Source organism: Phocoena phocoena, chromosome 2, assembly GCF_963924675.1.
Source record: "Phocoena phocoena chromosome 2, mPhoPho1.1, whole genome shotgun sequence".
Classification (NCBI taxonomy): domain Eukaryota; kingdom Metazoa; phylum Chordata; class Mammalia; order Artiodactyla; family Phocoenidae; genus Phocoena; species Phocoena phocoena.
The window spans coordinates 140,865,770-140,931,158 of NC_089220.1; the positions used below are offsets into that span (position 1 = coordinate 140,865,770).

The 65,389-nt window shown below is 48.5% G+C and overlaps 1 protein-coding gene and 1 non-coding gene across 5 annotated transcripts; one reads left to right on the forward strand and one right to left on the reverse strand.

Annotated features, from left to right (window-relative positions):
* Positions 1-8,466: 8,466 nt before the first annotated feature.
* Positions 8,467-39,525, reverse strand: AP3B2 (adaptor related protein complex 3 subunit beta 2). Of its 4 annotated transcripts, XM_065873040.1 has the most exons (27): positions 39,226-39,338; positions 30,707-30,782; positions 30,496-30,570; positions 30,095-30,190; positions 25,482-25,642; positions 25,134-25,200; positions 24,851-25,033; positions 24,460-24,743; positions 24,152-24,206; positions 23,721-23,792; positions 22,219-22,281; positions 21,732-21,864; positions 21,341-21,450; positions 20,524-20,700; positions 16,885-17,071; positions 15,317-15,435; positions 15,159-15,215; positions 14,728-14,836; positions 14,222-14,345; positions 13,682-13,865; positions 13,491-13,551; positions 13,052-13,158; positions 12,622-12,850; positions 12,120-12,204; positions 11,773-11,870; positions 9,004-9,142; positions 8,752-8,902 (listed from the first exon to the last, which is right to left on the reverse strand). In XM_065873040.1, the coding sequence occupies exons 1-27, from the start codon at positions 39,336-39,338 to the stop codon at positions 8,752-8,754; spliced, it is 3,315 nt and encodes a 1,104-aa protein (XP_065729112.1). The 4 variants fall into 4 exon arrangements, with proteins under 4 accessions (XP_065729113.1, XP_065729112.1, XP_065729114.1 ...); XM_065873041.1 differs by lacking the exon at positions 15,159-15,215 and having other exon boundaries at positions 8,467-8,902; positions 39,226-39,525; XM_065873042.1 differs by lacking the exons at positions 15,159-15,215; positions 30,095-30,190.
* A 13,270-nt stretch (positions 39,526-52,795) lies between these two features.
* Positions 52,796-52,902, forward strand: LOC136119755 (U6 spliceosomal RNA). The gene has a single exon (XR_010655714.1). It is a non-coding gene; the product is annotated as a U6 spliceosomal RNA (small nuclear RNA).
* The last annotated feature ends 12,487 nt before the right edge of the window (positions 52,903-65,389 follow it).

The window sequence follows — 65,389 nt, forward strand, 5'->3', positions numbered from 1 at the left end:
TTTGCAGACAAGGAAACTAAAGCTCAGAGAAGTTAAGTAACTAGCTCAAGAATTCCCAGCTAGAAGTGGAAGAGTGAGGACTCAAACCCAGGCAGTCTTCTGGCTTCAGTGCCTGAAGGCTTAACCAGTTAAGTACAAAATGTCCAGCACCCTGATGTGTGCACTTCTTTCTGACTGACCCCAGCCCTCACCAGACAGTGAAGGAAGGGGTGGCTGAGTGCACATATAGTCATGTGTTTGGTCAGTCCTGTCTCCCTGCCCTGACTTGGCCAGACTTGCAGGTTTTACAGGAAGAACAGTACCCCTGACTAGAAGATGTCCATGATCCACAGGGAGGGGTGTGGAAAGGGGCAGAGGTGGAGGCATTAAATGACTTGGTCAGGTCCCCACAGCTGGTCACTGGCAGAAGTAGCAGGAACAAACAGGCAGCATTATCCATTCTCCCAGTCAACAAATACCCTTTGAGCCCAGCTATGCCTGGCACCATCTCTGCAGTCAAGCCCCAGATTTACAATACAGGTTTTAAGTGTAACTGTAATTGGCTGGACTAAGTTTTAAATGCATGTACTAGGGGGGACCCTGTATTCTTTTATATTCTCAGGTGTTCAGTGCCTCTACAGCAGGCAGAGAGCTAAAAGAAGAAAAGAGACTGCAGGGAGAAAATAGTTTTCCTGGTTGGAAAAGATCAGAAGGGAGATTCATTTAGGAACTCAAGACCACAAGGTAAAGTGAGCACACAGTGTCTACTCGGCTTTTGCCAAGCTCTGTGCAGAAGAAACCGTGTTGTTCTTTTTCCTGCTCATTTAAGTGGGATAAAAGAAAGTAGATCAGCGCCACCTTTCATCATACACAAATGTAAATTTTAAGTGGGTTAAAAATACAAATGTATACAGCATTACTTGGAAATTTTTTTAGAAAACAGTATTAGGAGAATATTTTTATTACCTCATAGTGCAGGCAAATTCTATAAATATGGAACAACAAGCACAGAGTATAAAGGAAAATTGATCAATTTGATCACATTGGAATTTAAACCTTTGGTTTATCAAAAGATGTTTAAAACTTGAAAAGACAAGTCATACACTGGTAGAAGGTATATTTGCAATACATGATCTACAAAGGACTCACTTCCAAAATATATAAGAACTTTACAATGAGGCGAATAGAAAAATGGGCAAAAGATGGGAATGGCTCACCAATAACCAGGGAAACATAGTAGGATACCATTTCACACCTCCTAGATAGGCAAAATGAAAAGTCTCACTATCCTAGTAGCAGGCTCACTGCCAGTGAGGGTGTAAACTGGTTCAGCCACTTTGGTTGTGGCTTTTGTTTTCTACATTTTTTAAATTGAGGGGTAACAACCCACATACAGAGAGTACACAGAGTGCACAATCTTAGGTATACAGCTTGATGTATTTTACCTACATACATACCCAGGTAACCACCACCCACGTCAAGGCATGGAATCCTTCCAGAAGCCCAAAGGGTTCCATCATACCTCTTCCCACTTCATCCACCTCTCCTTGAGACAACTAATATTCTAACTGCTTTCCTCACAGATTCATTCTGCCTGTTTTAGGACTTCATATAAACTTTTGGGTTCTTTCATTCAACATAGCATCTGTGAGATTCATCCATGTTGCTGCAGGTAGCAGTAGTTAAGTCCTTTTTATTGCTAAGTAGTATTCCATTGTATGGATATACCATCTTTGTTTCCCCATTCTCCTAGTGATTGGCAATGTGAATTGGACTATTATGAATGAAGGTGCTGTGAACATTCTTGACTTGAAGTACAGCTACTCTGGTGAGCAATTTGGCAATGTTGTTAAGTTGCAGGTATGTATACTCTATGCCCCAGGGATGCCACTCCCAGGGAAATGTGTTAGAGAAACTTTCGCACGTGTTAAAAGAGGCAGGAGTTTAAAATGCCAATAGATGTGTTATTCAGAATTGCAAAAATAAAAAAATAATTTTTTTAATTGCAAAAATAAAATATCGTGTTGGCCAAAAGGTTCTTTCGGGTTTTTCCATAATATCTTACGGAAAAACCTGAACGAACTTTTTGGCCAAGCCAATAAAATACCTTAAATGCCTACCGACAGGAGAGTGGATTGATAAATTGTGGTCTAGTCATACAATGGAATATACTGTATGTAAGTAAAAGTCAATGAAATAAAGCTAATCATATCAACATGGATGACTCATAAACAACATTGAGTGAAAGAAGTAGGATGTTAGAGAACACATACTCTACAATGCCATTTATATAAAATTTTAAAACATGCAGTACATTACTACCACAAAGGACAATAAATATATTGTTTAGGAACACATCTGTATGTAGTAAAAGTACCAAAAAAGGCATGGCCTTGATAAACATAAAATTCAGAATAGTGATTTACTTCACGTGGGGAGGGAAGAGCTTGTGAAACTAGGGATACAGGGGGTGTCTGCTGAATTGATGAGTGCTTTAGTTCTTAAAATGGGTGATCAGTACACAAGAGGTTATTTTATTCTTTAAACTTGAAATATATCATAATTGTTTAAAGAGATACAGGGATGGAGACAAGGGCAGTGGTGTGCTGATAAACGTTTGACAATTGGCTGCAAGAGAGGAGTCATTTACAGTAGTCACCTATTTCTGTGGCATAAATACTTCTGCCGTGGCTGATTTCACACCATCAGTATGATACCAGTCGACGCTCACGAGCCAGCATGAGCCAGCTCCAGCACGCCACTGACACTGAATGTGGGAGCAAACTGCTCTGAAGGCCAGAGCTGGGGGCCCAGGCTCCCTCTGAGGACTTTTTCAATACCCTAGGACATGGGTCGAGGGCTGGGTTGTATTAATTTATGCTGTTAAGTTACCCCAAAACTAAGCAGGCTAAAACAACAAATATTTATTCTCTCACACAATTTCTGAGAGTCAGGACTCCAAGACAGACTTAGCTGGGCAGTTCTGGCTCAGGCTTTCTCCTGAGGTTGCAGTCAAGCTCTCAGCCAGAACCGCAGTCATCTGAAGCTTTGCCTGGACCTGGATCTGCCTCCTAGCTCCACCTGGAGCTCACTCAGTTCCTTGTCACACCGACCTCTCCAGAGGGCTGCTGGCTTTCTCCAGAGCAAATGACCAGAGAGACAGAGACTGAGATGGAGGTGCATTGACTTTCATAAGCTAATCTCAGAAATGACATACTCTCGTGTCTACAGTATCCTATTGTTTACACACACCAGCCCTGATAAGATGTAGGAGGGGATGACACCAGGGTGCGAATGCCAGGAAGCAGTGATCATTGGAGGTCGGCTACCTCACTGATCGCAGTTGAAGGTGAGTGCCGGTTGTCCTGAAATGCTTGTAAAGGGGTTACAGGATGCCTAGGGTCTCAGCACAAGGAGGGACGTGGGAGCCTGAGTGTCCCTCCCCCTTTGTTTTGCAGCTGAGGAAGCTGAAGTTTAGGGATTTACTGGAGAGCATGCAGCCACTCTTGTCAGGAGCCCAGGGTCTCAGTCTTGCCTTGGTCCGAGTGAGAAGGACCGTGCCTCACCCTCACCCAGCCTCACCCTCACCCAGCCTCACCCTCTCCCAGCCTCACCCTCTCCCAGCCTCACCCTCTCCCAGCCTCCTGCCTTTCCTCTGCAGGTGCAGATGCTGGGGTCTGGCACATCAAGACTTCGATCAAGGTCACCTTGCCCAAGCCCTCAAGAGTTCTTTCTTCCCCAGAGCTGTTTCCTCACATTTTTCCTTCAGTCAAAACAAGAAAACAACCCCACTTATTTCCACACACCCTGCCCCTGCCACAGGGGTTGTTGGTAACACATCCCCAGTAGCCCCAGAGAGCAGCATATGCCACCGTGTTGGCATTGCCAGACACAAGTCTGTGTTGGCCTTCTGGGATCCCATTGCCATTTGCAGACTGCTGTGGAACCATTTCAGAGCTCTGTGATCAATCTTTGAGTGAAATACAACACGGCCCCAGACGGGAAGGGGGTACGAGGGAGGGAGGTGTGCTATTGCTCTCTGTTTCTTGACCTGGATGCTGTTGTTGTTCAGGCTATGAAAACTCATCAGATTGCACGCTTGTGATTTGCACAATTTACTGAATGAATAGTACACTTGAAAGTTTTTTTTAAAAAAAAAACAGTCCCAAAGACAGGGACATATATGTGTCTGGGAAGATCCCAGAGAGAAGAATTTTTCTGAGCTGTTGGCAACCTTTATTCTCCAGGCACCACTGGGAAGCTCCACTCAGGTGGACTCATGGGTGGAAGATCTGAAAAGGGGCTCAAGTTAGAGGGTCCTTGGCAGCAAGATAAGAAGTAACGTTCGGGGTGAAAGTGGCATTCAGATAAGAAGTAATCCCCAGCATTGCTTACCTTTCTCAGCACTATCCCAAGCCTCAGTGACCCCAAAGCATCCTCAGCTGTAATGGGGCAATCAGGATGCGGGTGGGCTTCCTCATGGTCAGGATCAAACAGTGCAGCCCTAAGTGCTTTTTCTTAGTGGACAGGTCAGTGGGATGGGGGAGAGACAGTGGAGTAGGAGACGATGGGATCAGGCAGCACCATCAAGTAGAAGACCCAAGAAGGTGCTCACTGCTTTTCCTTTGGATGTGCCCCACTTTACCCCCTGTTCTCCAAACCCCATCCTAGGCTTCACCCTTTTAGGCACTGGTTCACCATCTTTCTCTTGACCCTGGGAGACAACAGTGATCAGGCCATCAGAGAAGGAAGACCCAGCTCACCTCCTTGAGGACCCAGGTCCATGCACACCCTCCCTCAGCCGCTCTCCTGCCCCACCCCTGAGCTGGGGCTTTCCCAATCCAGCAGGCTCTGCAGCCAGTTGCAGGCTGGTGGAATAAGATGGGACCTACTGGGCTGAGCAGTCCCTCCACGGTTCACACCCCAGTCCTGGTTGGTCATCAGCCCATAGCTTCCTTGCCACCACAGTGCCCAGCACTTGTTGGCTGTTCAAATGCTTGATGAGGAAGGAGGGGCCTAAGGCAGGCCTTTCCCCACCCCTACCCCCAGCATGTGGAGCCATGGTAGGAATTAGAGTGACCGAGAGGGATGTGAATGTGCTGAGGAGGCGGGGAAGAAATTGGTGGTGAGGATCCTGGCTGTCCAGGAGCCAGGCCTCGGTGGAGGGGGGCAGGGGGAGGGTCCAGCACTTTCCTATTTTTCCTTCTTTGCCCAGTAAGGCTGGGGAAAATCCTGTCACAGCAAGTTACATACCCAACACCCACCCCTTTGATCTGCAGGCTATGCTGAGAGGTGACCTTCAAGATGCCCAGCAGAAGGTACTGAACTAGCCCAGGGGCTTGCCCTGGGGCTGACAGGCTGGGGGGTTCAGGCACGGGCACAGCTAATGCCCCCCGCTCGGGGTCCTTGTAGTGGCTTCCTTAGTATCCCTAGATGGATCTGTTCCCCAGTCATTGCAGCCAGCTAGCTACAGCAACCTGGCCAAAAACTGAAGCCATTCCTTTTAGCCACTTGCCGGAGCACCACCTGGAAGCCATCCTGGACTGGGCTCCTGTTCTCAGCCCCTCGCTGTGTTCATTGTCCTCTGACCTGTCAAGGCCTGTGGTCAAGCTCAGACCACACTTGGACCTCCTGGGTCCTCACTAATGCTCTACCTGACCCTCGCCGGGGGCACATTCTGCCTCAGTGCCAGTCCCCGTGCTTCTGTCCATTTCTCGCCCCCTCCCCCGAACCCCCCCTCTGTGTACCAGCAGAGCCCTAAGAGCCCTTCCTAGTCTGCTCTGAGGTCCTGGGCCCCACATGAATCCCACAGCTCCATGGTTGCCCCTCAGTGCTTCTCATGGGACACATTAAGATCCAGGAGGCCTGTGACCACAGTGGCAGAGACTTGGATCAGTGAGAAAATAGAGGCTATGATATGGGTTGGAAAGAAGAATGTTCTGAAGAGAAGTGGGGTCCCCCTCAGGTCCTGTATGTCTGATCTGTTTCCACCAGTGTGTCCCGGGCAGGCCCTGTCTTATCCCTGCAGAGACTCACTCGGGGATGCCGATGTGGCAGGGCTGTGGAAGGTTCGGCCATGGACCTGGAGTCCAGGAAGATATGGGCTGGGCTGGGCTGAGGTGGGGGCAGCTACTCTCCCTTCCCCACTGACTGAGGTTTTCTCCCTATAGACCATTCCCTAGAAGACAATGGGGTCCCTTCCCCGTCCTGGGTTGAAGATCGCTACTTCTGCCTGTTTCCACAGTCCCAGCCTTCCCAGCTGGGCTCCTCCCAACCAGCTCCTGACTCGGACTCTCCCTGCTTACACCTCGCTCTCCTGCCTCCTGCCTCTCCCCTGAGACAATCTCATGCACAAGAATCATTTTCTTAAGAAGGGTTGTTATAGCTAACCCCACAGCCTGGGACACGCTCCAGAGAAACCGACACAGGGCTGTGACTAAGGTTCCCGTGCTCTGGACTCTCACCCAGGGTTGGAGATCCTGGTGCCCTTTCCAAGAGGTTCTGGGAATCTGGGCTGTAAGCTCCTTGAGGGATGCTAGAGTTCATGCCGTAAATACTTCTGGTTCCTACAGAATCCACTCTGGGGCCTTTGCTGCAAAGTCCAGGTTGGTAAGGAATTCTCTGATGATGGATTTCCCTCGTGGCGCAGTGGTTAAGAATCTGCCTGCCAAACCAGGGGACACGGGTTTGAGCCCTGGCCCAGGAAGTTCCCACATGCCGCGGAGCAACTAGGCCCGTGCGCCACAACTACTGAGCCTGCGCTCTAGAGCCCGTGAGCCACAACTGATTAGCCCACACTCCACAACTACCGACGCTCGTGCGCCTAGAGCCCGCGCTCCGCAACAAGGGAAGCCACTGCAATGAGAAGCCTGTGCACCACAACCAAGAGTAGCCCCCGCTCGCCGCCACTAGAGAAAGCCCACGCGCAGCAACTAAGACCCAACGCAGCCAAAAATAAATAAATTAATTAATTAAAAAAAAAAAGAATTCTCTGATGGTCCTTGTTCTAATTTCTTAGAAAATCGCTCCCACCTTCTTTCTTCTGTTGCGGGCAGTGCTGGTTCAGAGACACAAGTGAGAACAAGTCCACCATTCGAGTGACCCATGACTGGTGGATCAGTCCCATCTCAGAACCTGCAGCAACAAAAACAGTGATCCCAGGGAGACTTTGGGGCCCCAAGGCTCTCAGTGAAGCAGCGGCCCCAGCTGCTGTCTGGTGCCACGGAGCCCAGCAAGTCCCCGGATGTCGGAGGCAGGGCTGTCCCCTGGCACTGCCTTTGTTCTCCTTCCCTGAGAAGAGGGCCACACCTGCTTCACCCTGTCTTTCTCTAAACAGACTTGCTCAGTGACAGGGCTGTGGGGAGGTGTGGTCAAGGAACTAGGGTCTTGGTTACAGAGGATCAGGGCTGAGGCACCACGTCTCAAAGTATCACTGGAGTGTGCATCCTGTAACACAGTCAATCAAGGTGTCCTGGGACAAAGGCATCCCGAGGTCAAAACCAAGTAAGGGTAACACTGTGAGCTGTAGCCCTTCTTAGAAGGAGTGGTGGGGTGGGGGTGGGGCTCACAATGCACATTAGCATAATAAAGACTCTGAGAAGGCCTGTGGGAAATAAACTTCCTGTATGCCAATCCACGGTTCCTGAATGCCAATCCACGGTTCCTGAATTTACATGATTACGAACTTTTCTTTTTTCTTTTGGCACAACACATGCTAATGGAACACCTTTTACACCTTTAGGAACCACTGCTGCTCAGCCTCTTTCCTCACCAGGAAAGGTATCAGGGAGGGGCCCTGACCCTCACTGCCACCCCTAGAAGGCTTGTCCCAGGTGTGGAGGCTCTACATCCTCACCACTCAAGTGTGTCCATGGAGCAACAGCATCAGTCGCTGACATCTTGTTAGAAATGCAGAATCTCAGGCCCCACCTCAGACCTACCCATCTGAATCTGCATGATAACACACCCCCAGGTGATCTGATGAACGGCAGTTTGAGAAGCACAGGTCCACGTCTCCTGTTCTTCCTTCTTCAAGATGGCCAGGTGGGTCATCTCCCCAGCTAGGTGGGGCTCTAGGCCCCATATCTAGATGTAGTTGACATATTTTGAACCTTGCACCTACGTTTGAGAATTCCCCACATTATGAGTTCTCCTTCCCAAGGGCCCATGAGGGGAACCAAAAGGGACTGCCAGATGTCGAAGAGGCATCTTTGCAGAGGCTCATAAAAAAGGACCAGGGAGTTCTTCCAGCTTGACCTCCCCATCCCCGATCAGATGTCTCTTACACAGAGATGCCTGGAGACTCGAAGATGGTCATCTTGGGGGTCCAACCAGAGTCACCTCTTAGAGTCAGTCACAGCCTCCCCTAGAAGGTCAGTGGTGATCATTCACAAGGGTCAAACACAGTCACTCTTAGGAGCTCTCCCCCCCGCCCCCTGCCAACCCCCTTAGGCAGAACCCACAAGCAAGGAAAGGTGAGCCAGCATCTAGGGAGAAGACATTTTATTGAGATTTTGCCACATAAATAGCTACACAAAGCTGGGAGGACTGAATGGAGCCCTGCCATCTCCCTCTGCACAGGTCACTAAGGAACCCACGGGGAGGAGAATTGGGAGGGAGCCTGGTCATGACCAGAGAGAGAGAGGACCCCCGGATGCTATCTGGAATGAGGAGTCTGATATGAGAGAGAGAGAGAAAGAGAGAGAGAGGCTAACAGCGTAGATGTCACGAGGGAGGGACAAGTGACGGTCAAAGAGGTCACAGCACTTAGGATCACTGGGTCAGAGCCTGTACCACGTCCTTCACCAGCATGGTGCCGATCACCATCTTCTCACTGTTGACTGTCAGCTGGGCAGCTCCAGTGGGCTGGGCATCCAGGGTCAACAGGACCAGGCTCCCACTGGTCAGCGTCCTCCCTGCAAACCTGAGGTGGGGGTAGAGGAATGAGCTCAACCCTGAGGCATGGGGCCCCTCCTTCAAATCAGGACCGAGAGCCCATCTCGTCCCCCTGCTGGTGGTCAGTACCTATACTCATCAGATGTCCCACAAGGGACACGACCCAGGTTGGCAGTGGCAGTCACTTTCTGCACCACAACGTGGTCACTCCGACAGGTGTCTGGCAGCGTGAGCTTCTCTGTGATCTCATTCATGCCCGACAGCTTTCCTGGGGACAGAGGTTATGATGAGGGCAACGGCCACGGGGGGTACCGCTGGGTCTGCCCACTGAGCACGCTCACCAGGTTCTACTCAGGCGGGGCAGGTCTGAATCTCCCTCACCAGTCTTGAGGAGGGGCTACTTCCCTCTTGGACCTGGCCCTCCCTCAGAGAGTCTTGGTCAACCTCCCACCCCACCCCAGGGCTCTATCCATACTGCTGAGCAGAAACTGACTGGGTGCTTCCCCACTGTCAGACACCTGGGCCACCAGCCCCTTGGGAGTGGCCAGTGGACTTGGTGGCCAGTCAGTACTTAGAGGTTTCCTCCACCTTTTCATCTTTCCTGGTTGGCCCTCCAACCCAAGTGCAACTCTCTCCCAGCTCCTGGAGACCGAGTGCTCACAAAGAGATCACTGGGGGTCCTCACCCGACAGGCCAGAGTCCGGATGTCACATGTAGCCCTCACAGGTGGACCCCTAATTTCACATGTGGCAACAGCTCCAAACCTGTCCAGGACTCGTCACGTCCCCAGGCACTCACAGCATCCCAGGAAACCCTCACTCTACGGGTCTGACCTCTCCTCTCCACTCACATGCTCTACCCAGCCATGCGAGCTCCTCCGTCTGCCCTCCTGCCCGCCTTCTCCTCAGCCTCTCTCTCCTCCTTCTGCTACTTCCGCCATTCTTCTCCTCCTTTTGAGAACAGACATCCCTCTCCTCTCGCTGTCATGCCCTCCGCTCCTAACTAGTGACATTTTCTTGTCCCTGTACCTTTAGTCTCTCCATATCAAGTCTCCTCGATCCTAAGAAGTCCTCTCTAGAAAGAGGATACGTCGTCATGCTAGTGCTGTGTCTCCCTCCCCAATGACCGCCAAGGTCCTCCAAAGAGGACTCCATTTCCCCAAGCCCTGGTCTCCTTCAACCCACTGCAATTGGCCTCTGCCCCCCTTTTGCAATGACCCGCTCTCTCTGATGTTGGCAGCAGCTTCCTATCTGCTGGATCTGAAGGTCTTTGGTCATCTTGGCCTGCAGACCATCCAAGGCACTCTTCAACCTCCTCATCTCTCGTGGATCTCCTCCCACCTCTCACTGTTCCTTCTCTTTTCCCTCCCCTCCTTTTTCTCCCGAAGAAGGCAGGTTTTCCTCAAGGAAGGTCTTTGACCTTCTTATCTTCCCACCCATCTCTCTCCCAGGGTGATCTCACTCATATTCACAGCTTCAGTTATCACCGCTATGCTCCTGACTCCAGCCTAGAAGTGTTTCCTGGGCACAGGCCCACATTTTCAGTTGCATATTAAACACCTCTTCCTGAATTTCCCAAATGTATTTCAAAAGCAGCCTCTCCAAAACTGTCCAAGATCGTCCCCCCCTTTCCCTTGCCCAATCCATTCTTCTTTCTTCCAGGTCAGGGGTTTGGCAAATTATAGCCTGAAGGCCAAATACAACCTACCACCTGCATGGCCCACAATGGTTTGTTTGTTTGTTTTTTATATTTTTTAAGTGCCGGGGGGAAAATCAAAGATAGGTATTTCATGACACATGAAGATTATATGAAATTCAAATTTGTGTCCATAAATAGAATTTTATTGGAATGCAGCCACACTCATTCATTTATGTATTATCCGTGGCTGTTCTTGGGTTACAACGGCAAATTGCAGCAGAGATCACATGACCCAGAAAGCCTGAAACATTTGTTTTATGACCCATTAGAGAAAAAGTTGGCTAACCCCTGGTCTAGGTGAACGGCACTGCCATTCTCCCTAGTATCTAAGCCAGACATTCTAGAGCCAGCTTATATGTCTCCCTCTCCACTTTCTTAGGGCAAACGCCCATGGCTTCCCTCTCCCCCACCTCAGCCTTTCATTCTTTTTGCTGTGGTTCTAATCCTGGTCACCATCTCTCATCAGATCTATTGTAATAGCCTTATAACTAGGCACAGAATTTAGTCCAAGGTCACATGCCAAGCAAGTGGCACGTTCAGGACTCATGAAGCCCCATGTTGCCTCCCACTTACGCTGTTCTGCCTCTTTTTCCTGCTGCAGATTCTCTCAATTCCAGTCCTAGCTGTAAGTGTTGCCAGATTTCTCCTTCTGAAGCAGGAGTCTGAACCTGGCCCCGTCTTTGCTCAGAAACTTCAATGACTCCTCTACTGCCAGGAAAACGAAGTCTACAGTCCTTACCTCTCTAACGACGGAGTTGGACCCAATAATCTCTGTGACCCCTTCCAGCTCTGAAATTTTAGGACCGAAATCCTTTAGCATCGCGTTCAAGGCTTCCAGAAACTAGACCAAACATATTTTCAGCTTTGTTTTCACTACTCACCATTGCTAAGGGCTCCTATGCCCTAAAGCAAACGGCTCCCCTCCTTTCTTCCTGTAAATGTTCACTAACACCTACTCGTAATGTTTCCCCCAGCTGGAATTCTGGCCTAGAATTTTCTGCCTGGCTGAGTTGAGACTGTCTCCAAAGCCTCACTGAAGTGTCCCAGGCTCTGTGAAGCCTTTGCTGGAGCCACAAGCTGTGAGGCCTCCCTCCATCTGCAGAAGCTGAGGCTCCCTCAGCATGACTGTATGGTGGAGCTGAATGAGCCCCAGTGGATGGTCCTGAGCGCCCTCCCTGCCCACCTCCAGGGAACACTCACCCTGTTCCTTCTTGAACTCGTTTTCACTCATGAACACAGGGGCCACAAGCTCCCCAACAGGTGGCTGAATGGAGACGTAGAACTGTCGGGTTTGGGTGCTGGGAAGGGTAGGAGGAGACAGAGGGAGAGGGAGTGAGGCCAGCATCTCTCCCCTCACCTTGCACTGTGTCTGAAGGGAGGGCTTGGAGGCAGCAGGAGAGGGAGGTAAGAGACCTGAGGTCTTGGGATGCCTTCCAGACACACCAGATCATGATGTGGCCCCACCTAACACCACCTCCAGCTCCAGTTTATTTTGACCCCACCTCTCCCTAGCCATCGTCCTACCACTCCATGAGTTGGAAACATACCACAGCTGGAAGTTGGCCGCCTGGGTCGAGTCACAGAAATTAATGCCCATGACAGCAGTGGCAGATTCTCCGGGTGCCAGGGACTCTGCAGCAGTGTGAGGCGGGGAAAGGGGGAGAGAAAGACAGCATCACCTGATAGGTCTGGAACCCTGACCCCTTCTCCCCTCCACTTGCAGAGCTGACCACTCCTCTATGGAATCCTGGCCCTCTGAGACCCTGGAGAGACTGTTCCTGAGTTTCTCCTGAAATGTCAACACCCCTTCCCCACTCACCCTCACCCCCTTTAAGTCAGTGCTGAAACAACCAAGGCTCAAGCACCTCTTGCCCTGAGACGGACTTGCTCATTTCCTAGTCTGTCTTGTCTGTGGATTGTGCTAGATGCTATCTCCACACCCCCATAGCCTAGACCCTGGCCTGGCACAGAGGGGGGCTTCAGAAGCCACAGAAAGACCAGCTCCACCCAGCAGCCTCCTTCTCCACCACGTCCAAGGCCCTTCCGCACCGATTTCAGGAAATTCCTGGATGCTGATACCAGCGGGCAGTTTGGGGGTGCCCACGTGTAGGCCCTTGATGGGGGTATCAGAGCTGTTGGAAAAGTGGATGTGCACAGACACCATGTGGGGGTCCCCAGAGAAAGGTTGGCGGCTGAAGGTGTAGTCCACAACCAGCCCCTCGCCAGCTACGCGGTGCAGCAGCTCCTGTCTCCCGACACCCAACACTGGACTCAGCAGCTGGAGGGGAGGAGGACGAGGGGAAGTACGGAAATGAACAACAAGGCGAGAGCCCGTCCCAGCCTTGTCCCTACTTGTGGTCACAGCAACGGAGGCTCAAAGCCATCCCTCCATCACACCCCCTTCACACAAATCCATACCGTAGGATGCGGCACAGAGATGTGTCCCTGCCCCAGCCCTGTCCCTCCCCATCCCACTCACCGAGGGCACCAGGGGGGAGTCTGTGAGCGTCAGGCCCTCCAGGTCAGCAGCCAGGCTGGTGGACACAACCATGGGGGGAGACACAGGCTGGACACTGGGAGGGGTGACTGTGGGAGTATATGAGAAACATTATGACGAGGGAGAGGCAAAGTGGAATTGGCTTGGATGGAGCAGGAGCCCAAGGCCTAGGGAGTAGACGGCTCAGCACCACGGACAGTGAGGCACGTGGCAGCCTGGTGGCTCCATGGAGATATCCATCCTTGACCCCAACCCCACACCTGGAGAGGTTGTCCTGCTGCCCTCTCAGGCCCAAAGATGGATTCTGTCTGCTCCTCCCACCCCAAACCCCCGAGGAACCTAGCCCAGAACGCCCATGGCCCTTCCTAAGTCATACTCCCCGGGCCTCCTTCCCCCTGTGACTTCTACCACCCAAACTCACAGTCCTCTAGATCAAGCAGGGAGATCTCCTTGGCTGCAGGGGCACTTCTGCTGCTGGGAGGCTGGAAGAGAAAAGCGGGATGTGAGTGTGATGGCCCGGGCTGGGTTACGGGGAGATGCCTGGGCCTGGCCCAGAGGCTGGGGAGGGCCCTGGTCCATACGCCCATCCCCATCCTGCCCCAAGGCGCTCACTGTTTTCTTCCTCCAGGAGGCAGGTTCCGCCTGCTCCTCCTCTGTCTCTGATGTCATCTCAGACTCTGAGGAGCTGCTGCTGGAGTCACTGCCCTCCTCTGAGGACGAGCCACCTTCTTGTCCCTCTGGCTCCTTCTTCCTCTTCTTCATCTTCCTCTTCTTACCTTCCTCCTCACTATGTTCACTGGAGGAAAGGGGGCAAACAGGGCTTGGGCCCAGCCTGGATGACCCCTTCTTGCGTCACAGAAGAGCAGGGAAAGCCTTGAACATTGGGGGTGAGGGTGGGGAGCCTGGGCCAGTGGACTCCACACCTGAGCTCCTAGGCCTGGGTCGCAGTGAGAGCTTTAGACCAGCCTGTGCCAGCTCGGGGCCCTTCCCTGACTGCTTCTTCATGCTGCGCCCCACGCAGAGACCTCCTGCGGCCATCACGTGAGCAGAACAGCTCCTGAGGAGGCTCAGGGACTCTTAGGAGACTGGCTAAGGCTGGGGGTTAGCCCTTCGTTTCCAGGGGAGATCCCTGGAGCCGCCCGGTCATCTCACCTCTCACTGCTCCTCCCTTTCTCCTCGTCCTCATCCTGGTCTTTGTTGTCGGACTCACTGCTGGACTCCCCAGAGCCGCTCTCACTGCTGCTCTTACTGTCCGATTCACTCTCGGACTCAGGGTCTGTGGAAGGACTGTCTCAGGCTTCCCTCCCTCGTGTGCAGGCCTCCTGGGGAGCCCTGGACACCCAGCTTCAGACTCTGCACTGAAGAAGCAAACTCACCTCTTCTCCCTCCAACCCCCCGACCTGCTCCCGGCCCCAGACGCCAACCAGACCGACCGGAACACAGATGGACCCGTGTGGATAGACCTACACAAGCACACACACATCTGGGACGTGCAATCCTCAAGTGCATAAGCACACGTATAGGTGCACACAAGGAGGCGCACACCCTCTTGGACACGTGACCACCTAATACAGGAGCACACAGGTACGCTAGATAGTCAGCCACAAGACACACACGCAGGCAGGAGCACAGGGCCCCAGCTCTGCCCATCTCCTCACCGCTGTCTGCAGACTCTGTGGGCCCTGACTCTCCCTCAGAGTCTGAGTAGAAGGGTTTCTCCTTCTCCTTCCTCTTCTCCCTGTTTGAGCACTTGGTCCATTCAGGTACCTGGAGATTGTGGGGTGGAGGGTGGGGAGCCATTAAATCATGGATGGGGAGGGGGAAGGAAAGCACAAGCCCCTCTTTTCTTTCACTCTAGCTCTTCTCAGGGCCCCACCTGGTCCTGTCCCCAAGAGGGAATAATGGGGGGAGGGAAGGGACCCTGTCCACGCAGGGGAGGCACTCACAGAGTGGCACTGCCAGCAGGAAGGAACAGAGTGTAGGGAAGGCACAGGGGTACAGCATACAAGGGGGAGGGAGGGGGCAGCACAGGCTGGGAGAGAGCACGGCACACAGAGCAGAGGGCACACAGCACACAGGGCGGGGGGACCTTAGTGTATTCGCCCAACAGGCCCACATGGGTCTCAATAAGGGAGAGATCTTCTTCCTGCGTGTGGGGAGGGTGTCAGGAGGGCCAAGCTGGCACTCCCAGGGCTCCCTGCTGTCTGTCCTTCCCCACACACAGCTCCACCCTCCACCCCTGCTGACCTCCACATTGCGCACAGATGGGTCCGGGGCTTCCTCTGGCCAATCTGGGAGCTCCTGGTAGCCCGTGGCCTTGGCATTGAGCAGGTGGGACAGTGAGCCCAGCTGGAAGTGGTCCCGGTCTGGGGACAGGGTGAGAGGTCAAGTCAGTAGTGGCAGTGAGGAAATGCCCTGGGAGTTGTTTCCTAGGTGGGGCCGGGTGGTGATTCTGGTGGGAACTCCCTAGATAGAAGAGAGGGGTGGACACGTTCCCTAATGGCTCTTCTGCCCTGACTGAATCTCCAGGCCCACATGCTGGAAAAAAGACTGTATGGCTGATTAGATCAGGGGCTGAGGGGTTGGGGGAGCTGGGACCACAGAGGAGGGCAGGAGGGGCTTCTGGGCCCAGAGCTACTGCTGCCTGTCTGCCCTGGTGCCTGTTGGGGAAGCAGAGATGCGGGTGTGGCTTCTCTCCCAGGGCAACGGGGGTGGTGCTGCTGCACAGCCGGGCTCAGGAAAGAGGCCTGCTTGGGGCGAGGGTAGCAACTATGAGTAAGAGGCTGGCCAGGCTGAGTCCAAATGGGAGCAGGAGGGAGTCAGAGCCAGAGGAGGGCAACCCAGAGACTTGTAAGTGGGGATGGTGTTAGGGAGGAGAAAGGGACCGTTCCCCTTCTTCCTGGGAGGTTTGCACATCTGCCCCATCCCTCAGAATCTCCTTGCTCCTGTGGTCCAGGGAAAGATAAAGAAGAACAAAAAGATACGCAGAAGAACCGAGCTTTGTGAAGGAAGTTCCCCTCCTGAGTAGGTTCCTGGGTCCAGAGAGTCAGCTGGGGGACCCTCCCCTTCCCACATCTCTCAGAGCCCTTGTCACGGGAGACCAGACCGAAAGAAGAGGCAAGGCAGAGGGCCTGGAGCTGGGGATTTGGGCCGACCTCCAGTGACAGCCCAGTGAGTGCTGGCAGCCGCCTTCTCAGGACACTTACAAACATACACCTCTCCTTTGTTTTTGCTTTTTTAAGATTTTTTTGACGTGGACCATTTTTAAAGTCTTTATTGAATTTGTTACGACATTGCTTCTGTTTTATGTTTTGGTTTTTTGGCCACGAGGCCATGTGGGACCTTAGCTCTCCAACCAGGGATCGAACCTGCACCCCCTGCATTGGAAGGCAAAGTCTTAACCACTGGACCACCAGGGAAGTCCCTACAGCTCTCCTTTGTATGGATTTCTACTTCCTGCCTCCCTGGGCCCTTGGTAGGTAAAATCTTGATACATATAGTGCCTGCTCAGGGAGTAGGATGGAAAGGAGAGCCCGAGAGGAGAGAAACCAGACGCCCATCCTGCCTGGGAGGGCAGAGACTCAGGTGAGTTGACGGTGGTGGTGGTTGTGAGTGGGTGAAAGAGCAAGCCCTGGATGCTGCAGGATGGGCACAGGGTTAGGCCAGGGTCACAGGACTGGCATTTCTCCAGAAGTCCTGCCCACCGAAGGCTGGTACCTGGCTGAGACTGAGACCTCAGGGGGAAGGGCTGGGACCGGGTTGCTGGCCAATTCTCCCCCTCCCCCAGGAAGGTTACTCTGGATGTCAGCTCCCACCTTTGAAGGATGACTCCAAGACTGGAGCTGGTTTGGGTGCCAGGAAGAGCTTCTTGGCATGACGGCTGAGGGCCCCACCCTGCTCCGAAGGGACGATGAGCTGCCGGGTGAAGCGTGCTCGGTCTCGGATATCGTAATTCTGGTCATACTTGGCCAGACTCAGCACATACTGGGTCAGCAGCTTGGTCTGGGGGACAAGAAGTGGGTCAGTAGCCATCACAGAGGGTGGGGACACAGGAGGTCTCTGAACCAGATTCTTTTTTTTTTTTTTTTTTTTTTTTTGTGCCATGCCTGTGGCTTGTGGGATCTTGGTTCCCCGACCAGGGATCGAACCTGTGTCCCCTGCAGTGGAAGTGTGGAGTCTTAACGACTGGACCGCCAGGGAAGTCCATGAACCAGATTCTTTTGGCCAACAGCTCCAAGCACTGCTGCCTCCACCTGACTTTCCCTCCCAACCTGCCATTGTGCCAGACCCTGCATTTTCTCCCACCTCCCCAGCCCTGACTCCCAACGCCAACTCTGACAACTGACTTGGCCAGCAACAGAGCCTGCCCTTTTGGAAACCTCCCTCTTGGCCCTGGGTGCCATTCTTCCTCAGGTTTGTGGTCCCCACTGCCCTAAGCCCGCTCCTACACCACCTAGTCCAGGCTGGGCCAATCTTTCCACCCTGAGGTGCCAGAGTGAGTGAAGGTCTGGAACATTCTGCTAGACCTCACATTTTCTAGGCTCCATCACCTGGGGGGAACTAGGTGACAAAAAGAGAAAGGGGGAACACATAGGAATCCCCCTGGCAGGGGCTGCCCTCACACCCCATTGACCCACATAGTATATTCTGAGTAGATTCTGAGCAGCCCAGGGGTCTCAGAGGCCATGATCCTCCCTGGAAGGTCCTAACGAGATCAGAGCAAACTGCAGCGGCCTATGGGTTTGCTGACGTCATATGGGGTTCACAGCCTGCAGTCAAGGTAGCCATATCCCAGGACCACAAATCTCAGTTTCTGCCCTGATCCTGACCTAGTCTAACCTGTCACAAAATGACAGTGGTAGCCACCATTTATGGAGTGTCTTCTAGTGTCAAATACTGTGCTAGGTGCTTCACTACCTCATGTCATCTCCATAACCCTTCTGAGAGGTGGGCGCTACTGCGCCCATTTACAGGGGAGAATCAGAGTCATTAAGTGACTTTTCCCCAGGTTAAGGAGCCAGTCAGTGCTGCATCCAGGCCTGGACCCTCATCTCCTTGGCCTCAGCCTGGGCCGGAATCTGGCATGCAATGGATGGCTCAGCAGGTGGGAGGGATGGCTGGGATTGTTGTGGCCTTGTGGCAGGTCCAGAATGTCACCCTTGGTACTGGGATGGGGGAAGTATCATTGCTGTTTTGCCAGGACGGACATGGACACATCCAGACCACCTCTCTCCTAGTGTGCCAAGAATTCCCCTTCCTCCACCACTCCCAGAACAGGCTGAGAAGAAAGAAGAGAGAAAGATAGGGAGGGTAGGAAGGAGGAAAGCTCTCGTTATCGAGTCAAAGAACCATTCTAAGGGGCCTATGCCTGGAAGGACTGGCCTTAGGGTAAAGGGTGCCTGGAGGTTCCATTTGCCTGAACAGCCTACTCTGGGTGGCCTGATGGGGGCTGGGACCCCTGTGTCCTGCCTAGGAGAGGCGTTCAGCTATATATACACCCACAGCTCTCTGTGCCAGCCCTGACTCCAGCCCGTATTGCTCTGCATTTTGTGCTGTTTCCTCTACTTGGCTATGAGCACTTGCAGGCCAGTAAACATGTCTTGCTCATTGTCATCACCCCAGGACATAGCTCAGTGCCAGGCATAGTGGGTACTCAGGAAATGCGTGTTAAATAAATTCATGAATAAATGTGCATGTAGCTAACAGTGACAACTTGGGGAAATGCCACGTGAGCACACCCAGGCTAATGAAAACATGCCAACAGCACCACTCTGGCTCAGTCCTGAGCCTTTCAGACGCCCCCTCTACCGGGGCGCTACCCACCCAGGCTGCTTCATCTATTCTAATGTTCCTCCAACCTGCTCCTTCCTCCCACTTGAATAAAGGAGGCACACAAATATTTGTTTGAAGGCTTCCAGTGGTGTTCCCTCTAACTTCTCTGTCTCCAATCTGCTTCTCCCACAATACTGACACCCACAGATCCAGCCCCTCATTGCTTCTACACAACTGCTGTCCTTTCCAGCTCCTGACAAGAGTCCCAGCATGTGACGGCCCTGCCTCCCCAGCTTGCGTCCCTGGGGCCCTCTCTAGCCACCGTGGATCAAAGGAGCCACAGAATGGGCTTCCCTGGTGGTGCAGTGGTTGAGAGTCCACCTGCTGATGCAGGGGACGCGGGTTTGTGCCCTGGTCCGGGAGGATCCCACATGCCGCGGAGCAGCTGGGCCCATGAGCCATGGCCGCTGAGGCTGCGCGTCCGGAGCCTGTGCTCCGCAAAGGGAGAGGCCACAACAGTGAGAGGCCCGTGTACCGCAAAAAAAAAAAAAAAGGAGCCACAGAAGACGTACAAGTGCCATCATCCAAAGATTCCATGGGATGGGAAAGAGGCCACCTTCAGGCCAGCAGGGATGTCACAATCTACAGGGTATGGCCCAGATGCTTTGCTCCAAGGGTTGGCAAGCTCTATCTATAAAGGGTGCGAGTAACTATTTCAGGCTTTGCAGGCCATATGGACTCTATCGCAGCGACAACATCCACGGACAATAAACAAATGAATGAACGTGGCTGCGTCCCAATAAAATTTTATCTACAACAACAGGCAGCAGGCCAGACTTGGTCCATGGGCGTTAGTTTGCCAACCCCTGCCTCACTTAACTGAGTGTGGGAACTGTCAGGGTGCTTGGTGTCGTCAGTACCTTGAGAAGCTCTGAACATTACACTTTGTTTTTAGCAGAATCTCCTGGGACCATCTCAGAGGCTGCTAGACACTCAAGAGGTTTTTAATATCCTGATATTCCAGCTCAGTTGAGCCATGTCCTTTGCTATGGTGCCCCTCATAACCTTTCACCTTAGTAATGACAATGGCTGCCAATACCACCCAAGCCTGAGCAGAGACTTGCCCTCTCATCCCCGGCATAGACTGGCAAAGCATCACCAAGCTTTGGGAGGAAGCAGAGACCACATCTCCTGGGACGCATATTCTCCCATCAGTGCCTATCACTGCTGGGCCCTCCCCCTGGCCCCAGTGTTCCAAAGGCAGCAGGTAGGGACACACCCACTGCCAGACTGGAAGTCACAGTCCCATAGAACAGCCTCTTCAACAGTGGTCACCATCCCTACTAGGCCCTTGGGGCCCTGGAGTAGCTGTGGACACTGGGGGAACACTGGTCACCTGGGCAGACCAGACACCTGTCCTGAACTCCCTCTTCAGAAAGAGGTGCTGATATATATATAACTGAATCACTTTGCTGTACAGAAGAACCTAACACAGCATTGTAAATCAACTATACTGCAATAAAAATTAATAGAAATAAAATAAAATACGAAAAAAAAAAAAAAAGTGACCAAAAAAAGAAAGAGGTGCTAAAGTTCATGCCTACCTGGTGAGGGCCCACAGAATACTGCCTGGGCTGTTTCTGGGGCCCAGAGTGTTTTAGGAGGCATCTCTCAATCTGTACCTGCTTAGAGTTGGTCAGGTAGAGCTTGGCTGCCAGGTTGATGACCTGCAGCTTGACGATGTCCTCCTCGGCTGTGAAGGACTTAGCCATTTTTCTCAGGACGTCGGGTGCGATCCTGGGGACGTGCTCACAGTACTCGCCAATGAGCCACAGGATGCTGGCTCGGGCCATGGGCACCTGTGGGTGTGGGAGAGGAGTCAGGTCTGGGGCAAACGTGGGAATGTGGGTGGGCACCTGGTCTGCCAAGGAATTGGCACTCCTCCCATCTGTGCTGGCCTGTTGTATCGTGGGCTTCTCTGGAAATAGGAGTGGGAGGTGATGGGAGAGAGATTAAAGGTTGGGTAGTTTCTGGGCAGCATCTCCCCTCTTCCCTAGGGTTTCATTAGCATGGGCAGAGACTTCAAGCCCCAAATTCAGTCACAGTTTAGTATAAAAGACTGATTCTCTGGATCCATTGTACCCTCAATGCTTTACTGCCTTGTTATTCTCCCTGAATCTTCAGGAATGCCTTTGCTTGAATGTTTCAACTTGGCAGTGTGACACAAAAACACAGGACTAGTCAACTGGCCACCCTCGGCCAGAACTTTAGAGAAAAGCTGAGTGGTGGTACAGGCTGAAGCTCAGCAAGGGATCCCCAAAGGGAAGGCGAACCAGGGTCACATGGTCTCATCTTTCCCCTCCTCCCACCTTAAGACCTTTCGAGCCAGTAGGGAAGGTTTGGAAGTTGATTTTTTATTAAGGCTAGTGTTTAATTATAGGGTCTTAAAATCACGAGGAGGACACTGGGTTGAGAAAGGAAACGGGGTCACTCCCTGACCTGGATGTTGTCCGTGAGCTTTGCCAAGTGTTTGATGATCTCTCCGTGCTGTGCTGGCTGCATCTGCAGCAGCTTCTTGATGACGACCACTGACTCTGCGACCACAAGCTCTGCAGGACAGGAGATGAGCCAGGACAGTCAGATGACCACACACAATGAACAGGCACACCTGCAATGCCCCCAGCCCCCTGGCTGTGTTCTTCAACTCCCCGTACTTCTCCAGTGACCCTCAGAGACGTGGGAGCACTTGGATACTAACTGAGGCAGACAGACAGATGAACACACATTGTTCCTGGACAGACAGGTGGATACCCACTGGCCATCAGAGTCAGACATGCAGGCAGCACCCACTAGTCATCAAAGTTGGACATGCAGACAGGCAAACACTGACCATCACGGTTGGACAGCAGCTGCACCAGGCCGTTGAGACAGGTGTCACGGACTCGGCCTATGTTAGTTGCACAGCGCCCAATGGCCTGGATCGTGGCTGCCACAAAGTCCTTGTCCATGCTGCGAATGTAGGTCTGCGGACACCACAACAGGGTGACCCCCGGAAGGCAATGATCCCTCAGACTTGACTCGGCAGTGACTCTGCAGGCTTGAGGGTGGCCTTCCAGAAAGCTGTTACCCCTCATTCAATGACTCATCATGTCAGAGACTAAACTCTGGGAAAAGGAATGACAGCCTCACCCGTCACCCAGTGATTCCCTAACCCAAAGCCAGTAGAAGGCATTGGGAGGGGACGTAAAACAACAGTTTCTCCACTTTGGGCTTTTAAGAGAAGGTTTGCCCCACCAGGCCGATTCTCACTAAGCACAAGGAGCTGCAGGACAACTCTCATGGGCCTCTCTGACTGTAAGCTGGCCCCTGGCCCGTACCTGGAATTCCCGTAGGACAGTAGGGATGTTGGTCTCATTGGCGAGGTTTGTCAACACTTCCAGCTGCAGGGAGTCAGAAAATGGACAGGGTGGCCAGTGGGCTTTCTGTGCTTTCATAAACCTTCACTCCAAACACACACTTCACCAACCAGAAAACATGCCTCAGGCAGGACAGCCCTGCATCATCCTTAGATTGAGGAGAGAACTGACAGATCATGAAACTTATCCAAAATGCAGGAGGACCAGTTTGCTTCTTAAATGGACTCCCTGACAGAGTATGCTTGTAGTACGATCACGTCACCTCTCTACCTTCAAGGAAAAGTTAAAGCCTCCAGTTGCTTTTAGGATAAAGACCAACATCCTTTCCATGGTCTATAAGTCCTTGATCTCCCACCATTCTCCCCCTTACCCTCTATGCCCCAGTCACACAGGCCTTTAATCACAACCCTCCTGTTGGCCTTTACATATGCTGTTTCCTCTGTGTGGAGCACCTCTTCCCATTCTTGTCCCTGCATTTACCTAGAGAATTCATGTTCATGTCTCAGTCCTCAGCTCAAGCCTCCCCTCCTGAAGGAAAACTTCCCTGACGCCAGACTAGATCAGGTCCACCTATTTATGCTCATACAGCTCTCTGCACTTTCCTTTTACATCCTATTTCGCAAATGGATTTTTACCTGTGCTGTGTGATTAGCTGCCCAATGTCTCCTCCTCACCCCAGCGAGATTTTGTAAGCTCTACAAGGGCAGGGTGCCTGATTGGTTTGTTCTCTGTTGTACCCCTAGATACCCCTAGATCTAGCCGTGAGATGCACAATAGGTGCTCAGAAGGGTTAGGAGGATTAACTGCTGCTGAAGGAAGTTACTCAGTAATGAAGCAGAGCAGGGATGGAACGTGGGTATGGGCTCCTGCCACCTTTTCTGTGGTGGTATGTCTGCACGACAGCCTGAGGGCGTAGGTGTGTGAGGGTAATTACACTGTGGGTAGAAGACAGAGACTGCAGCAGGGAAAGTATGAATTCTTTTTTTTTTTTTTTTTTTGCCTGCACCACACAGCATGTGGGATCTTAGTCCCCCGACCAGAGATTGAACCCTAGCCCCCTGCATTGGAAGCGCGGAGTCTTAACCACTGGACCACCAAGGAAGTCCCAACGGAAAGTATGAATTGGGAGTAGCAGACCTGACCTTCGGTAGTTACCTCATCTCCCTAAGTCTACATTTTTATAAAATAGAGATAATGTACACTTCCTGAGGTGATCATGAAAATCGAATTACTTCATATGTGAAAAGTGGCAGGTGTATAACAGGTACTGGGCAAAGGGCAGCTCCGTTCACCCTGTCTCCCCACTGTCATTAGCCTGGCTTCCTGAGCAAACACTTCTGGCTGGAGCAACGGTGGGCCCAGCCCCTGAAACAGGCAGGCACCAAGGTGGCCACTGTGGATATTCAAGTGGGTCATGGGGGTGGGGGACAGAAAGTCCACAGGCACGTCTGTCCATCACTCACCTTCAGGATCTTGATCTGGGTGGGGTCGGTGGACCTGATGTAGAAGCTCTTCAGGTACGGCTCAAACATACCCTGGCACGAGAGAGGCAGCCCCAGGGAGCTCCACCTCAGCCTGAGACCTGCTTCTCCTCCAGAGCGCCCCCTCCTCCTCCTCTCCTGACCCAGGACCCAGCAACTTTCCTGTCCCTCACTGTCCTCTAGCCCTGGATTCTTCCCTCCTTCTCAGATCTAACCCGGTCTTTCTTCATCAGGCTTTCCTCCCTCAGCGGCCCTCGGGATCCAGGCCCTGCTTCTCCACCTGCATTTGGGGTCTCTCCTTCCCACACTCTGCACAGCCAGGGCATTCCCCCCATCCTGCCTTTCCCCAGTACCCCTAGCCCCGCAGGAGACACTCCTCGGACCGCGAGGGCAGGCCTTGGTCACTTGCTCACCCGGCGCTTGATGGACATGGTGGCCACGTTCTGGAGCACCACGTACTGCACCTCGCTGTGGAGAGGAGGGGTCAGAGGTACCTGGGCCCCTCGGCTGGGGCAGCAGGTCGGGAGAAGGGAGGTGGGCAGAATAGGAGGGAGGAGAGGAGCGGTGTGGGGAGGGCACCAGCGCGGGGAGGGCAGGACTGGGGTCTGGGCGGGGAATAGGTGGGCTGGGGCAGAGGGTGTCAGGCGCTCTGGGTCGGGGGGCGGGGGGGGGGGGAAGCAGGGCGAGCCGGCCCCCGGGCGTGGGCGGGGCGGGCGCGCACCTGTGGCTGCGCAGCAGGCGCACGAGAGCCTTGGCGATGACGCCCACCTCCGCCTTGGGCGCCAGGTGGAAGTAGAGCTGCGCCACCGCCATGACCACGGCGGCGCTGCGGCTCTGCAGGAGAGGCTTTGTGTTGCGCAGCAGCAGCCGGTGGTCGGGGTCCATGACGTAGGGCTTTCGGGCCGGCACCGCCGTGGAGGCCGCCGCCTCCGACCCCGGGCCCTTGGCCTCGTCCTCCTCGGAGCCGTAGAAGGCTTTCTCGGGGTTCTCCTCCAGCAGAGACTCCTGGAGGGGGAGACAGGCGGGACAGTGGTCACCTCCTCCCGGAGACCCGCCTACCCACTCTGCTAGGGCGAGGGTTGGGGTCCCGCCTGGGGGTCTGGGCCACTCACGTTCTGGGTGGGGCTCAGGAACTGCGTGCGGGCGTAGCGGGTGAGCATGCTGATGATGACCACCTGGCCCCACTCCTCCACGTCGATGAGCAGGTTACAGAGTTTCCGGTAGTTCTTGTGGATCAGGTCGATGCGCTCTGGGCACACCTCCTCGAAGGCCATCACCACGCTGCCCGCCACCAGCTGGGGAACCGACAGAGGCAAGAGCACATGAACAGGAAGGACAGAGGGGCCTCTTCCTGGCTCCTTTTCACCACCTGTCCCTGTGTGTCCACATACGCACCGTGGTCTTGTCCGCCAGAAGCTTCTCAATGACCTCTATCAGCTGGTCCTTCTGGTCAGAATCCAAACTGAGAGAGAAAATGTTGAGCGGGATTGCCCCTCCCCCGTCTCCAGCCTTCCCAATATCCGCCCAAGCTGTGCTCACCTCCCTCACCCCAACCCTATTCATAAAGAGGTATGAGCCACTGCCTTCAATGTCCTCCATCTCTGTCAGTTCCCCAAACTGCCTTAAACCATCTGAAGAGAAAAACAAAACAAAATAAAAAAAACAGAAGCAAAACCAAAAGCAGCCTGCAAGACTTGGGAGAGGCCAGGGGTGGGGGTGGGGGGGCGGGGGCATGGGGTATACCTGTAGAGCTTGGGGATGGCGTGGGCAGCTGTCTTCCGCACATAGGGCGACATATCCGAGGCAGCTTCCTTGATGGCTAGCATCATGATGGGCACGATGATGGGCACACGGATGCTAGACAGGACGCGGAGGGCGCTGGCACGAATCAGCTGGTTGGGGTCCTAAGAGCAGAGGTGGAGGCAGAGCCATGAGAGGGCAGCAGGTGGCCTGAGGGCAGAGGCCACGCCTGTGGAACTCACTGTCCCTAGTCACCACCAGCTCTTGCTTCCCTGCCTCCTCTCTGGGGCCTGGATGATGTGCTAGTGCTGGGTACCTGGGGGGGGAGCTGCCTGAAGGCACCGACTCTCGGCCCTGCTGCAGAAATCTGACACCTGAACGTATGTGGCATTGGCTGCTTCACTCTCAGGAAGAGTGGCAAACTTTCAGAACACCTAAAGTTCTTGTTCCTTAGGGGAGTGTGTGGAGGGGGAGGGTGTCTTTGTATTTATGCTGGAGGGGACCGCCAGCAAATGCAACCTGGTCTCCCTTTCCGAGAGTTCATCCTTACATTCCTCTCTCCCAGCAACCTCTCAAACCTGCCCTTCTTCCTCTTCCTCCACAGTGTTTAAAAGAGAATAGGTGTGGGGTTTCCCTGGTGGCGCTGTGGTTAAGAATCCGCCTGCCAATGCAGGGGACACGGGTTCGAGCCCTGGTCCGGGAAGATCCCACATGCCGCGGAGCAACTGAGCCCGTGCACCACAACTACCGAGCCTACGCTCTAGAGCCCATGAGCCACAACTACTGAAGCCCGCGCACCTAGAGCCCGTGCTCCGCAACAAGAGAAGCCACGGCAATAAGCCCACGCACCACAACAAAAGAGTAGCCCCTGCTTGTCGCAACCAGAGAGAGCCCGCACACAGCAACGAAGACCCAAGGCAGCCAAAAATAAATAACAAAAATGGTGTTACACCATTGTTGATTGCTTTAAAAAAAGAGAGAGAATAGGTGTGTAAGCCCCTTCTCTTTGCTCTTATTGCATCCTATAGACACCTGAGAAGAGCCTTAGACACAGTGTATTGTAATCAGGAGATGACAAGAGCAGCAGCAGCTGTAAATTACCGTTAATCTTGGAGGACGGTGGACAGTGGGAGAGGTGCTGGGACACTAAAGGGTAGATGCTACCCTGATTTTCTAAAATGGAGAAAGAGAAGAGCCACAAAATTACAGGTGAAAATTATGGTAATCCCTGTTAAAATTCTGGAATTAATTTTTAAACAGATGGTTTCAAAGCACCTATTTTAAAAGCAGGAGTCTGTGAGTCAAATCATATCACATCCACCGCTAAAACCTATTTTCCTTTTTTATTTAACACTTTATTTGGATTCACAGGAAGTTATCCCCCAAAATCCCTTTTTCGTTTTGCTAGGGTAACTAGGCTGGTAGCTATTAACAGTATGTATCTTGATTTCAGCAAAGCATTTGTGGGAGTCTCTCATGGCATTTCCTGGATTGCCATTTTTGATGTAGGCCTTTTGTTTCATTTAATACGTAAGCATTTTAAGAGCAGAATTCATGTCTATTTTATCTCTGGATAACCACAGCCCTTTGCACATGAAAGGTGTTAAGAAATTTTCTTGCTGCTAAAATCCTTCCTAACAAGATGGGAAAATACCAGCTGATTGCAGTTAGGTGGATCCACAGTTTGGTAAAATGCGGTACTTGGGGAAGATTTACTAACAGATGAGTGTCATCCTGGAAGCATGATATATGGGATTCATAGTCTGTTGCCCTGGTCTGAATAGCTTATCAGCATCTTGGAGGAAGACACAAAATCGGGAGGACAAAATTAAGATTCAGAATCACCCTGGCTTGGATCCTGTGCTACACTTATAAAATGGAATATAGTTGGGTTTCATAGGAGATTCAAGGAACCAGTTGCATAAAGACAGGATATAGGGAGACCTAGATTATCTGCTTGCCAACTGGAGGTTTGTCTGAAGTGAGCCAACATTAGTGGGCTGCCAAGCAAACAAAGCCTCAGCCTGGGCTGACAGAAAAGGCTGGTTCTAATGTGCAGGAAAGCCCCCGCTAACAGTAGTAATAACAAAAAGAGAGTTTTAGAGGAACACATATAAGATACTGCTTACAAAACAATATTATACATTATTTAGGAATGCATAATAAGTAATAAAAGAATAAATACATGTATATGAATAATAAGCAGGAGAAGATACACAGGGGACTTTGGCTGTTTGATAAATCTTTCATTTCTTATGCTGGGTATATATTCATTATATTATTCTTTATGCCTTCTGTGAGCCTGAAATAAATTTTTAAAAATTATGGTGATGGAGGTTTCAAAACAATATAATGGTTTTAAAAAAGTTGTAATCCACACCTAAAACTAATATAACATTGTAAATCAACTATACTTCAATAAAAACAAAAAACAGTTGTAGTTGTCTTAAGACGCAGCAAGTTGCCTTATGAAGGAGTGAGGTCTGTATCACGGGAGATGACCTGTCAGAGATGTTCTAGAGCAAAGGTTGGCACACTACAGTCCCCAGGCCAAATCTGTCTTCTGCCCTTTTTATAAATTAAAATGTATGCAAACCCAGCCATGCCCACTCATTTATGGCCGTTTTCATAAAAGGGCAAAATCGAGCAGTTGCATGGTTGAGACTGGATGGCTTGCACAGCCTAAACTACTATCACCTGGCAGTATACAGAAACGTTTGCTGACCACTGTTCTAGAGAAATCACTGCACTGAGATGGACTAAATGAGCTCTGGTTTTCCAAAAAGGGAAAAGGGGCAGACTGTAGAAACTCAGGTTAAAGTAAAAATCCCTGCAAAATTTCCAGAATGTTTCTTATAAAATGATTTAACCCCGAGTCAAGCCACTCTGATAGATTGTATGGTTTTGACTTCTCTTTGGCCATGCCACGCATGTGGGATTTTCCCCAACCAGGGATCGAACCTGTGCCCCCTACACTGGGAGCGCGGCGAAGTCTTAACCACTGGACCGCCAGGGAAGTCCTGGTTTTGACCTTTAAAAATAACCTAGCACAGTGTTGGGCATAGAAATACCCAAGTGTTTGCTGAATGAAAGAATGGTATAAGCAAGTGCCCATGCTTTCTGCCCCACCTCAGAGAAGCAGACTCTGTCATCCCCTCCTGCTGGCCAGAGCAGATTGAACCAGGGGCGCGCGCGCCCCGGGTTTTGGCAGTCAACTCTCAGTCTGCTCAACGGCCTACAGCATCAGCTGAGCACGACAAGATGAGCTGGACCTTTCAGAGTCCCTCTCACAGGAATTTGAACTAAACGTGTGGAAAAACTAGAGGAGTTAACGGCTGTAATCAGAGCTGAAGAGTCTGATTGGGGAGAGAATAGAACAGCAGTGATGTTGCCTTCTTTACCCAGAAGAAATCTTATCCTAACCAGAAAACCACCCAGTGGAGACTATCGTGCCTGCATTTAATATACAAAACGAAAGGCGAGAATATTCAGTTTAAATAGTGTGGGGGGATTCAGCCTCCACTGCGTTATTTTTTTAATTAATTAATTAATGGCTGCGTTGGGTCTTCACTGCTGCACGCCGGCTTTCTCTAGTTGCGGTGAGTGGGGGCTACTCTTCCTTGTGATGCGCGGGCTTCTCATTGCGGTGGCTTCTCTTGTTGCGGAGCATGGGCTCTAGGCACGCCGGCTTCAGTAGTTGTGGCACGTGGGCTCAGTAGTTGTGGTGCACAGGCTTAGTTGCTCCGCGGCACGTGGGATCCTCCTGGACTAGGGATCGAACCCGTGTCCCCTGCACTGTCAGGTGGATTCTTAACCACTGCGCCACCAGGCAAGTCTCTCCACTGAATTCTAAGGGACTTGAATCTTCCCACTGTCCCTTCCCTTGGGTGATTTCAATTTCTGCCTGCCTCAAAGAGCATTTCACCACAACAAATGTGATCTAGGTCTTTAAAGGTGGATATTTCACATACACTGGGGCATCTGAGACAAGTCAACTACTTCTTCTGGTGCTAAACAGAATAATCAATTTGTCCCAACTCTCAAGGAATCATTGGCTGTATTGAACTTATTGAAAATGGAATGGTCTTATCTTTATGTTCTCTGTGCTGACCGTGGAACCCAGTCTCCACATCTGAGGCTGCTCTCCTGCTCGGTGAACTTTGTGGTTTTCCTCTCCATGGAGCTCATTTGTTTTCAATAAACCCTTTTGTCCTCCTTACCCAGTTCCAGGTGAAAAGGTTCCAAAGCCATTGTTCTCCACAGATAGATACCCAGACCAGGTGAACCTGCCAGTGCCAAGGCTCCGACACCCAGAGGTGAGGAATCCAGGTCAGCAGCTCCCCGCACACAGCCCTGTCCTAAGAAGGCAGATTTCTGCCTGGCTGCGGGCCTCAATCCCTTTACATCAATGGGGGTGAGGGCTGATGTCAGGGGCTCAAGTGGTTCACGTTTGAGGCAGCCATCATCACAGCCTCCTCTGACTCTCCCAACTTTAGGCAGGTAGGAAAAGGCCTCCAGAGCCTGTCCCCCCATGCTCAGACGTCTCCCTGGGTTCACTCCTCCAATACAGCACCCACAAGGCCCAGACCCCAGGGAGGCAAACGGAGACCTCTGACCTTTAGGCCGCGTTGGAAGGTGGAGATAGACAGCAGGGCTAGGTCTTGCTGCTCCTCGGCGTAGCGCACCAGGTACACGTAGACAAGCTTCTTCACCTGGGGGGGAGTGGGCTTCTCAGCAGGGCCTGGCGCCCCCACCCCGTGAGAGGTCATCACCCCAGCTGGCTGTGGTCCATGGGGAAAGCACCCTGGGTGTACCCTGGCTCCTTTGCTCTGATCCACATCTAGTTCAGGGATATCTAGATGGTGTGTCTTTTCCTGGACCAGGAACATTCTGAGCAGATTGCCCCCCCCACCCCAAGGACTGGATTGTTCCCTTCCTCACCCCCAACCAGCTCCAGTTTATTTATGCCCACCTGGTGGAGGTGGGCATGAGAGACCCCTCACCGGGTAGCGCTCACCTCTATGTTCTTACAGGCCACGTTCTTCACCACGGCAGGAAACAGGTCTGAGGCATTCTTTCCCCGGGCGATCATCTGGGTGGTGGGGTCAAGGAAGGGGGAGAAGAAGGATGCCGGCTCTCATTAGGAGAAGGTCCACAAGAAGCCGAGGAGAGCTGCTCTTTGATCCCCAGGCCCCTCGCCCAAGGGAGGCCCCTCCTTCCCCCCTCACCGCCACAATCCTCTTCATGGCCTCCAGCTTGAGGGAATCCTTGTTGGTGTCCAGCATCTCCTTCAGGTCATCATGCCTGGTGGGAGAAACAAGAGGTCAGCTGAGGGCACAGCAGTGGGGGTGGGGCTATCAATCAGTAGGATCCAGGTAGAAAGAAGGGACCTGGGCAGGGAAAGCAGGACTCGACCAGAAGGGAAGGTGGTAAAATACACATCAGGGGACTTAGGGGTGGGAGGAGCATGTGGGCCAGCCAGTGCTATGGGCTGAGTTGTGCCCCCCTCATAAAAGATATGTTGAAGTCCTAACCCCAAGTACCCAGAATGTGACCTTATTTGGAAATAGAATTGTTTGAGCTGTAATTAGGATGGGGTAATACTGGAGTAGGGTTGGTCCCTAATTCAATATGTCTGGTGTTCTTTAAGAAGATGGCCTTGTGAAGAGAGAGATGCAGGGAGAACGCCTTGTGAAGACAGAGTATTGGAATGATCCATCTACAAGTCAGTGAACATCAACTATTGCCAAACTATCAGAAGCTAGAAAGGGGCAAGGAAGGATTCCCCTACAGGTTTCAGATGGAGCAAGGCCCTGCTGACACCTTGATTTTGGACTTCTAGCTTCCAGAACTGTGAGATAATAAATTTCTATTAAGTCACCCAGTTTGTGGTTACAGCAGCCCTGGGAAACTAATACAGCCAGGAGGTGACAGGATGGATTTGGGGTGGGAAAGGTAGGGACCCTTCCCAGGAAATGGCCAATTGGATAGATGAGAACGACCTGGAGCCAGTGGAAAGGAGGTGGGTGTCAAAACAAGAGCAAGATGCCCTTGTCCTCCCCGAGTGTGGTCCCAGGCCCTGACCCCACAGAGTGAGCTGATTCCAAGGACTGGACGGGCCCCAGATTCTCCAGAGTCTGTTGAGGTGGTCTTACCACAAAGGCCAGACCTGTCACATTCAACAGTCATTCAAGAAAGTTATAAAACCCTAATGGGAGAGGTAAATGATAATTTAAATAAATAACCCCTCGCACAAGACGGAGGGAAATAAAGGTAGTCTCCAAGCCAATATACAAATTTCATACCATGGCCATTGAAATTTCAATGGAGGCCTTTTGTCAAACGTCCTGAAGTGACTGCAGAATTCATCCAGAAACAAAAATCAATTGGTAAGAACGCCAGAGAATTTTGGGGGGAGAACAAGAGAACAATGGAACAATGACAGACAACTCCCCCTACCAGAATTCAAAACACAAAACAACATGACAACGATAAAAGCCCTATGGTACCAGGTTAAAAGTAGAAAGTCAAGAGTCATAGGGGGGAAATTTCACAAATGAATCTAAGTTGATACATTAGGAACAAATAACTCACTAATGGGAGAAAGAAATTTTCCTCCCCTGAAATAAATGCTGTCGGGACAACTGCTATGTAGCAAAGAATTTAACTTGTACATATATTTCACACCAAAATTAATTCCACATTTCTTTAATAGTTAAAATATTTCAATATATGGAAGAGGGGGAAATTTTAATTTTCAAGGTCATAAAATTATCAGTAATAATAATTTTTATTATTATTACTAGGTTTATTTTTTTTAACTTTTGTATGTAAACTAAATTTAAGAAAGAAAAAAAAACCAAGGCAACTGTGTTTCTTTGCTAGGGCTGCCGTAACAGTAACACAGACTGGGTGGCTTAACAACCTAAACTTATTTGCTCACAATTCTGGAGGCTAGAAGTCTGAGATAAAGGTGTCAGCGGCTTGGTTTCTTCTGAGGCCTCTTTTCTTGGCTTGTAGATGGCTGTCTTCCTATATCTTTACATGGTCTTCCCTCTGTGGGTCTCTGTGTCCACATTTCCTCTTCTTACAACAGGTGAATTATATTTGATTAGGGCCCACCCTAATGACCTCATTCTAACTTAATTATCTCTTTAAAGGCCCTATCTACAAACACAGTCACATTCTGAGGTATTGGGAGTTAGGACTTCAACATATGAATTTGAGGGGGACACAATTCAGCCCTTAATAGCAACAGAAAGGAAAATATTTGGGATATGGTGAATAAAAGTTTAATATTCAAAATAGATAAAGTACTGATATAAATTTAGGGTCTATATTCAGTATTCACTGTCAGGGCTGCTGCAAGCCCTTCTGCCACCCGCTTGCCCCACCAGGTAGACACAGCCCTGTGCTGCTGCTCCCCATTCAGTGAGTGGAGCACTGTTTGGTATTCCTTGGCCATGTGCCCTTGAGCAGTGAACAACCTGCCCAACCATACTCAGAGATCCAGGGGCTGGTGGTCAAAGAAGTGAACAGAGAAGTGTGAATAACCCCATGGAAAAATGTGTCTGCACACAGCTGATAGAGCAGTGGGACCACTGATGCACTCATATGTTGTCCAGGCAATTCCAAAATGTGATGAGCAGTTGTGTATGGAGAACTGTACATTCTCTAATCTCCCAGATGATACTCAGATAATCCATAGCTTTGACCCAGGCATGAGAACCCAGCTGGGAGAGGTATCACCAATGGTAGGAGTTAAAAAGCAGTGTGCACAAAGTTAGTCACAGAAGTGAAACATTTAGAAGCAATAAAAAATCAGAAATTGGAGGTAGCAATATTAGGAGAGGGAAGAGCATGATAATAGTCATAAAGAGGCAAGTGTGACTGGTGCTGATGCTGAGAAATGAGTAAGTGCTAAATGCTAAGAGGAAGAAAAGAACCTGACATAACATGCACCTAGTCACAGGGCTGCATTTTGCAGAAATGTGTGAGTGCTTCACAGAACACAGAGGACTTGCTAGCTGTCAGATGAGGGCAGGAGAAGATGTCCTGCCCCACTCAAGTTGATCTAAAACTCCTCCATTCAGGAATACTACCCAGCCATAAAAAAGAATGAAATAATGCCATTTGCAGCAACATGGATGAACCTACAGATTATCATACTAAGTGAAGTAAGTCAGACAGAGAAAGACAAATACCATATGATATCACTTATATGTGGAATCTAAAATATGGCAAATGAACTTATTTACAAATCAGAAACAGACTCACAGACATAGAAAACAAATTTATGGTTACCAAAGGGGAAAGGGTGTGGAGGAGGGATAAATTAGGCGTATGGGATTAGCAGATATAAACTACTATATATAAAATAGACAACAAGGTCCTACAGTATAGCACAGGGAACTAGATTCAATATCCTGTCATAAACCATAATGGAAAAGAATATGAAAATTATATATGTATATATATATATATATCTGAATCACTTTGCTGTACGTCAGAAACTAACACAACATTGTAAATCAACTAGACTTCAATTTAAAAAAAAAAAAAAGATCAAAACTCCTCCATGCAGGAAGATGTCCCCCCAAACCAGAGGACATTTTCTACTCCCTATGGCCAAGCCAGGGTCAGAAGACAACCACCTTGTCACCCTCCTAAACACAAACCAGGTGGTCAGTTCCTAGGGGTGTTGAACTCAGGACACATGGCTGTAGACAGAGATACAGACCATTCACCTGGGCCTGGGCAGCACTGAGGGTGTGGGAAGAATGACAGAGCTGGGTACCACCTTCCCAAATAGACGCACACCACTGCACCCCCAGGAACCTCCATACATACCCCCGCACAGCCAATTCACCCTCACAGACACCTACACACTCAAATATCCCCACCAAACACTGGTACCAGCGATACCCTCCCACATCTTCCCGCAGACATACCTGTACCCCATACACATACCCAGACCCCCAAAGACACACCTACAACTCCCAGACACATACAATCGATACATAAACACACACACACCCACAAAAACCCTGCAGACACACGCCCACAATCCCCACAGAAATACACACAGTCACAGACACATATACCACACATACAGACACTTCCCACAAAAACACACTCTCAACACATAAACCCACACACCTATGGACGCACACACCTCACCTACAAATCCCTATAGACGCCCAGACACATATCCACCACGACTTCCCCCACCCCCTGATCCAGACATACACATACCCCACACACGTCCCTCCACAGACACACACACACCACACACACCACATACACATACACCTTTTAGACAAGACTGAGTTACTCCAGTCTCATTGGCCAAAACGGCCTGTGGGCTCCCATTTGAGATTCTTGATGATAAATACAGGCTTTTAAGATCAAATACTCCAACCTCATGATCCTCTGACCTCCTTCTGAGGGATCACGTGGGCGTCCTCACTGGCCAGCCTGGGGTGACTTCACTGGGACCTGTCAGAGTTTGCCCAGCCCCTTTAACTCTGGGAGTTCTCTAAAGCAGGCTTCCTCACACCCGGGTGTCCTCACCACCCCGACAGATGCCACCGGCCCATGGCACCCACAGTTCTCCCAACCACCCAACCTAGCACACACCTTTCAGGCTCCTGAAGGCTCTAGGGCCCTAGGTAAGGGGAATCGAGGGAGCGGAGGGACTGGAGGGACATAGCGGACATAGCACAGGTAGGATTGTCAGCTGACCCCTGAAAGACAGCAGCTCCCTCCTAGGGTGTAACCACCCTGGGTCCCTCATCTTCACTCCCACCAGCTTATGTTTCCAAGAGGGAGAAGAAGGGAGAGATACACAGCAACACTCTAAGGCCATGAAACATTAATCTCCCGTAGTCCGATCCCCTTATACTGCTCTCACCGTGACCTGACCCCTGGCCTGGCCTGAGGGACTCTCTGGGGCGAGGGGCACTGGAGCCAGCTGGTGGGTAAAACATGGCATTTGAGGCCAGACATACCCATCTCGCCTGATATCCACTTTCCTCCCTCCCCTCACAACCCAAGTTCCAATCCACTAGACAGGAGAGGGTGGCCAAACGCTTTATCCTGTCTCCAAACCTCACCCAGAACCCAGTCTAGCTAGGACCTGGAGGGAGGAAAAGGTCAAATATTTTACTCCACCCTCAAATATTTTACTATCCTCTTCCCCTCAGAGCTTCCAGGGAGTTAGGCTTATCTCCCCCAACTCAAACTCTCAGTCCCCCATACAGTACCCCTGATGCCCCCCCGCCCCGCCACTTCCCACCTAGACCCTAAATGCCGGCCCAGTCCTCCTGCTGAGGAGGTGGGACTTAAATGGGTCCTGGCTGAGAGTGGCAGCTTCCCACTCCTTGCCTTCCTGGCTGTCTGGGTGAGGGTCTCTGGGGGCCCCTCTGTACCGTAGTGGCTGCCTCTGGCTGTGGCCTTGGCCAGGCTCTAGGCAAGGTCCTTCCAGGGACGTTTCTGGGGTCGTGTCTTCCTCTGGCGCCTGCAGCCACCGGAGCTCCTCCGGCTGCAGGGCCTGGTACCAGGGTGGGGGCCCGCCTTCAGGGGCCAGCACAGGGCTGGCAGCCTCCTGATCAGCTCCATCAGCCCCTCTGCCCCCTGGCCTCACCACGGCCCCTGGGAGCTGCAGGAATCGCTGCATTGGGCACCAGGTCCTGCTCCAAAATGGGACTGAGCTGACCAGGGAGCTGGGGATGCCTGTCACTGTCACCAGACGGCCCGCCCCGAAACTCAGAAACTGGACACTGGCGGGGAGGGAGGCTCTGGTTTCCTCTTCACTGCTCAGAGACAAGGACTCACGAGGGGGAGGAGGGCAGGGACTGGGGACAGGGCCAACCCCCAATCTCCAGGCAGGGGACTAGGGGGCAGGACAGCTGATCCAGACAGAGGTGGGGCATCCCTCTCCTCCACTCTCATGCCACAACTGGACCTCTGCCTCCTCAGAACAGCTCTTCCTCAGAAATCTTGTACACCCTTCTCACTCTGACCCTAACCATCTTGATCCTCACCTGTCTTTCCAAGGCCATTTCCTTGATTTTTTTCCTTCCTATCAGCACTCTCTTATCTCTCCTTCCTCCATACTTGGCCTAGGCCCCCCAGGTCCACCCCTCCAATCTGCTTCTTACTCACACCCTTGGCCCTCTTATCCCCTTGGCCCCTACCCTGCCAGGAGTGGTTAGTTTATTTGCTCTATTTCAAACCCCCTTGATGCTCCTCAAATTCCCACCCACAGCCTTGCCTTTGCAGCTTCACTACTGGCTTCTCACAGAAAATAAAGGCTTTAGATCAAATCTCCCGCAGCTCCCAAGCATCTGCATCTACTCTCTCCTCTCCTGTCCTCCTCCCTCTGGGCAGAGCTGGTCCTCCTTGAGGCCAGGCCAATCCTCCCACCCAGCTCTGCAAGCCTCCCGTCCCCTCTCTCCTTCAATTCCTTTCAGCCTCTCCCACACGGCTGGCTCCTTCCCATCAGCAGTTAAACTTGCTCTGGGCTCTCCCATCCTAATAATTAACAAACAAAAAAAATAAAATAAACAAACCTTCTTGAACTGATGTTCTCCTCTGGCAACTCTTTCCCTCTCTCCCCCTTACAGTCACACTTCTTGAAAGCAAAATTCCCATCCACTGTGTTTTATTTATTTAGCTCCTCTTCACTCCTCTATTCACTTTAATCTGGCTTCCCATGCTGATTAGAATTTAGGGCTGAGGCGCCATGATGTCTACAAATTATATGGCTCAGCCAAAAATATAGACAGATGGTTAGATAAGGCAAAATGGCAGAATGTCATCAATGGTTGAATCTAGAGGGAGGGCACACATTCATTGTATTATTCACTCAACTTTTCTGTATGTTTAAAATTGTTCATCATAGAATGTTGGGGGAAAATAATCTAGCCCCTCCTCTTCTGACTTTGCCAGAACTATTCTCCCAGGGCAGAAGGTGGGGAGTAAAGCAGGAAGGGGTTGACCTGCTCTTTGTCTAACCAATGGTCATGATTGCTTTCCTTGTTTGAGTTGACCTCAGTGGGCATTGACACTGCTGATCGCTTCCTTCTTGAAACTATATTTTATTTTTCCTCCTTCCCTTGGCTTACTTTTTCTCAGTTACTTTGAAACACTTTCCCCCTGCTCTCTGGTCACTCTTAATTCCATGTCTTCAGGGTTCCTACCTGTGCCCTGTCTGAACTCATTTTATATTACATGCTCCCTAGGTTCTCTTGGCTTCCTTTTGTGGCTTTGATGGATATATATATAATAATCTCCTGGACTCCAAATCCTAACATCCAGCTACCTACTAGACTTGAATGTATTATACCTCAGAGTTTACAATCTCAGCATGTCAAAAGCCATTATTTTCCACAAATTTGCTTGTAATGTCTTTTTTTCCAATTACCCTGTATGGCACCACCATCTATCCAGTTACAAGAACTAGTAACCTGAGATTATCCTTATCTTCTCCCAGCCCCTTCCTCTTACCTTTCCCCCCAGTTAATCATCACATCTGCGGCTTCTACCACCTAATATAGCTCTCAAGTCCTGTGCCTCGCCCATAGTCTCGGCCACCATCATGTCCTCCCCCCTAACTTCAGCCCCCCTTCACTTGTCTCCTGCTGAATCCAGCACCCCTCCAATCTCTTCTCCACAATCCAGCCTGGGATCCTTCTAAAATGCAAATCTGCTATTGCCTGCTTAGAACCCTTCAGTTCCCGCCCCCACCCCCGACCTTGGCATCTCCCCACCTTCCTTTCTGGTCATTCCGGGTGGCTTGCACAGAGATTCTGCCCTCACCGTATTAGCACCTACAAAACCTGTGATCTGGCTCTCCTTCACGTCCACACCTTACTAAAAGCTCTTTCCTCTGCCTGAAACATCCCTGGCTCTCCCCTGTCCCTTCTCTCCGGGCACAGGGACCAGCTCCTCTCACCGCTCTGACAACCCCCGCTACCCTGAACTGTCACTGACAGCTTCTTCCTTGTGTCCCCCTCTAGAGCAACTTGAGGACAAGGAGTCTCATGTTCATGGCTGCATTCACAGTGACTAGGATGAGACTCGATACAGTAGGCCCTTAAAAAGGCTTGTTTCAAATTTTACGAATAAACGAACGAATGAGCCAAAGGCGGAAGGGAAGAGTGGGAAGTTAAGGTAGGGCTGAACTATAGGGGCAATGTGGGGAGCAGGAGTGTGAGCGCTAGATGGGAGATGGGGATGAGAACATGGGGACCAGAATGAGGGAAAATGGATTTGTAGGAGGGGCCAGGCCTGGGAGGTTCTGAGTCTATGCCAGGACGGGCCTTCCTGGACAGGCCCCAGGCTCAAGCTTGCTAGTTCTGACCCCTCCCCCACGTTATTTTGGAGTCAATTCGCCACACGCGAAAAAAGGCGGAGAACGCGTGTAATCCAAACTTACTAAACAGGAGAAACACCTAGGGCGGGAGGATTGGTCCTCCCAGAAAGAGACGGCTGGCCCATCCCCCACCAGCCTCCCACCCCCTTCCCAGGTCGCAGGCCGACCCCTCACTGCGGGATGCTGGCGTGGGGGACGGGTGTCGCGAGGGCCCGTGACCGCGGCGGGAGGGGGCTGGGCAGGCTTCCGGTGCGCGCCGCCGGGGCCCGGCCTGGGCGCGGCCGACTGGCCTGGGCGCTGTCCATGGTACCGGAGCGCATGTTTCCAGGCCGGCCCGGGTACAGCCACACTCTCGGCGGGCTCCCTCACCGCTTGTAGTCGGAGGAGAAAATGCCGCCGCTCGCCGGGTCGTGGCCGTACTCGGGCTCCCCGGGGCCAGCAGAGCCGCCCTTGTCTTCGCTGTAGGCGGGGGCGGCCGACATGGGGCGGCAGGGGAGGTCGCGGGCTTCGCTGGATGGTCGCGGCGCCTCCGGGATGCGGCAGGAACCGAGGAAGGGAACGCAGGCCGGACAGGCGAGGTCGGCTGCGCGGCCTGGGCTCCGCAAAGCCCGCAACCTGCGGTGGCGGAGGCAGCGCGCGGATTTATCAATCTGGGATGCTCGCGTGAAGATTCTTAAAGGTACCGGCGCCTGCGGAGCGGAGGGCGTGTCCGAGGAGAGAGCAGGAGGGGAGGTGTAGCAGGGTCTGGCCCCGCCCCAATCCCTCGGAAATCCCTCCACCCCCCAGTAAGGAAGGTTCCTGCCCTTTAAAGGGACTGATGCAGCTCCAGGTCTGGGGGTGGGTGGAGGTTGCTGGACTGATTATGGGACAGCCTTCTGGGGATGCAGAACGTCTTTACCTACCACAGACCACCGGGTCTCGGTGGAACGGCCTCTAGGGGCTCCAGTCATCCCAGATACTAGCGCGGATGCTCACCCAAGCTGTGGAAGGAAAGGGCGGGGGTGGGGGAGGGGTAAGAGAAAGCTGTGCACAAGGGTTTCCTGGAGATGTTGGAATTTAAAGAAGGTTGGTCCAAGAGCGCCAAGGAACCTACAGCATGCTGCTGTAGATGTAGATGCAGATGTAGAGAGATGGGGACAGAATAGAGGGGAATGTGAACCCCGAATTCAGCTTTGGAAAATAGTTTAATAACCATTTCTGAAGCCCTCATGCCCACCCAGGAGTGCCTGAGGTCATGGCTAGTCCACGGTCAAGTCCACATCCACCGAAACCTAGGAAAGAAGGGGAAAGGAAAGAGGGTGGGTTAGGGTCTGGTGTGACTGCCAAGACTCTTGGATCATGTGAGGACTTCAGCTCCTCCCCCAAGGCCCAAGGTACCCCAAGGAAAGACGGCCTGGATCCAGAGGCAAAGTGGTGACTGGGTTGGGGGAAGGGATGGGTTCTAGTTGACTTTGGGGCATCAGGTTGAATAGCTGGGGTCTTTTGGCTGGACTTCAGGGAGAAGGTGAGAAGGCCTGGATACGGAGTGTGGAAGGGTCCATAGGGCTGAGTCTTGATCTATAGACTAGGATACAGGTGTCTCCAGAACCAGAACTGGTGGGCCCGGGTGGAAATGGGCGGGGCCGGAAAGGTGGAATTTGTCTCCGTAGGTGGGTTCCACTGGAAAATGGGAATAGGGACTGACCAGTACCACGGCAGCACCTGGCTGAAGTAGGCTGAAGTAAATATATGTGCCCAGTATCTGTGAGCTGGGATCTTCCTGGAGTGGGCCCAAAAGGGTTTCAGAAGAGTAGAACCTTGATGAGTTAGCAGGCCTAGTTTGCTTCTGGGGGCTTTGGGTCTGCCAGAGGAAAGTGGATCTTGGGTTTGAAGAACGTGGCCTGGGTGGGGAGGGAGGGCCTGAATTTTCCAGGAACGCATTGGTTAGCTGCATTTGTTAACTGGCTCTGGAGGTGACGTGGGGTCCTGCGTGGATAGCTGGGCTGTGCGCACTGAACTAATGGGACTCTGGGCTATTTGTAGGGGGTCCAGGTTGGGCTCTAGGCCGAGCAGTGCAGTGCAGAGTGCACGCAGTTGCTGCGCGTGGGGTGATAGGGAGGTGGGTCAGCGTCCAAGGCTTTGCATATGCGGTGCTCCAGCCGCCCTGTCTACGCAGCACCCTCCAAAGCGAGCGGGAGCGCAGCAGCAGTCGCTGCCGTTGTTTGGACACAACACCTTCGCAGGAGCCAAGAAACATGAGCGGCCCGTGGCCACCAGGATTCTTGCATGCAAGGATCACCAGACAAGTGCGTATCAGAGCCAGGTCAGGTCCTGTGACTCCAGCCCCAAGATCCAGCCTGCATCCCTATCTCCCAGGATCCCGCGGCCCTGAGCCCCATACCCTGGGTGCCCAACTGCCTGTCTTCAGAGACTCACACCATGAGCTCAGGACCTGCAGTCTTCATCCCCGTGAGGCCCACCCACTGGTGGAGCTGGGCTTGATGGGTAGCCTCTGTTCGAAGACTAAGGCCTGTGTTCCAGATGAGATACTCACCCTCAAAGTGGATGATCTCTCTGTGGCTGCAGTACACGCCCACGTGGGCCCCGCACCAGCATCCAGTGGGTGACATCAACCTGACCAGAAAGAGGTCTCCTGGCTTAGGTGCTCCACGGCCTCTAAGTGTTGACCCAGGAAAGCCTCAGACAGGAAGAACTTAATGGTGTTGACTGCCCCAATCAGGGCCTGGGAGGAGAAATGGACCAGACCACCGGGTGTTTACAGGCTGGGATGAGGGAGAAGCCACTGATCATTGGGTCAGATGGGCCACCCAGGGCTCAGGAAGACTTGGCTTGGGGCTAAGCCTGAGGTGAATGTCTTCACTACCCCACACATGCCTCCCTGTGCTGAGGAGCTTCAGAGGCCTGGATATCATGGATAAATTCTGCCCTGAGCCACCCTTCAGTTTCCAGCAGTTGAGACCTCCTCCTTATGCAACGTTTTCTTCTCATCTCAAATTCCAACCTCACCATTCCCCTCCCCTCCTCCTCCTTTAGGACCCCCTTTCCCAGTCATCTCCCATCTTGCCATTCCCTGGAGGCAACACCAGGGGCATGTGAACCTGAGATGAGCAGAAGTCCTGAAGAAACAGAAACCTGGGGGACTTCCCTGGTGGTCCAGTGGTAAAGAATCTGCCTTCCAATGCAGGGGACACGGGTTCGATCCCTGGTTGGGGAACTAAGATCCCACATGCCATGGGGCAGCTAAGCTCACATGCCACAACTACTGAGCTCGCACGCCTCAACTACAGAGCCCACGTGCTCTGGAGCCCGAGCACCTCAACTACAGAGCCCACGCACCCTGGAGCCCCCATGCCACAACTAGAGAAAGAAAAACCTGCATGCCACAACTAGAGAGAAGCCCGTGTGCCACAATGTGTGCCACAATGAAGAGCCCTTGCCACAATGAAAGATCCCACATGCTGCAACTAAGACCCAATGCAGCCAAAAAATAAATAAAAATAAAATAAATAAAATAAAATAAATATTTTTAAAAAAGAAAGAAACAGAAACCTGGGTGAGATCTAGACCCAAGACAGGCATCTCCTGCCAAGTCTGAGAGGAGAAATACCCTCCCACAATCTCAGCTACCAACATCTATTAAACTGCTGCTCATTGATGCTTAATACAATCCCACAAGATGGGAACATATCTGCATTTCAGGATAAAGAAACAGGTTTCCAAAAGTTACACGTTGCTGGAGTGCACACAGCTTAATGTATGTCTGCATGACTCTTTCGTGTGCCCTTTGACCTAAACATCAGTCACCTCCCTTACCTCCTTTTCCTCTATAAGGAAGTGAGAAATACATTTAGTTCAGGTTTCTCCTATCTTTACTGGGAACAAAGGGCTTTGGGGACCTGGGAGGATGGCCTGCGTGGTTGTGCCTGAGCTTTGGTCTCAGAGAGAGCCTGGAAAAGGGGGTGAAAGTAGGGCCTGCCTACCCTGTCCCTGACCCTTCCCTTCCCTCCTGGCCCCAGTCCATAGTATCCTCTACATATTCCGGAGTGAATCTCAATTTTCCCAAACTGGGAGCTGTGGAAGACTCAGGGGACCACCTCATCCCAGTTTGCCTGGGGCTTTCCAGGTTTTAAAATTAAAAACCCTACATCCCAAGAACCCAGGAAAACTTGGACAGTTGGTTACCTTAGGCTGAAGTCTCCCCTCTCCCATCTCTCTTGACCTCGAGACCACAGAGAGGACCCAGTCATGTGAACAGCCCTTTGGACTTTGGTCACACTCTCCTGAAATCCACCAGCAGCATCTCTTGCTTCCCACTCCCCCCATACCCACTGGGCAAAGCAGAGGTCACAGCTGTGGAAGAGAGTGGACTGTCCTGACCCCTACTGGGGCAGCAGGAACCCCACCTGGAGAAAAGATAAGCTGAGGATTTCTGCTCCAGTTAACTGGGATGTGAAGCTTATCTAGGGAGGGGAAAAAACCCAAACAAACAGCTGTCACCACCTGGCTCCTGAGGAGTGAGTGTCCAAACCACTGCCCCTCTGGCCTCTCCCCACTCAGGCTGTGCACGGTGCATGTGGGACTGTCTGTCTGTGCATCAATGTGTGGCCATGCATTTGGCGTGCCCATGAGTCTGTTGCAATACTGGATACAGGACTGGGAGACCAAGTCCGGGCTGTGCCACTTCTCTGTATGGGACATCAAATAAGCCACTTCTCCCCTCTGGGCCTCAACTTCCTCATCTGTGAATTGGGGATAATAAGCTTGGAAGGCTGGGCATCACAGGACCATTGGGAGGCACTGAGAGCTCTTTGTGAGCAAGACAAGGAGAGATGGGCAGCGTTTGTTTATCTTTGGCCTGCACCTGAGCATGCAGAGCTGGGCGTCAAGGGAGGAGGGGTGGGGAGAAAGTGTCTTTCTCATCTCACAGGAGAAAAACAATGGGCCCTCAGAAACTGGCTGCCTCTTTGTGAGCCCTGCCCCAGAGCTCTCAGGAAATCACGCAGCTGGAAAGGCCCTGGAGAGCAGGGCCCCGCCCCTGACTCTCCCTCTGAAAAGTTCCCCAGTGGTGAATACTTTGGCCACCATCAGCTGGGCCCCTGGACTTTGAGTCAGGGTCTGGATGAGGAGGTGACCCTTCAGTTAGGGGATCTAGGCCTATATGTGGGGCTCCATCCATAATGATAATATTTATCGCCAGAAACTGTGCCAAAACCCCACTTAGCCCTAACAGTAATGTAATGAAATAGATACTGTTGTTATCCTTCCAATTGAACAGAAAGGGAAACAGGCTTGGAGAGGTTGCCAAGGTTACAAACTAGTAAGTGGGGGAACCAGGATTCAAGCCCAGGCGGTCTGGTTCCAGCGCCCATGACCTTAACCACTGTATAGCACTGCCTCCCTCATGCTGCTGGCACACGAGCACCCGCTTCCCCAGACCCCACCACCAGGAATTACTGACCCCCCGTATTCTTCCTGACCTTCCCCTTGTCTTTCATTGAGCCAAGCTGCCATTTTCTTTGTAAGAAAGGAGAAGGAGCAAGGTCCCGGAGCTGTGAGCAAGAACTCAGGGGACAGAGCATCCCATTCTCTGGGCACCTGGCCTGAAATGCTGCCCATCCCATTGGGGGTCCTCACTGGGGACCTGATCTCTTTCTCCTTTCACTCTGATGGAGAATTTCAGAGGAACAGCGGTGAGAGTGGCCCTGCAACTGGGTGTGGGGTGACAGGCAGTCTCCTTGGGGCCCTGGGCCCTTCCCTTCCCCCAGAGATCCCTGAAGGACCTCACCCAGTCAGGTCCTACCACTGAGCACAGGGCTTGTGGGGTCATTGTGGTGGCCCTTGGTGGTGTGGCTATGGCCTAGCCCCTCCTGTCCCCCTTCAGTCTAGCCCTGGACAAAGGGTTCCTCTGTGGGAAGCAAGGTTTTGGGGTCATTGCTCTCAGCCGGCCATCTCCAGCCAGAACAAGGATTGGGGCTCCCCACTGGGGCACAGCAGACCCTTCCTTTGAGCCCCCAGCACACCCTGGGCTGACCCTTCCTTCTCTTACAAAACCTTTGGTCCCCACCCCCACCTTGGCCCAGTGATCCCACCTGAATCCTAGCCCCGAGCCCAAGCAGCTCACCTTGCAGTCGTCACCTCTGTACCTTGCTAGGTGCTCTCCTTCTGTGGCCAGAGCAGGGAAGACTAGCTGTCCGCCCCTGAGGCAGACAAAGGAGCCAAGCAGGAAGCCCAGGGGCCCTGTTCTGAGCATCACCACCTGGGCCATTCTGATTGCAGCACTCCCTCCTCCTGGCAGCTCTGGGGACAGGTGGCAGCCAGAGACCGTAAGGCTGGGGCCTGGGGTGGGTAACTGGTGACCTCACCCAGCTCTCTCCCCTCCTCCTGGTGTTCAGCCCCTACCCCATACCCGCTTGTGCTTGCAGTGCCACTTGTGCCTGCAATCTGAAACTACCTTTCTCCCCTTACTGGCCTCCAGGGTACACAGATGCCCCATCTTCACCTTATTGTGGTCAGAGAGCAAACTTCGTATGATTTCAGTTCCTTTTAATTTGTTGAGACTTATTTTATTGACTAACCTATGGTCTATATTAGTGAATATACTATGTGCACTTGAAAATGTTCATTTTGCACGTTTAGGGTACAGTATTCTATAAATATTAGTTAGGTCAAGGTGGTTGATAATGTTGCTCAGATCATCTATGTCTTTACTGATTTCTTGTGTAGTTTTTCAATGAATTAATAGAGGGATTAATTGTCCATTTCTCCCTTCAATTCTGTCAAATTTTGCCTTGTGGATTTTGAAATTCTATTATTAGATACATAAACATTTGATTATTGTTATGTCTTTCTGATGAATTGAACCTTTATGGTTATGGATGTCATTCCTCATCTTTGCTAATGATTTTTGCTTTCAAGTCTATTTTATCTGATATTATGCTCACTATTTGTAGCTATATCTTTTACCATTCATTTACTTTTGATCTATCTGTGTCTTTATATTTAAAGTGCATCTCTTGTAGACAGAATATAGTTGAGTCTTGCTTTTTTATTCATTTTGGCAATATCTGCCTTTAAATTGAACCATTTGTTGTTCCATAGATATTTAATGTAATAATTGATACGGTTGGATTTTGAGCTACTATTTGTTTTTTTCCCTTCTGACTTTTGTTCCTTTCTTCTCCTTTCCTGTCTTCTTTGGGCATATTCAATTTTTTTTTTAAGAATTTCACCCAATTAGAAAAAAAAAGAATTTCATTTTACATATTGACAGTTAGCTGTACCTCTTTGTATATATTTTAGTAGTTTCTCTAGTACTCTAGTCTCATAACCAAATAGGTCCATTTACTACAATCCTTGCCCTATCCTTTATGCTTTGTTGTATGTATCATATCTACACACATTAGAAACTCCACAAGATGATGTCATAATTTTTGCTTTAAACTGTCCTGCATTTTAAATGAAGTAGGAAGAAAAGAGTCTTTCATATTTACCCAGATATTTACCATTTCTGATCCCTTCATTCATTCATGAAGGTCTAAGATTTTCCCTGATATCATTCCCCTTTAGCCTAAAGAATTTCTTCCAGCATTTCTTGTGGTGCAGATCTGCTGGTGGATGAATTCTCTTAGATGAATTCTTTTATCTGAAAATAACTTTATTTCAACTTCATTCATCCTATTGGATGTAGAATTCTATATTAACAATCTTTTTCTTTCAGCAGTTTAAAGATTTTCCTCCACTGTCATCTGACCTTCATAGTTCCAGGTGAAAAATCAAAGATAACTCAAATTATCGTTCTCCAGTATGTCATGTATTGTTTATCTTCACTATTCAGTTTTTATATTTGTTTTCAGCAGTTTGACTATGACGTACCTAGGAGCGGTTATCTTCAACTATATCTCATTGTGGTGCCCTGAGAATTTTGAATATATACATTTTTGTCTTTACCAAATTCGGGGAATTTTGCCATTATTTCTTCACATTTTTCTGCCTTGGTTTCTCTCTCCTCTCATTCTCTAACTCCAGTTAATACCATCACCTTAATATTGTTTGATATGTCATTTTTTTTTCAGTCTTTATTCTCAGTCTTTTGACTGAGATGTCTCCTGGTATTTCCTTACTTTCACTGACCCTTTCTTCTGACAACTTCAACTTGCTGTTAAAATCAGTCTTTTTTTAAAAAAATTTTATTTACTTATTTTTGGCTGCATTGGGTCTTTGTTGCTGTGTGCAGGCTTTCTCTAGTTGCGGCAAGCGGGGGCTACTCTTCGTTGTGGTGTGCGGGCTTCTCATTGCGGTGGCTTCTCTCGTTGCCGAGCACAGACTCTAGGCGTGCGGGCTTCAGTAGTTGTGGCATGCAGGCTCAGTAGTTGTGGCTCGCGGGCTCTAGAGCGCAGGCTTAGCTGTGGCTCATGGGCTCAGTTGCTCCACGGCATGTGGGATCTTCCCAGACCAGGGCTCGAACCCATGTCCCCTGCATTGGCAGGTGGATTCTTAACCACTGTGCCACCAGGGAAGTCCCAAAATCAGTCACTTATTTGTTTACTTATTCTCAGTTTTAGAATTTCTATTTTTAAATATAATTTTCTTTTTTCTTAAGATTCTCCATCTATTTATTTGTTATGACTATCTTTTGCATAAAGTTTTTTGTAGATATTTATAATAAATGCTTAAAGGTTTTTTTCTCCCCCCAACATTTGGGTGATGTAGGTATCTACTGTCATTGTCTGACTTTTCTAATGATGTTGAGCTACATTTTCCTTTTTTGCATGTCTAGGATTTTTAAAATTTGTATAATGGACATTGGAGATGATACATTGTACAGATTATGGATTCTTTTATCTTCTCCTGAAGAACATTGATTTTTGTATTAGCAAGCAGTCAAATTAATAGCTTGAACTTGACCTGAAGCTTGTGGAGTTCTGGTTCAACCCTTTGTTACGGTGAGTCTGTTTAAGTTTCACCATTATTATTAGGGTGAATTCCTTAGTCCTGCCCCATAGTCTTCTAAGGCATAGCCCCTATGGAATTTCAGTGGGCAGTCTAAAGGCATTTACCAAGCCCCTTTAAATTTGCGGAAATCAAACTACAAATTTTGTCTCCCTTGCAGTACACAGCAGCAGAAATATCTCCCTTTCAGCTATTGTTTCCCACTAGGCCCCTTGGAGTCTCACCCAGTGGATGTGCAGTAAGGAGTTATCCAAGGATTTGTGGGATTTTTTTAAAAATAAATTTATTTATTTTATTTATTTATTTTTGGCTCTGTTGGGTCTTCGTTGCTGCATGCAGGCTTTCTCTAGTTGTGGTGAGCGGGGGCTACTCTTTGTTGTGGTGTGCATGCTTCTCACTGCAGTGGCTTCTCTTGTTGCAGAACATGGGCTCTAGGCACATGGGCTTCAGTAGTTGTGGCACGAGGGCTCAGTAGTTGTGGCACACAGGCTTAGTTGCTCCATGGCAGGTGGGATCTTCCTGGATCAGGGATCAAACCCGTGTCCCCTGCATTGGCTGGTGGATTCTTAACCACTGTGCCACCAGGGAAGTCCCCTGTGGGAATTTTATGTGCAGATTTAGGGGATCCCCTCTCTGTAGATACCTCCTTTCTGGGGTATTCCCCCCTCAGTTTCCAGCTGCTCCACCCTGAAATTTATCCACTGATGTCTTAAGCCAAGAAGTTCTGTGGCTTTCTGCATGAGGTTTAGCCACACCACACTGTACAGATGGGGGAGGGCCCTAAGGGGAAAGCTTTGGAAAGACAGAGCTCATCCAGTGTGGTTCTCTTCACTCCAGGGTCAAATCTCCAGGTTCTGTTGGCTCTTGATTGCTCCAAATCATTTTTAATTTTTTCTTTTAAATTAACATTTAGGGACTTCCCTGGTGGTGCAGTGGTTAAGAATCCGCCTGCCAATGCAGGGGACATGGGTTTGATCCCTGGTCCAGGAAGATCCCACATGCTGCAGAGCAACCAAGCCCATTGCCACAACTACTGAGTGCACTCTAGAGCCCACGAGCCACAACTACTGAGCCCACGTGCCACAACTACTGAAGCCCGTGCATCTAGAGCCCATGCTGTGCAACAAGAGAAGCCACCGCAATGAGAAACCGGCACACCACAACAAAGAGCAGCCCCGCTCCCTGGTGGCACAGTGGTTAAGAATCCGCCTGCCAATGCAGGGGACACAGGTTCGATCCCTGGTCCGGGAAGATCCCATATGACGCAGAGCAACTAAGCCCATGGGCCACAACTAGAGCCCACGCAACTACAGCCCATGCTCCGCAACAAGAGAAGCCACCGCAATAAGAAGCCTGCATACCACAACGAAGAGTAGCCCCCTCTCGGCAACTAGAGAAAGACTGCAAGCAGCAACGAAGACCCAATGCAGAAAGAAAGAAAGGAAGGAAGGAAGGAAGGAAGGAAGGAAGAAAGAATTGGCTATTTTTGTTGTACATTTATATGAATTTTAACACACTAGTAGATTCATCACAATCAACATAGAACAGTTACACCATCCCAAAAAACTAACCCTTTTTAACATCTCATATTAGTATGACCCACATGGAACAATTAATGAACCAATATTGATACATTATTATTAACCAAAGTCCATCCTTTATTCAGATTTCCTTACTTTTTTTTGCTGAGGTCCTTTTTCTGTTCCAGGATTCCGTGCTAGATGCCATATTACATACATACATCCTAAATACCAAATTACATATTACCAATTACATATTACATATATATAATATCTCCTTGGGCTTCTCTGGTCACAATAGTTTTAATTTGCATTTCCTTAATATGTTGAACATATTTTCATATGCTTACTTGTTTTCTGTATAATCCCTCTGGTGAAGTGGTTGTTCAAGTCTTGTACCTTTTTTATTGAGATAGAATTCACATACAATAAAATTCACCATTTAAAAGTGTACAGTTCAATGGTTTTTAGTGTGTTCATAAGTTTGTGCAACCATCACCACTATCTAATTCCAGGACATTTTCATCACCCCCCAAAAACATCCCATATCCACCGAGCAGTCACTCCTCATTCTCCTCTCTACCTTCCCCCAGCTCCTAGTAACCACTGATCTTTTTGTCTCTGGATTTGCCTAGCCTGGACTTTTCACATAAATGAAATTATATATTCTGTGGCCTTTTGTGTCTGGCTTCTTTCACTTAGCATAATGTTTTCAAGATTCATCCATATTGTAGTATATATCAGTACTTCATTTATTTTTATGGTCAAATAATATTCCATTGTTTGAATATACCATATTTCGTTTATCCATTCATCAGTTGATGGACATTTGGGTTGTTCCCACTGTTTGAATATTATGAATAATGCTTCTATAAACATTCATGTACCGGTTTTTATTTGAACTTATGTTTTCACTACTCTTGGGTATATACCTAGGAGTGGACTTGCTGGGTCATATGGTAATTCCATGTTTAACTTTTTGAAGAACTATCCAGCTGCTTTCCAAAGCAAATGCACCATTTTACATTCCTATCAGCACTGTTCCAGTTTCTCCACATTCTTCCCAACACTTGTTGTCTTTTTGATTACAGTCATCCTAATAGGTGTAAAGTGGTATCTCATTGTGGGTTTGATTTGCATTTCTCTAATGACTAATGATGGTGAGCATTTTTCATGTGCTTATTGGCCATTTGTATATCTTCTTTGGACAAATGTCTTCAATACCTTTGTGCATTTTTAATTAGGTTGTGTTTTTATTATTAAGTTGTAAGAATTCTTTGTATATTATGGATACTAGACCTTTATCAAATATGTGGTTTACAAATATTTTCTCCCATTCTGTGGATTGCCTTTTCACTCTTTTGATTGTATCCATTGACACACACAGGTTTTTTGCTTTGATGTAGTTCATCTATTTTTTCTTTTGTTGCTTGTGGTTTTGGTGTCTTATCTAAGAAACTATTGCCTAATACAAGGTCACAAAGATTTATATCTATGTATTCTTCTAAGAGTTTTTAGTTTTAGCTTTTGCATTTAGGCCTCTTATTCACTTTGTGCTAATTCTTGTTTATGGTATGAGGTAGAGGTCCAACTGCATTCTTTTGCATGTGGATATCCAGTCATCCTAGCACCACTTGTGAAAGTAGTCTTCTTCCCACTGAATGATCTTAGACTTATTGAAAATCAATTGACCATAGCTGTATGGTTTGATTTCTGGACCCTCAATTCTATTCCATTGGTCTATGTCTTATGCTAGTACCACATTGTCTTAAATGTGGTAGATTTATAGTAGGTTTGAAACTGGGAAATGTGAATCCTTCAATTTTATTCTTCTTATATAAGATTATTTTGGTTATTTAAGGTCCTTTACAATTCCATATGAATATTAGGATCAGCTTTTCTGTTTCTTTTTTAAAAGGTAGTTGGGATTTTGATACGGATTGTGTTGAACTTGTAGATCGGTTTAGGGAGAACTACCATCTTAATATTAAATTTTCCAATCCATGAACATTGGATATCTTTCCAGTTATTTAATTCTTAATTTCTTTCAACAATGTGTTGTGGTTTTCAGTATACAATTCTTGCACTTCCCTGTATAAAATGAATCCTACGTATTATTTTTGATACTATTGTAAATGGAATTGTTTCTTGAATTTCATTCTAAGATTGTTCATTGTTAACGTATAGAAATACAACTGATTTTTGTGTATTGATCTTGTATCCTGCAACTTTGCTGAACTTGTTTATTGGCTCTATTTAGTTTTTTGTGGATATTCTTTAGTATTTTCTAAATATAAGATCACATTACCTTTAAATGGGACAGTTTTACTTTTTCTTTTCCAATCTAGATGCTTTTTATTTATTTTTCTTTCCTAACTGCCCTGGCCTGAACCTCCAGTACTATGTTAAATAGAGTTGGCAAGATCATACATCCTTGTCCTGTTCCTGATCTTAGAGAGATTTTAGTCTTTCATCGTTAAGTATGATGTTAGCTGTGGGTTTGGTTTTCTGTGTATGTGTGTGGGGGGGTAAATTATACATAATGTAACACTTACCACTTTAACCTTTTTTTTTTTTTTTTTTTTTTTTTTTGCGGTACGCGGGCCTCTCACTGCTGTGGCCTCTCCCGTGCGGAGCACAGGCTCCAGATGCGCAGGCTCAGCGGCTATGGCTCACGGGCCCAGCCACTCCGCGGCACGTGGGATCTTCCTGGATCGGGGCACGAACCCGTGTCCCCTGCATCGGCAGGCGGACTCCCAACCGCTGTGCCACCAGGGAAGTCCCCACTTTAACCATTTTTAAGTGTATAGTTCTGTGTCATTTAGTATATTTACACTGCTGTGCAACAATTATCACCATTCATCTCCAGAACTTTATCACTCCAAACTGAAACAACTAGTAATATCTGTCACAGTCCCCACTTCATCTTATGAGGCTATTGTAATAATATATAAAGCAGACAAAGACCGTACCAAAAACCAACCAACCAAACAAACAAACAAAACCTTATGGGTCAATCTTTCCTATGAACACAGATGTGAAAAGCTATCTTCTAAAACATTAGCAAACTGAATCAAGAAATGTATTAAAAATTATGACCAAGTTGGGTTTATTCTCAAAATTCAGGCATGGGTTAATATTAGGAAATCTATCAGTATAAATCATTGCATTACTAGATTAAAGAATAAAAGCCATATATTAAATCTTGTTAATTATGTAAAAACAATGAACAAAGTTTAACATCTGCTTACGATAAAAACCTTTAGCAAATTGGGAATGGAAGAGAACTTACTTAATAAAGGTTATCATGGCAAATATATTTAATGGTAAAATGTTAGAGCTGCTGTTATAGGTTGAATCGTGTCCCACAAAAATTCATATGATGAAGTCCTAACCAGTATTTCAGAATGTGACCTTATTTAAAGAGGGTCATTGCAGATGTAATTAGTTAAATTAATAATAGGTCATCAGTGCTCGCTTCGGCAGCACATATACTAAAATTGGAACAATACAGAGAAGATTAGCATGGCCCCCGCGCAAGGATGACACGCAAATTCGTGAAGCATTCCAAATTTTAAAAGTAATAATAATAAATAGGTCATCAGGGTGAGTCCTAATCCAATATAACTGGTGTCCTTATAAAAAGAGGAAATTTGGACACAGAAGCAGATACAGACACAGAAAGAATGCTCTCTGAACATGAAGGCAGAGACTAAGGTGATGTGTCTACAATGCTAGGAACACCAAGATTGCCGGTAAACCACCAGAAGCTAGGAAAGAGGCATGGGACAGATTTCCCCTCACAGTCTCAGAAGGAACCAACCCTGCTGATACCTTGATCTCAGACTTCCAGCCTCCAAAACCGTGCGGTAATAAATTTCTATTGTTTAAGCCACCCAGTTTGTGGTACTTTGTTATAGCAGCCTTCAGAAATTAATACAGCTGGCTTTCAAAATTAGAACAAGACAAAGATGTCTGCTATTACTGTTTCTATTCAACATTGTACTGAAGGTATTATCTAGTAGAGGGGAGGAAAAAATTCTCTACCCTTTTAGGGTCCCTGGCTGGGCCTAAGAATTAAACGGACATAGGACAGATTAAAAGGAGAAAAGTATGCACATTTTATTAAATCTTTACATGTACATGGGAGCCTTCACAAGAGAATGAAAACCCAAAGAAGTGACCAGAGCAGGAAGCTTTTATACCTTTTAGACAAAGAAACAATAAATTTGTGAAAAATTGATAAGACAAAGGGGTTTGAGCTCAGGATAGTAAATGGTGAAGTCTGATATAATAGTAAATACATAAATTGATCTCTGCCCCTGGTTCCTGGCAGAGAACTCCTAAAACCCTTGTAATTTCCTATGTGATAAGAGCACTAGGAGCATCTTTTGTTCTAATACTTGGTCTTTGGCTCCAGTTCCTAAATGTCTTGGGATTTCTTGGGTGCTGGCAGTGTCTTTTGTTCTGAGGTGACTCTGGGTGGGCTCCTGGATGGAGGCTGGTTACCAGAAAGATCAAGCCATGATTAGAAGCTTGAAATTTTCAGCCTCACTTCCCATTCTCCAGAGTGGGGAGAGAGGCTGGAAATGGAGTTAGTGATACATCATACCTACATGACGAAGCCTCCCTAAAAATCCTCAAAGTATACAGTTCAGAGAGCTTATAGGTTGGTGAATACATGGAGGTGCTGAGAGAGTGGCATGCCCAGAGATGGCATGGAAGCTCTGAACCCCTTCCCATATACCTTGCCCTATGCATCTTTTTCATCTGGATGTTCATCTGTATCTTTTATCATATCCTTTTATAACAAATGGTGTTGAAACAAATAGACTGACAGATATTTCTCAGGCAAAGATGGGTTTATTTAGTATCCTCAGAGAACTTCAATTCAAGGTCTGCAATCCTGGGAGAGCCACATGAACGTTCTCAAAAGGCAAGGGAAGGAGGATGCTTTTATTGGGAGGGAGAAAAAGGAAGTTGGGAAGGCTATAGTAAACAGAGTCCATGGCTTTTCACTGGCTGAGCCCTTGCCAGGAAAGAAGAGCCAGCTTTCTTCCTGTTGGGCTCAGCTACCATTACAGGGCATGAGAGCTCCCCCTTCTGTTTATTAATTTTTTACAGTAGTAAGTAAACTGTTTCCCTGAGTTTTATGAGCCATTCTAAAAACTAAATGAACCCAAGGTGGAGACAGGGGAGATCGTGGGAGGCTCCAATTTATAGCCAAGTCAGACAGAAGTTGCAGGTAACCTGGGGACCTAGTACTTGAGGTTGGCATCTAACATGGGGGCAGTCTTGTGGGACTAAGCCCTTAACCTGTGGGATCTGAAGCTATCGCCAGTTAGATAGTGTCAGAATTGAGTTAAATTGTAGGATACCCAGCTGGTTTCAAAGAATTACTTGTTGTGGGCAAAATCCCACACAGTCTGTTGTCAGAAGTTTTGTGACTGTGGTACTAGTGTGAGAGTAAAGGAGAATCACACAGGAGGAAAAGCAAATTTTTCCATTCAAGATGTAACTAGGAAGATAAGGGTTAGTTTAATAAGGTTTGTTTGTATAGATTTCTCAGCCCCAGATTCCCCATCTCTGATGACAAGAATGTCTTCCTTCCTTCTGGCACAGGGAAAGTACTTTTCACATGGGAGTTTTAGCTCCTGCTTTCAGAAAGAAAAGGAGGGTCAGAGTGTCCTTCTTACACCTACTATTTCTTCTTGCCTTTAATTCAAAATCATCAATATACTAAAGTGGCATGTTTTGAGGTGACATAGTCTGGTTTCCTTCACTAGTACAGTAGGAGAAGAAAAAGAAGTAGAAGGCAAAACAAATAAAAGGCATGGTCCAACCTCCCTTGGAGGTTACAGTCTGGGACTGTATCAGCACTTCATGGAGAAAAGGGAAGGAAACAAAGTGAAAGATGTGTCTTGACTCCTGCTCCATTCACCAAGGCTGCCTTCAAGAGAGTGGTTTCTCGGGTTTATAAGAATGGTCTTTCTCTGTAGATATTTTCTTTTAGATACTGAAACCTAATATATTCCTCAGTCTAGGAAATGTTTCAATGAATTTTTAGCCTACAGCTACTGTTGTTGTTATTATTTCACCATACCAGATATATTGAATTCTATGTGTCAGACATTATATAAACTTAATGTTTAAAACAACCCTGAAGGGGCTTCCCTGGTGGCACAGTGGTTAAGAATCGCCTGCCAATGCAGGGAACACGGGTTCGAGGCCTGGTTCGAGAAGATCCCATATGCTGCGGGGCAACTAAGCCCGTGCGCCACAACTACCGAGCCTGCGCTCTAGAGCCCGTGCTCTGCAACGAGAGAAGCCACCGCCAATGAGAAGCCCGCGCACTGCAATGAAGAGTAGCCCCCACTTGCCACAACTAGAGAAAGCCTGCGCGCAGCAACGAGGACCCAACATAGCCCAAGAAAAAAAAAAAACCTGAAAAGTAGATTGCAAGAGACCTCATATACTGTGGAAAGAATTTGATCCATCCTGTAGTCCCCTGAGGAGCTACTGAAGGTTTCTAAGCCATAGGAATTTTGTAATTAGGTAAGTTTTAGAGAATAACTAGTGGTCAGTGTGAAGGATAACGGAGACAGGGTAAGCAGGTATTTTGGGGTGGCTGGGTGAGAGCACAAGAATAATTAAGAGATGAATGTGAACTAAGGTGGTAGCAGGCAGAATAAAAAGTTGGGGACATAGGGCTTCCCTGGTGGCGCAGTGGTTGAGAGTCCGCCTGCCGATGCAGGGGACACGGGTTCGTGCCCAAGTCCGGGAAGATCCCACATGCCGCGGAGCAGCTGGGCCCGTGAGCCCTGGCCGCTGAGCCTGCGCATCCGGAGCCTGTGCTCCACAATGGGAGAGGCCACAAGAGTGAGAGGCCTGCGTACTGCAAAAAAAAAGTTGGGGACATAAAAAGAGATCAAGGTAACTGATACTTGAGAATCCTTTTAATTGGGTTGTCCCCAGGCATCCTTTCAAATCTCCTTTCCTAACTGAAGTAGGTTGAGAGTTAAGGTTTCTTCCACCCTAGTTCTTTATTCGTGTTCACTTTATACTCTTTCAAAATGCTCTAACAATTTATTTGATGCTCTCAAAACAAGTACAGATAAGCATTATAGACAGAATGATTTTAAGTGGTCTTTTTCAAGGTTGAAAAGACACAATCAAGACCAGACTCCTGATGTTCTGACAGTTGAACCCCAGGAGTAAATACGGAGGAACTGCAGTTTGTTTGGCTGATAGGCTATTGAGAGAATGCTTCATTACAGATAAAGCTCCTTCTCTCATCTTTATTCAGGGTCATCCTGAGGGAATACATTTAGAGGTCTTCACATCAGGAAAATCATCACCAACGTCTTTCTTGTCCATCTTGTCTATCACCTATCTTCCCCAGTGGCCAGGTGGGACTTCTCTCATAGTGTCCAGACAAGATGGTGGTGTTTCACCAACTGACCCTTCCCACAGCCTAGGAAAAGCACAGTGGACCTGTTTATCCCTTGCTCTTGATTATGTTACTCTCCCCACCCCACAGCTGGTTCCTGCCTGCAGTGGAATGCTAAATTGGTTGGTTGCCCAACCAACAAACAGGCTGTAACAAATAAGAACCACTTTTCCTCTAAAATAGTGTTTTATCACAGATTATTGCTATAAATTGGTTTCTTCAAAAGATAATGAGTTTCTATCTGTATGTAACCATAAATGAAACATTCAATGTTTCAAACATACAATGAAGACACATATAGGTGAGAAACGACCAAACTGAAGTTTGGAAAGTAAGCAATAAAGCCTTATGTGAGCCTGAAATGGAGAAGCCTATGAAAATCTCAAAAAAGACAAACCTAGGATCAATAAAGGAGCTTATAGTACACGTACACAATTTATTTGCTCCTAAGTGGTAGTTTAAGCAGAAAATTTTGCTTTTAATTCTGATACTTATACAATTCACAAATTCACCTTTATTTTTAAAACATTTGGTGAACCAAAGTTTTAAATTTCGTATCTCAGAGTGAAGAGAGAATTTGTTCATTTCATAACCACAGAAACAAATGAGGTGAAACATTGAAAACAAATTAAGAAAACAATCTGCCTCCTACTGCTATGTACACTCCAGGTTAGTGAAGAAATGGATAATGACTAACAAACTGTTGGCTAAAGTCACAGAAATGACTTTCCAGATGTTTTTGCTCAGTCAAGGGAGTTATACCACAGGAGGGAATGATCCATATCTAATTCCAAGCAGAAACTGGAAAAACATAGTATCTTAACTCTTTCTTTGTTTCACTTATGTAGTGTCATAAGAACAGAATAGCTCTTCCTAGGAACAGGTTGTTCTGTTTGAGAAAACATATACCCATCCATGTAATTATCATTGCTACATATACCCATCCATGTAATTATCATTGCTGATGTGCTTCATTTCTTTGAGTAGATCTAGGTTTCCATCTGGTGCTATTTTCCTCCTGCCTGAATGGCTTCCTTTAATATTTCTTGTAGGGAGGGTCTGCTGCTGCTGAATTCTTTTAGCTTTAATAGGTCTGAGAAAGTCTTTACTTCACTTTTGCTTTTGAAAGAGGGTATAGAATTGGTATACCTTTTGTTTTGAAAGAAGGTATAGAATTGGTAAAGAATTCTAGCTTGACAGTTTTTTCTTTCAGTATTTAAGACTAGAAGTCTGAGATCAGGGTGCCAACACAGTGGAGGCCTGCTGAGGGCTCTCTTCCTGGCTTTTAGACGACTGTCGTCTTGCTATTTCATAACATTAGGGGGGTGGGGGGAGAACTCTTTGGTTTCTCTTCTTATAAGGGCACTAATCCCATCATGAGGGCCCCACTTTCATGATCTCATCTAAACCTAATTATCTCCCAAAGACCCCACCTCCAAATACCATCATATTGAGGGTTATGTCTTCATATATAAATCGGGGGTGGGGGGCACAATTCAGTCCATAGCATTATACCTATCCAGGAGTATTCCTTCTTATAATTGTCGCAATGATAGTAATAAACATAACTTAAGAGTTTTTTATGTACCAGCACTGTGTCACATGTTTATATGGATAGTTTCACATAGTCCTTATTACATAGATGAGGGAAATGAGTCTAGTTCATTAACTAGACTAAGGTTACAGATGTTGTTGTACAGCTAGGATTTGAGCTCAGGCAGTCTGACTTGAAGTCCTGAACTCCTAATTCCCTCCCTACACTGACTCAACCAGAGGAAAAATCATTTTGAAATCTGATGAATTCAGGAATTTGTTTTAGTTGTCAGATTTTTATGGACTCAGAAAAGAAGGGCTCCAAACATTTAAGTGGTTCTTTTGATAACTACTCATAAGAAAATAAACCAGACAGACAAAAAAAAAAAAGTTGGCATAAAAAGAGTTAAAAGCAAAGAAAAACTTTGGAGAGTGTACAAATAACAGTTTGAAAAGGTTAACTCCTTGAGTGCTATTCATATGAGGTGTGCCTTGTAGAAAGCACCAGAAGTGATAACCTATCTAATTGGCTAACAAGGAAAAAAATGAGTGAAGACCTATCATTCCTTGGCTCCAATAGGGTCTAGGAAACTAGTACTGTCAAATACTGCTGGTAAATATATATTTGCATTCTTTCTGGAGAGAAAATGTAAAAATATGGATTTAAAACTTCAAATAATGTATTCTCCTGAACAAATAATTTAAATATGGGCACTTGGCTTAGAGAAGTCAAGACATACACAAAATTTTATGTATACAGACAGTCATCACTTCAAAAATAGATTTATATATATTCTGGTTATTAAAAACACACTAATTGTTAAAAATTCAGAAAATACAGAGATGTCTAAAGAAATAAAAACATATAATTTTGGATATTACCTCTCAGATTTTACCATTGTTAATGGTAACAATGAAACATTATTCACTAAATAAATTTGATGGCTCCATAGAAAATACCATGCCTTCTTCCATTCAGAATGTCAGCATTCCTGTCCCATCATCTTGGCCCAATGACACATCTCACTGAAGTACAGAGAGCTCATAGCTAGCTCATTCTTAAATATGCACAGTCAAGATTCCCCCAGACAGGGGCTTCCCTGGTGGCGCAGTGGTTGCGAGCCCGCCTGCCGATGCAGGGGACACGGGTTCGTGCCCCGGTCTGGGAAGATCCCATATGCCGCAGAGCAGCTGGGCCCGTGAGCCATGGCCGCTGAGCCTGCGCATCCGGAGCCTGTGCTCCGCAACGGGAGAGGCCACAACAGTGAGAGGCCCGCGTACCGCAAAAAAAAAAAAAAAAAAAGATTCCCCCAGACAGCTGAAGAAGCTTCCAATATAAAGACTGAAAACAACAATTCAGGGAACAGGAGAGAACATGCATGCATATGCGCACACACATGCACACAGACACACACGGAGTGAGAAAACTGCACCCTTAAAACAGTAACAGGATGTTATGAAAGAGTAACAGAGGACAAAACCTCCTGAAAGTTAAAACTAGTGCTGAAATTAAATCAATAGAATGGGAGAAGATATTTGCAAATGATATATCTGATAAGGGGTTAATATCCAAAATATACAAAGAACTCATACACATCAAATCAAAAAAACCTGATTAAAAAATGGACAGAGAACCTGAATAGACATTTTTCCAAAGACGACATACAGATGTCCAACAGACACATGAAAAGATGCTCAACATCACGAATCTCCATGGAAATGCAAATCAAGACCACAGTGAGATACCACCTCACGCCTGCTAGAAAGACAAGAGACAAGTGTTGGCGAGGATGTGGAGAAAAGGGAACCCTCATGCACTGTTGGTGGGAATGTTAAATTAGTGCAGTCACTATGGAGAACAGTATGGAGGTTCCTCAAAAAAACTAAAAATAGAACTACCATATGATCTAGCAGGGTATTTATCTGAAGAAAAAGAAAACACTAATTAGAAAAGATATATGTTCCCCAATGTTCACTGCAGCATTATTACTCTCCAGGTGAGGTGAGGCAGGAGGAGGCACTTGCCGAGAATTGTACATCCCTTTCTTTAACATCACGCGTTTAAGTGATTCACCCAAGAATGCTCTTCCAATGTACTGGCAGCACCTGCTGTCAAAGTGGGTCTCCTTTCTCTTGTCTCCCTAACGCCCTTATGTTTACACAGGTGTCGAATTGATTTAAAAACCATCACACACCAAGCATCCAGGAGTTGTCCTCTGTATTTGTTACACGGGAAACCTGTCATCACCTCCTCTTCTCGTCAAGGTGTCGCTCTTGCTCTCAGATTCAGCTTAGCATTGAGAGAAATCAGAGTCCAAACACTGACTAAAGTGTACAGATGACGAATGATGGGAGTTTCCACGAAGCTCACGCAGGTAAGACAGTAGAGATAACAACACTCTGCTTTTCTGTTTTGCTATCTGTAAAGCAAGACTTTCGACCTTGATGCTAAGGTTTCTTTCACGACTCCGAAATTCTAGGAGTTACAGAGGAGGAAGAAAGGGAGGTGTACTAAGAAAGAAATGGAAAATTTTATTCCAGTCAACTTGAAGATTATAACCTGAGAGTCTTTGAGAAATCTCTGAGGACTCTTCCACCTGTTAGAGGTCAAAGCACAGTTATATAAGTTTTTGAGACAAAGGGGGTTATACATCAAATGATGTATAATTTACAGTTTACACAATCCAGATGTACACATATAAAGTGAGCAGTGGGTCATGGGTCATTGTGACCCCTTGCAAGATTAAGGAGGAATGTTATCTCCTAAGGGGGTCTGGTTAATGTAGATGCATAACACACACTAAAGGGAAGAGAGGATGCCCAAATGGGCAAAGAAAAATTTTATGTTTAAATTATTCTCATCTTGCCATAAAATATGGATTTTATTTCATCATTACAAAGTTCTTTCCCAGGACACCTGAAATATATAAAGAAGGAACATAATCTTTACCATTGGAAAATCCATGACTCCACGCAAATTTCCTTGTGACTCCTTAGAATACAATTCCAGCTATATGCTAAACTGTTTTTGCCAAAGTAAACTGTGAAATCATAAACATGATGTGAGGGGCTGCCTGTACATTTAGACCTCGGTGTCATTAATCAGTATATGTAACCTTAACAAGGTTATGCAGAGGAGAGATGGAGACAGATGACACACATCAAAGTTCAATGAACTTTGAAGGATAGACATAGAAATAGAGATGGAATGAGGGGCAGTGGGGAGATGTATTATCAATTAACTGTCAACTATGGGACAAGATGGCAGGATGAACTCATGTGGAAATGAAATCTCCATTTTCATACATACTGAAATGCTAGATACAATACTTCTTAAAAACTAGGGGCTTCCCTGGTGGTCCAGGGGCTAAGACTCCACTCTCTCAATGCAGGGGGCCCGGGTTCGATCCCTGGTCAGGGAACTAGATCCCACATGCCACAACTAAGAGACCACATGCCACAACTAAAGGTCTTGCATGCCACAAATAAAGATCCCACGTGCCACAACTAAAAATATCCCACATGTGGCAACTAAGAGCTGGTGCAGCCAAATAAGTAAATAAATACATAAATATTAAAAAAAAGAAACAGGGCTTCCCTGGTGGCACAGTGGTTAAGAATCCACCTGCCAACGCAGGGTACACGGGTTCGAGTCCGGGTCCTGGAAGATCCCACATGCCGTGCCGTGAAACAACTAAGCCCGTGTGCCACAACTACTGAGCCTGTGCTCTAGAGCCCACATGCCACAACTACTGAGCCCACGTGCCACAACTACTGAAGCCTGCGCACCTAGAGCCTGTGCTCTGCAACAAGAGAAGCCACTGCAATGAGCAGCCTGCACGCAAGGAAGAGTAGCCGCCCACTCACCGCAACTAGAGAAAGCCCGCGCACAGCAATGAAGACCCAGCGCAGCCAAAAACAAATAATTTTTTTAAAAAAGTAATAGAGTAAAAAAAAAACCCCAAAACTAAACACTAGTTCGGCCTGAAAGCAGGAGGCTTTAAATGTAGAGAGAGTTGGTTCTCTCTCTCTCCCTCTCTATCCTGATTGCTTCCAATATATATATATATATATATATATATATATATATATATATATATATATATTCCGACTGCTTCTATTTTATATAAATGTAAATAAATATATATTAAAACATGTGTGGGGCTTCCCTGGTGGCGCAGTGGTTGAGAGTCCGCCTGCCGATGCAGGGGACACAGGTTCATGCCCCGGTCCAGGAAGATCCCACATGCCGCGGAGGGGCTGCGTCCGTGAGCCATGGCTGCTAAGCCTGCGCGTCCGGAGCCTGTTGCTCCGCAACGGGAGAGGCCACAACAGTGGGCGGCCCACGTACCGCAAAAAAAAAAAAATGTGTGTATGTATGTGTGTATGTATATATAATGTATATGTTACCAAACCAAACTTGGATCTGCTGGCCGGAACGCAGTAAAGCCAATCTATCACACCAGATTGCGATGAAGGAAAAATGCAGCATTTATTGCAGGGCACCAAGCAAGGTACCCAGGTAGCTAATGCTCAAAAGACCCAAACTCACCGATGGCTTTCAGGGAAAGGTTTTTAAAGACAGGGTGAGGGAGGGGGGTTGCGGGGTGCGTGATCAATTGTGGACATTCTTCTGATTGGTTGATGGTGAGGTAATTGGGAGTCAACATCATCAACCTTCTGGTTCCAACCGGTCTGGGGCCTATGTGCTTGTGTTCAGCATACAGTTAACTTCTTCCACCTGGTGGGGGTTTCAGTATTTGCAAAACAGCTCAAAGGATTTGGCTCAGAATATTATCTATAGACCTTGAGGAAGAACTAAAGGTCCTTGACTTTGTTTAATGGCTAAACTATTATTATTTTGTCTGCTTGACTGTTTTCTTTTGTTTCTGCATTTTCTCACTTCTCTGATTAAATTTATTTTTTGGAACTTGGGGAAGGTGTAGGAGGCTAAAGTTTTTCTACAAACAAGAGGCAGCTGGAATACACGGCGGGGGGGGGGGTGTCTGTCCCCCTTTATGGGGGAAAGCCCCATAAGGTCCTGCTCAGAGAGAATATTCAGGTGCCCTAAATAAAGAGGCTACAACAATGAGAATTGAAGCCCTGTGATCCACAAAGTAACTGAACCCAATATATGCCTCAGGGATTGTGGTTTCACACCTGAGGCACAGGCTTGTGCCAGTGGGAAAGCTGAGACTGAGGGAGGTGCCAGGAACGGTCAACCCCTTCCATGAACTAAAACAATAAAAGCTCCAGAAAAGGCAGATTTAGCAAATAAAAATACAAGACACCCAGTGAGATCTGAACTTCAGATAACAAATATTCAAAACATACATACTGGGCTTCCCTGGTGGCACAGTGGTTGGGAGTCTGCCTGCCAATGCAGGGGACGCGGGTTCGTGCCCTGGTCCGGGAAGATCCCACATGCCGCAGAGCGGCTGGGCCCGTGAGCCATGGCCGCTGAGCCTGTGCGTCCGGAGTCTGTGCTCCGCAATGGGAGAGGCCACAACAGTGAGAGGCCCGCGTACCGGTTAAAAAAAAAAAAAACAAAAACATACATACTAAGTAATTATTGTTTATCTGAAATTCAAATGTAACTGAGCATCCTGTATTGTATCTGGTAACCCTACCTCAGAATGAAGTGAGGGGCAAGTCACACATACATTTTAGGGGATGGTAGTTCCAGGCAGAGAGAATAGCAAGTACAAAGGCACTGAGGTAGGAACACAGTTGGCATATTTGAGGAATAAGAAAGCTAGAATGGCTGAAGTGGTGAGAGCAAAGGGGACAGTAGTAGGAGATGAGTTGGAGAAGCAGACTGGGGCAGAGATCTCATTGGACCTTGCAGCCCATGGTAGGGACACAGGATTTTATTTTAAAGTGTGATGAATAGTCACTGGGCAGTTTGGGACAGGAGAGTGACTGGTGATTCAATAGGATTATTCTGGTTTCTGTGTGGTAGAGAGAGATGAGGGTAGAAACAGAGAGTCCAGTTAGGATGCTCAGCCAGCAATCCAGGCAAAGATGTTGGTAGCTAGGACTAGGTTGGTAATTATATTGGGGGAAAAAAGTGATCAGATTCAGTATATATATTTTAAAGTAGAACTCATTTGCTGATAGGTTTGGTGTAGAACGTGTCTGAAAAAGAGGCATCAAAGATGACTCCAAAGTTTCTGGACTGAGTGACTGGGTGAATGCTGGTATCATAAGATGAGGAATACTATGGGAAGAGCAGGTTTGAGAGTGGTGGAAGTCAAGAGTTTAATTTTAGACCTGATAAGCTTGAGATATGTATTAAACATCAATCAGAGGGACTTCCCCGGTGGTACAGTGGTTAAGACTCCACACTCCCCAATGCAGGGGGCCCAGGTTCAATCCCTGGTCAGGGAACTAGATCCCACATGCATGCCGCAACTAAGAGTTTGCATGCCGCAACTAAGAGTTCGCATGCCACAACTAAGGAGTCCATGTGCTGCAACTAAGGAGCCCTCGAGCCGCAACTAAGAAGCCTGCCTGCTGCAACTAAGGAGCCCACGAGCCGCAACTAAGACTAAATAAATATTTTTTTAAAAAAACTGTCAATCAGAGAAGTGAGGTTAATGTCTGGATGTATGAGTGTGGAGTTCTAGGGAACTGCCAAGACTAAAGAGTTAATTTGAGATGCACTAAAATAGAGACAATTAAAGTCATTACATGGGAGGAAACCAACTGGAATGTCAGTGTAGAAAGGAAAAAGGACTGTACCCTGGGGTATTCTAAGATTAAGGGTTGGGAGGAAAAGGAGGAGGAGAATTAAGCAAAGGAAACTGAGAAAGGGCAGCCAGCAAGGTAGGAGAAAAACGAGGAGAGTGTGGTGCCCTGGGAACAACTGAAGAGAATGTCAGGAAGTGGGAGAGAGATTAGCTGTTTCAAATGCTGCTGGGAAAAGGAATAAGATGAAGACCATGAATTGTCTGTGACATTTTTCAATGTCAAGATTAAGAGATTATGGGAGCCGGACTTCCCTTGTGGCACAGTGGTTAAGAATCTGCCTGTCAATGCAGGGGACACGTGTTCAAGCCCTGGTCTGGGAAGATCCCAT

Coding starts and splice junctions, on each gene's coding strand:
- AP3B2 (XM_065873040.1), bottom strand. CDS start 39,338: ATGTCGGCCGCCCCCGCCTACAGCGAAGACAAGGGCGGCTCTGCTGGC. Junction 30,191..30,495: donor TGGCCTGTAAGAACATAGAG/GTGAGCGCTACC, acceptor ACTCCCCCCCAG/GTGAAGAAGCTTGTCTACGT. Junction 14,346..14,727: donor CACAGAGTCTGCAGACAGCG/GTGAGGAGATGG, acceptor GTCCTTCCACAG/ACCCTGAGTCCGAGAGTGAA.